The sequence below is a fragment of the Bubalus bubalis genome, chromosome 1 (genome assembly GCF_019923935.1).
Source record: "Bubalus bubalis isolate 160015118507 breed Murrah chromosome 1, NDDB_SH_1, whole genome shotgun sequence".
Taxonomy (NCBI): domain Eukaryota; kingdom Metazoa; phylum Chordata; class Mammalia; order Artiodactyla; family Bovidae; genus Bubalus; species Bubalus bubalis.
The window spans coordinates 133,998,369-134,070,457 of record NC_059157.1 but is presented as its reverse complement, the minus strand read 5'-3'; the positions used below and the strand labels follow the sequence as shown (position 1 = coordinate 134,070,457).

At 38.1% G+C, this 72,089-nt stretch overlaps 1 pseudogene; it reads left to right on the top strand.

Moving 5' to 3' along the window:
* The first annotated feature begins 57,364 nt into the window (after window positions 1-57,364).
* LOC102403216 lies at window positions 57,365-58,279 on the top strand (annotated as a pseudogene).
* Window positions 58,280-72,089: the final 13,810 nt, after the last annotated feature.

The following is a 72,089-nucleotide window of genomic DNA, read 5'->3' as shown; positions in this document are numbered from 1 at the left end:
TATGTGCAACATTTGTTTCCAATTTCACTTTAAGGAACCAGGATGTGAAGTCATAAATCATGAGTCTCCATAGCCATCCAGCAGGAGGAATCCTGGAGTGCTCAATTAGCCCAAAGCTTCTGCTGGTGGGATTCACATCAGTCCCCCAACAGTGGGTGTTTGATGGAAAAGTCTTTCCAGAGGCTTCTGAAAATGCCATTGCTAACCTACCTAAGATATAATTAAAGCATGTATTGGTCTTCCAGACTGAAAATGAGCAATTATTTCACCCTACTATTCAAAGAAGGCAATGGCAACCCACTCCAGTACTCTTGCCTGGAGAATCCCAGGGACTGTGGAGCCTGGTGGGCTGCAGTCTATGGGGTCGCACAGAGTCAGACACAACTGAAGCAACTTAGCAGCAGCAGCATTCAAAGTCTGACAAACGCAAAGACACAGACAGCTGTAAGAGTTCTATGACTGGGCATGGAAAACTGGGATAGAAGAGCTGAGAAAGACTTCAAGACAAAAAGGGGAGTGAGCTATAAAATTGACTGTCACAATTAGGCATATCTTTTCAACTCACTGTGTGTGGTGGATCTAAGGTCGCATGTTGAAAGGCACTGTTTGGGGTGTGTTTTGTTTGATAAAACAGAGAAACTAAGTACAAAAAGGCATAATAGCAGATATAATTAAGACTGAGCTTCCCAGGTGGCACAGTGGTAACGAGTTCTCCTGCCAATGCTGGAGACACAAGAGACATGGCTTCAATCCCTGGGTCAGGAAGATCCCGTGGAGAAGGAAATGGCAACCCACTCCACTATTCTTGCCTGGAGACATGGACACAAGAGTTTGACGAGCTACAGTTCATAGTGTTGTGAAGACCTGGACACAACTGAGCACACAGCACACGTACATAAAGAGTCCCGTTAAACTGGGAAGGAGAAAACAGCTCTAACTTTATAAAGCCATAATCTGATAATTTAGTGGGGGACAACAAATCCAAAATACCAGGGTCAAATTTGTTTGTGATATATGCTGGAAAAGGTGAGGATCTACTATCTAATTTTACTTCTCTTAATTCTGTATTTATGAAGCTATTTTTCAGTCATATCCAAAGCTGGAAAACTCCAACTTGTACCTCAGAGACCACTTACTTCCCCCTCTTCTCTAAAGGACAAAAATCTGGAGTAGAAACAGGACTTTTACAGAATGTTAAGTTATTGATTTGGAAGAGTCAATCAGGAAAGCTTGTCTTATCATATCCTCTCATTTTTTAGTTACCTGGATTCAGGTACCTTCCTCGGTTAAGCGCTTCTGCTACTCTGTATCTCTACCCTGCAACATTCTTAATGTCTCCTTGACACAGCTATTTATCTTAAGGAGTTATAGAGTCTGAGGGTCCCAATCTCTACTTTAACAGACATCCCTCCTCTAATATTCAAGTTATAAATTATTTCTAACTAACATATAGTGTGTGCTATGTTGCTTCAGTCATGTCTGACTCTTTGCAACCCTGTGGACTGTAGCTTGCCAGGCTCCTCTGTCATGGGATTCTCCAGGCAAGAATACTGGAGTGGGTTGCCATTTCCTTCTCCAGAAGATCTTCCCAACCCAGGAATTGAACAGGGTCTCCTATGGCTCCTTTATAGGCAGACTGGTTCTTTACCACTAGCGCCACCTGAGAAGACCAATTTACATATAGAAGCTGTTTTTTGTTTGTTTATTTTTAAGAAAGGGAGGAGATTTGAAGTTGTATGCAGGATCTGAGCTTTGAGACTATTAGGGCATTTAGCAATTTGAGTACACTGCCAGTGACTATAATAGGAGCAGATGCAAGGGTTTCCAAAACTTTAGAAACGATGTCTTGCCTATAAACTCAGCAACAGAAAGTGGCCTACCCAGATGTTTGGCTCCCAGTGACCATTTCAACACTTTGTGTTAAGTCGTTGTTGGCTAACAACATAGCCATAGAGCAGGGCTGGCTACTCAGCTGACTATGACAGTGAGTAGGAATGGCAAAGAGAAAGCACCTGCAAGTTATCAGGAAGCTCTTGCCTCCAGTAATCAGACATCTAGTCTCTTTTAATAAAGACTAAAAACAACAACAAAAATCACAAGAAAAACTCTGGCCTCCACAGCAGTGCTACACACAACACTCATGGGGAGGGGGTCGGGGGGGGAGAAGACAAATAATAGAAAAATATATCCAACATATCAATGTGGTCGTGAAATAATGTAATGGGAGTTGGATACTTTACAAGTATAATTGTCCTTATGGGATGTGATTCTATGAATGCGAGAATAGAAAGTGGCTGTCATTATCTTGTTAACTGCTTCAGTTAATACAACAGGATGCTTACTTTCATCTGAGCATCACGGATTGTTTTGATGCAATATGATGCTGGAACACAGATGTCAGACAAATTATGCCTTTTAGCTCTGGCCCAGGCCTTTCTAAGTTCCATGGAAATGTGGGCTGATTTTTCATTCCAAATTGGCTAGAGTAAAGCAGGGAGGATTCTGAAGGAGGCATCTTTGCAAGAAGAGTGTCTCTCACGATTTAATTTCCATAGCAATTTAAGGAAATGATGTGGGGGCGGGGACCAGGCAGCAAGTTGGTAGAATAATTGCTCAGATTTGACAGGGTGTGAGAGAGCTGAAAGCACACAGTTTCATGTGCATAATATTAACCTCCACACATTTCCAAAATGGCCTCTTTATTCTCAAATATATTGTCAACATCTATGGATAGCTATTCCTAAACTGAGTGGCATCATGACAGGTCAGAAAGTGCCACAGGGCATAACAATATATATTTTTCATACCTAATCTAAAATTCCTTAAAACATCAAGTAAGGTGGCTTTAAAATATGTACTGACAGCTCTCAAAGATTATACACTTGCAGTTACTTCTGCCTTCTATTTTATTAGAAATTCAAGGTGACAATAGTAAAAATAAAACCTAAATATGGCTATACATTAAGATGAATTTTTTTACACTGAAACATGGAATTCAGACATTTTTTAAATGGTAAGAATTTGGTTGTTAAACAGAATTTAGCCTTTATAAGATAGTCTGTGTCTATCAATATGACTATATGTGTTACATAGAAAATATAAAGGCAAAAAATATTTAAAATATTAACCATGAAGCTGGGTGAAAAAGTGACTAGAGCACTGTCTTTGAAATCAGATGCATAGAGATATTGATCCCAGTTCTGCTAGTCATCAGTAATGAGAATTGGGTGAATCATTTACCCTCCTGGCATTCCAGGAGGACAAATAGCAGTAATGCTGCTGCTGCTGCTGCTAAGTTGCTTCAGTCGTGTCTGACTCTGTGCAACACCATAGACAGCAGCCCACCAGGCTCCCCCATCCCTGGGATTCTCCAGGCAAGAACACTGGAGTGGGTTGCCATTTCCTTCCCCAATGCATGAAAGTGAAAAGTGAAAGTGAAGTTACTCAGTCATGTCTGACTCTTTGCGACCCCATGGACTGCAGCCTACCAGGCTCCTCCGTCCATGGGATTTTCCAGGCAAGAGTACTGGAGCGGGATACCATTGCCTTCTCCGAAATAGCAGTAATAATACTACCTTATAAGATCACCATGAAACTCAGTATCAACATAAGTGAAATTTTATTCACAAGACTAGATTATTGAATGCACTTGATAATGTTTATTATGTATTATCACCTCTAAAGAATCATATACTTTTTCATTCTGCCTACCTTGTTGTGCTGTGCTTAGTCACTCAATCATGTCTGACTCTTTGTGACCCCATGGATTGTAGCCTGCCAGTCTTCTTTGTCCATGGGGATTCTCCAGGCAAGAATTCTGGAGTGGGTTGCTATGCCCTCCTCCAGGGGATCTTCTCAACCCAGGGATCGAACTCAGGTCTTCTACATTGCAAGCGGATTTTTTACCATCTAAGCCACCAGGAAAGCTCAAGCATACTGGAGTGGGTAGCCTATCTCTTCACCAGGGAATCTTCCCAACCCAGGAATCAAACCAAGGTCTCCTGCATTGCAGGTGAATTCTTCGCCGGCTGAGCTACCAAGGAACCCTCTGCCTATCTTGTACAGCTTGAAAACTACATTACAATTTAAGTGGATCAGTTTGTGACTTCTACTTTTTCTATCATTAAAAAAATTGTCAACTTTAGGTGAAACAAGGTAAACTAAATTATAATTTTTAGCTTGACAATGGGCTCCCTTGGTGGCTCAGATGGTAAAGAATCTGCCTGAAATGCAGGTAGACCCAGGTTTGATCCCTGGGTTGGGAAGACTCTCTGGAGAAGGGAATGACTATACCCTCCAGTAGTTTTGCCTGGAGAATTCCATGGACAAAGGAGTCTGGCAGACAAAAGTCCGCGGGGTTTCAAGAGCCAGGCACAACGGATCAACTAACACTTTCACTTCCAACTTGATAATATAACATATTTGCTGACTCACTAGTTCGTGTGTTAGAAACACAAATTGAGGGGGTGGTCCTAAGATGGCAGAGGACTAGGACGGGGAGATCACTTTCCCCCCCCACAAATTCATCAAAAAATCAATTAAACACTGAGCAAATTCCACAAAACAACTTCTGAACGCTGGCAGAGGATACCAGGCATCCAGAGAGGCAGCCCATTCTCTTCAAAAGGAGGTAGGACAAAACATAAAAGATAAAAAGAGAGACAAAAGAGTTAGGGATGGAGACCCATCCCGGGGAGGGAGTCGTGAAGGAGGAGAAGTTTCCAAACAGGAGGAAATCCTCTTAACAGCAGGTCTGTGGGGAGTTTTAGAATCTCAGAGGGCAACCTTCAGTTCAGTTCAGTTCAGTCCCTCAGTCGTGTCTGACTCTTTGCAACCCCATGAATCTCAGCACGCCAGGCCTCCCTGTCCATCACCAACTCCCGGAGTTCACTCAGACTCAGGTCCATCAAGTCAGTGATGGGGAGGGAAAAACAAAAAACAAAAAAACCCCACAGATTACGCACCTAACTGCAACTCCCAGCGGAGTTGGGAGTCTGCCAGCAGAGAGTGGGGGCTGAACAGGGAGGCGTGGGCTGCATGCTTAGGGTAAGGACTGGGCCTGAATGCCCTGAGGACAATCTGAGGACCTAACATGAGATAGCAACCCAAACTGTGGAATAGCCAGAGAGAAGAAAAAAGAGAGAGAGAAGACTTTCCCACGAAAAGCTCTAACCTAAGGCACTGCCAGTCTTGCTCACAAACAAAGGACTGAGCAAAAACCAGAGGAGAGCTAGCCAGCTGCCGACCGGCCTCTCCCCTTGCTGAAGGCAGAGAGGCAGGTGGGCGGCAGCCAGAGCTAGAAGGTGAGGGCCCCAGAGATGGCATACACCACCAGGATGCCGCCTGCCACCAAGCAGGCTCCCAGTTGCTAACCAAGTCTTCCTGGGATCCTGGATGGTTGACAGGAGGGTCACAGTCATAGATCAGCTCCCCAGAAGAGACACACAGCACACCTGAGACGGCGTTCTCGCTGTGTACCCAGGAAACCAAGTGGCTGGGATCATGGAGGTGATAAGACACACCGCACACCTGGGAGAGTGCTGTCTCCAAGCACCTGGTCACCTGAGCTGCTTGGACCTGGGAAGGGCACAAAACGCAGACCCATCTGAGTCTGTGCCTTTGTGGAGTACCCAAGAACCTGAACCTGAGCAACTTAGACCGGGGAAATGCATGCAACCCAGGGCCTGCTTTAGACAGTTCCCCTGAAGAGCAACCTGGAGGCTGAGCAGTGTAGACTGGGAAAGCACACACGCCATGAGCGGGGGCAAACCCAGTGTGGCCCAGACACTGTGAGCACTCCCCACACACACCAGTGATATTTGTTTGCAGTGTTCACCACCCCCCACCCCCACAGCACAACTGAACAAGCGAACCTAAATAAGTGACCACCTTCCCCCCTCTTGTGTCAGGGCAGAAATTAGACCTGAAGAGACTTGCAATGGAGAAAAGACAATCTCTTTCACAAGTGGTGCTGGGAAAACTGGTCTACCACTTGTAAAAGAATGAAACTAGAACACTTTCTAACACCATACACAAAAATAAACTCAAAATGGATTAAAGACCTAAACTTAAGACCAGATACTATAAAACTCCTAGAGGAAATAATAGGCAAAACACTCTCTGACATAAATCACAGCAGGATCCTCTATGACCCACCTCCCAGAGTAATGGAAATAAAAGCAAAAATAAACAAATGGGACCTAATTAAACTTAAAAGCTTTTGCACAATGAAGGAAACTATAAGCAAGGTGAAAAGACAGCCTTCAGAATGGGAGAAAAGAAATAGCAAATGAAGCAACTGACAAAAAATTAATCTCAAAAACATACAAGCAGCTCCTGCAGCTCAATTCCAGAAAAATAAACAACCCAATCAAAAAATGGGCCAAAGAACTAAACAGATATTTCTCCAAAGAAGACATACAGATGGCTAACAAACGAAAATATGCTCAACATCACTCATTATCAGAGAAATACAAATCAAAACCACAACGAGGTACAATCTCACGCCAGTCAGAATGGCTGCTATCAGAAAGTCTACAAACAATAAATGCTGGAGAAGGTGCAGAGAAAAGGGAACCCTCTTACACTGTTAGTGGGAATGCAAACTAGTACAGCCACTATGGAGAACAGTGTGGAGATTCCTTAAAAAACGGGAAATAGAACTGCCATATGACCCAGAAATCCCACTGCCGGGCATACACACCAAGGAAACCAGAATTGAAAGAGACACATGTACCCCAATGTTCAATGCAGCACTGTTTACAATAGCCAGGACATGGAAGCAACCTAGATGTCCATCGGCAGATGAATGGATACTAAAACAGTGGTACATATACACAATGGAATATTACTCAGCTATTAAAAAGAATGCATTTGAATCAGTTCTAATGAGGTGGATGAAACTGGAGCCTATTATACAGAGTGAAGTAAGTCAGAAAGAAACCAATACAGTATATTAACACATATATATGGAATTTAGGGGCTTCCCTGGTGGCTCAGAGGTTAAAGCATCTGCCTGCAATGCAGGAGACTTGGGTTCGATCCCTGGGTCGGGAAGATCCCCTGGAGAAGGAAATGGCAACCCACTCCAGTGTTCTTGCCTGGAGAATCCCATGGACGGAGGAGCCTGGTGGGCTACAGTCCATGGGGTTGCAAAGAGTCAGACTCGACTGAGCAGATGGTAACGATGACCCTATATGTGAGACAGCAAAAGAGATACAGATGCAAAGAACAGACTTTTGGACTCTGTGAGAGAAGGTGAGTGTGGGATGATTTGAGAGAATAGCATTGAAACATGTATATTATCATATGTGAAACAGATCACCAGTCCAGGTTCGATGCATGAGACAGGGTGCTCAGGGCCCGGGCACTGGGATGACCCTCAGGGATGGGATGGGGAGGGAGGTGGGAGGAGGGTTCAGAATGGGGAATACATGTACACCCATGGCTGATTCATGTCAATGTATGGCAAAAACCACTACAATATTGTAAAGTAATTAGCCTCCAATTAAAATGAATAAATTAATTTAAAAAATAAAAAATAAATTCCAGATGGCTCAGTAATATAAATGTAAAAATAAAATTATGAAAGTAAAACACACACACACAAACTGAATTCTTCTGAGATAAACAGCTTGAAACCTAAATTCAAAATTAGGTAAGGTATTACACCCATGATTAAATGAATATTGATTGAATGAATCAAAAGACCTTAAAAAAAAAACAGATTCAAGGAAATAGCCTTCAAAGAAACTAATATTTTAGGTGAATGGTTTAATTTTGGAAGCAAAAAAGTTTAATTTGAATCACTTCACTCCTCTGGTTTAAATGGCTATAGGGCTGTCCATTACATATGGAAAAATTTATTCAAATTCTTATCTGGACCTTCAAGTCTGCCTGTAGCTCTGTCTCATTGGGTTTCCTGCCTCTATTCACCACACATCTTTCATATAAAGCAATGTCACTAGAAATTAGCTTCTCATTTTACACACATCTTAATTTAAGATCTCTGTGGATGTGATAATTATGTTTAACTTTTTCCAGAATCACCTTTCCCATTATCATGTCATATCCACATGTTTAAACCATATAGTTTTCTACAATAAGACTCAGACGGTAAAGCATCTGCCTACAATGCAGGAGACCTGGGTTCAAACCCTGGGGTCGGGAAGATCCTCTGGAGAAGGAAATGGCAACCCACTCCAGTATTCTTGCCTGGAAAATCCCATGGACGAAGGAGTCTGGTAGGCTACAGTCCATGAGGTTGCAAAGAGTCGGACACGACTGAGCGACTTCACTTCACAATACCAGTAGAAATACCACCTTTCCCAGGAGTCCATCTTAAATTCACATCCCTTCTCTGAACTCCTATAGAAACCCTCTATCTCTTTCATTTGATGGATTATGATTAGAGATTATATCTCTTTTCCTTGTGTTATTTTATTTATTTATGTGTTTGTCTACTAAATTGTGGTTTTCTACTAAACTACTCTTCCAGAGCAGGAACTGTGTGACTGATCTTGATGTGAAGGGGTATTGCTACTTTCATTACCATATAGGGCTCCTGGTTCAGTAAATGTTTCATTACTGATGAATGAATGAGTTAATAAATGAATGAATGAACAAGTCGATGAATAAAAATTGGTGTATAAATACCAAAAAAATTGTTAGAGCCAAAAGAAAACAAAATGTATATATATATATATAACTCCAACAATATTTACCTTGTTTCATTCCCCAGTGTGTATCTTTTGCTCTCTTTGAATGGTGGAAATTATCGTTCAAACTAGTTTGGTTGTGATTTTCCCTTTTCATTATTTAGCAGCTGTGAGAGAATAAAGGAAAAAAGCATTCTACTGCATTATCCACATGCTCTTTCTGAGTGTTAAGGAACTACAGACTAATTTTGCTATCTTTGTTTCAGATAACTTAATTTTTAGATTTTTGCAATAATGAACATTGATCTTTCTCTTTAAGAGAGTGTTTTGCATATCATACCACTTAAAAAGCCTTGTTAATGACTTCTCATTGGTATAAATTACAAAATATTTCCCAACAACAACAGAAGGAATTGTTTCAATATACTTAGGAAGGCGACAAGTGTCTAACTGTAGGTGACTCAATATCAAATACCAAAACAAATTCACTTTTAAAAATAACAAACCAAATAGCTAAGTTCTGATAGCTAGATGGTACCTGACAAAGATCAGAAAATTAGTAGACGGTATCTGTTAAAAATTTTATCTCCAAGATGTCACTCATTTTAATGAACTTATGAGGACTATTATCAACTAACGTGTTAAATGTAGAGATGATCCTTGGGGACCAAAGATTAAATATAAGCAAAATTTTACCTGTTTACCCAACAATGTGGATGTGAAAATAGTTCTTAATGAGGGTACTCTGAGTACTTAACAATTGTTAAAATTAACCTTTCTAAAAAAATTTGGTTGTTGTCAGTTTAAAAATGTGCCACTGTTCCCATGCTTAGTATGCACCAGGCAGTATTCTAACCATCTTACACCTATTAATGCATTTAACGCTTACAACCTCCTATGAAATACAAGTATTATTCCCACTTTAAGATTTGGAAATTGACACATAAAGAGGCTTCCCCAGTGGCTCAGCAGTAAAGAATCCGCCCGATATGCAGGATCTGCAGAAGATGTAGTTTTGATTCCTGGGTTGGGAAGATCCTCTGGAGAAGGGCATGGCAACTCACTCCAGTATTCTTGCCTGGAGGATCCCATGGACAGAGGAGTCTGGCGGGCTATAGTCTATAGAGTCACAAAACGTCGAACATGACTGAAGCAACTTAGCACAGCACATAAAGAGGATCATTTCCTACATGAAATCACACGGTTAAGAAATTGTGGGGCTATTAATAATAGACATTAACTGATATCCATTTTTAAAAAAAATACATTTTCATTGCTAGTCTAGCCTCCTGTGTTGTACTATTAGTCTCTTAAGTAAGATTTTCTTCCTGCCCATAGGCCTATAACCCTCAGCTTTATATCTCAATACTCCTTCCAAAACTTCCTCAGAGATTCTCTATGTTTACTAATAAATTTCCACAGGGACCCCTCTCAGGATATTTGCAATATCATGAAAAAGAAAAAGTTCTTGGGTATAATCAGTTTAGCTTTAATACGAACAGATGAGGTAAGGAATAACATTCATTGTTATCCATGGGACAGGAACATTTCCAGGGCTTCTGAAATCACTTGTACAACTTACAATCCTTGACCTAGTGATTCAGTTGACTCAGTCATCACTGTGTCACACTCCACAAGAGGGAAATGATATTGTAATTAAAGACAATGTCTTTTATTAAAAGATCATTTTGGCAATGAGCAGTTGCATTGCCCAAATTTTTGCCTCTGACAAGGGCATTGCCTCTGTCCAGCCCACACAGCACAGAAATGCAAGCAAAGATGACTCCTGTCCCACAATACACACTTAAAATTAAGAGATCCCACTGGTGTGATCACTTAGTTCAGACCCCACACCTGGCATTTTCCTCAAAACAACCCTAAACCCAATAGGTTTAATTAATTTACCTAAGAATCCACACCTAATTTTAAGAGACATTTGAACATTAAGTCTATCTGGCTTTAATACTTGTGGGAACCAAGGCTTCTTGATGTCTTTCTCCATACAAAGTCCCCTACCTTTGATATATATCAAGATACAATCACCCTGGTGTGTTAAAATATCATAATTAGTGCATCCCTGACATATTTAGTCAGTTACATAATATTATGAAGCTGTAGTTAAGCTTGAAAAAAATAATGAAACATTTTCTTTGCTGGCACTAAATATTTCATTTTGTTCCATTTTACTTTGGTTGTGCTTTCAAAGTCCTCTTGAAATTTGGGGCACTGGTTTGAAACTGATTTGATTATGGGATACACAGTTAATTGATTTTTGCATTTGAATTAATTGCATAAATGTTCAAAGAAGTTTTAAAAGAATTGTGCTCAGTTAAAATTGATGCCAGGGGAGACATCGCAGTTCATAATATGAACAGTATTATTGTATTTCTAAAGAGATTTTCCTCCCTTCAAAACCTTTGGATATACAAGCATGTGACAAATTCTGCTTCTCATGGTGGCTCTTAGCCAGGTAAATCTTCATCATATGTTCTGAGGCAAATGTATCTGTAGATCCATTGATTGCAACCATCAAGAGTTTGCTAAAAACTGGAATGAAATAGCTATAAAATAACAGATGTTTGTTTTATCTTTCTTCAAGCAGACACCATTGTAGCTTATACTCTCTTTGAAATAACTACAGCAGCATGCTCTAATCATAGTGCAAACCCAGTGCAGTCATAGAGTGCTCCAGAAGAAACCTGCATGCAAATTAATTCACCCGACTCAACTCTCAAGAACAACACATATGACTAAAATATGAAAGGCATTGTAATATCCATTTTGCAGATGAAGAAACTGAGCTTTGTAAATGCTAACAACTTGTTCCTGACCATAAAACTAGTAAGTGAAATGAATCTATGTTTTGTATAATAGGTTGTGGACACTGGTGAATAATAATCACAGTTTTAACTATTCACAGGTCCTCAAGAAAAGACACAATTTGTACAAATTCATAAATTTTTTGGTTAAAACCTTGAAAACACTTTGGGTATTTAAGACATACTCAGGTGTAAATTGGTTACCAGTGAGTGGACGTAGTTACTTCCCAGAAGCTGCATCTCAACTTAGTATTTCACTTTTTGTTATTTACTGCTTATCTCATGAAAAGTAAAAGTGTTAGTCACTCAGATGTGTCCGACTCTTTGTGACCCCATGAACTGTAGCCTGCCAGGTTCATCTGTCCATGGGGATTCTCCAGGCAAGAATACTGGAGTGGCTTGCCATTCCCTTCTCCAGGGCATCTTCCCAACCCAAGGATTGAACCCAGGTCTCCTGCATTGCAAGTAGATTCTTTATCATCTAAACCACCAGGGAAGTCCACTGATATCACAAGGATCTGAATAAATCAAACACATACTCTAGCTTATTCATTCTCCAAAAATAGAGCTACTATGTGACTCTGTGCCAAGGCTCTATGAGATGTGGGAGATGCAGTGGTGAGCAATGCTGACTCAGTCCCTGGATTGAAGAAGCTTGCAGCTCAGGACTAGCCATTAGGTAATAAATTTGACAAAGCATAATGAGAATTATAAGAGATGATTTTCAGGGAGCAGCAAGATCTAACCTAGGTACTGACCAGGATATTTCTCCCTGTGAAAACTGAGACATGAAGATTAAACAGAAGTTGGGCAGTTTAAAGAGAGGAGGGCAGAATAATATCTCTTTAATTTTGGTTTTACTGTTTCTTGGTAGGAAAACATAGTATAATAATAGTGTTTATAAATTTAGGAATATGTGATGGTCTCGGGATGTAGTGGGCTTCCCTGGTGGACCAGTGGTAAAGAATCTGCCTGCTAATGCAGTACCTGCAAAGCAAGTTCTACACCTGGATTGGGAAGATCTGCTAGAGAAGGAAATGGCAACCCACTCCAGTATTCTTGCCTGGTAAATCTCATGGACAGAAGAGCCTAGCGGGCTAAAGTCCATGGGGTCACAAAAGAATAGAACATGACTTAGCAACTAAATAGCAGCAGTAAGATGTACCATGGTGAATGAATGTCTAGATTCTAGCCTGAGATTCCTTCTATCTATTAATACTTAACTAAATTGGTTAGAACATGATGCACTTACAAAATCAGAAATTGCATTTTTAAATGATGATGTTTTCTTGTTATACAATCTGTGATCATAACTCTGTCATAAGAAGGACTGCTAAGAAAATGTGGATGGAAGGGAAAATTTCCATTGCCAATGCTGGGGAGAAAATGTAGCACATTTTCTAAATTTGAAAGTACAGAAAATTTGAAGTACAGATGCTAGTGACATCATATACTTTTCTGTTTACCTTAAAAACATCAGCTTATTATACAGTTTATATACACACCATAAAACACAGTCAGAATCTTATATGTCTTTTGGTAGTGTTTGGAACAAAGAATTCATGTTAATGTGTACTGCTTCTCAAAAACAGTCTAATTTTTTCAAAGTGTCACTAAGCATTTTTGCAAGTTTTCACTATATGTGTCTGAATATTCAGTAGTTATAGTACTATATTTTACATAACATCTGTTGAAAATATCATTATGTAGCATAGTGAAATTCTAATTGATAACATATTTTAAAAAGTCAAATCTAAATTTAAAATTTCTTTTCTGAATAATGGACAATACCAGCTCAAAACCAAAGATTACAGTCAGGGAAAGGGAGTATAGTTAACACAAATCACAAAATTATATGTACAAAAGACATTATATTTTTAACATATACCTCAAATTATTATTATTGTTCAAAATATTTGACTTTAAAATCCAAGAGTAATTCTTTAGAATGTTACCAAGTTTGTAACAGAATGTCGAAATTGGATGTAACATTTTGTAGTCAACTCCCTCATTTTACAAATGAGAAAACAGAGATTCAAAAGTGAGTGATGTAACTAAGTTCACAGGACTGATTAGCATTAATGTCGAGAGGACTCACATATTTTGATTCAATGTCGAGTCATTGGGGGTTACCAGGCTACCAGCTTTATATTTCACACAAAGATAAAAATATTTCCAAGCAGACTTTAAGATGATTCTTCCACCATTTTGAATGCATGTCTGTAGCCTGGAGAAGGAAATGGCAACCCACTCCAGTGTTCTTGCCTGGAGAATCCCAGGGACGGGAGAGCCTGGTAAGTTGCCGTCTATGGGGTCGCACAGAGTCGGACACAACTGAAGTGACTTAGCAGCGCTTAGCAGCCTGGTGGGCTACAATCCATGGGGTCACAAAAGAGTTGAACATGACTTAACAACTAAACAACAATAACCACAGTAGTGTTTGCATAGTTCATGTATAACAGTGGAAAAGATAACTCACAACAAAGGAAAACTCAAAGCATGTTGATTATTGTTTTTGACCTTTGTTGATACTAAGATGGTTACAAAAATATTTGAGAGTCATTGTAAAGGTGTCTTATGTCCCTTTATTGAAGAATAAAAATGGACAAAACTGATGAAAAGTCAGAGATATCAATGTTCTTGACTACTCTATATCTATGTGTCCATCTATCTGTCTGCCTCCATGCTGTAATGAACAGTTTGCAAGGAAATTGAAAATTATTGTATTGCCATGTGTAGAAAAATAATTAGTATAATCTTCTAAACTGAGTAGTTAAATCATTTTTTGATGGCTGTCATGAAAGTCAGAGGATCATAAGATTTTTGTTGTTGTTGCTCTTGGTCATACCCATTTCAGCTGATTATGTCAACCATTTTATTGTTACATGGACTAAGTGGAAGTAGCTCTAAAACCCCTTCAGTGCAAGAAAAGGAAGACACTGAATCTGTCCAAAGTATTGGCATGTAAATAGTGATTGCTGTTAGACAAAATAATCCTGAAAGTTAACATGCAAAATCAACAACAACAAAAGAAACACTCAAGATAATGTAGCAGAATGCCTTGCATGTGGATGGGAAGTATTGATGGAGGCTTTTGCTGGCAACACTTTCTCGAAAGACTTTTCATCTAGGAGGGCAGAGCACGGCAACAGTGATGAGCGTGCAACTGTAGGTCAGTCATGGGGCTGACGGAGGACTGAATGCAGGTCTGGGACAGAGGCTTTTACTGCAAATCTAGCAGGAACTGGGAATCAGGAAGTTATAGGACATGGTCTTACCTGAAGAGTCACAGGCAGAAGACCAATTACTGGAACCGCAGTACAACAATAAGACTAAAGAGGGAGGTGAGCCCAGGTTTAAGAAAAGAGGAGGGCTCCTGGCAATAGAACTGCCTGAGTATACAAGCATATGCTCAGAGAGGTGGGATTTAACTTGTTCTATCCTCACAGCTTTGTGTCTAAATCATAGTGCCAAAGAATGGCACCATTCATAAATCTGTTCCCATCTTATATACAAGTAAGTCATGTGGATATGCATCTGTGTATGCATTTGCACCTGGACTTTGCAGGTGGCACAGTGGTAAAGAGTTCTCCTGCCAATGCAGGAAACACAGGAGGTGTGGGTTCCATGCCTGGCTTGGAAAATCCCCTGGAGGATGGCATGGCAACCCACGCTATACTCTTGCCTGGAGAATCCCATTGACAGAGGAACCTGGAGGGCTACAGTCCATGGGGTCACAAAGGGTTAGACACGACTCAACACACAGCACACACACACATTTGCACCTAGGATTACCTTTCACCTAATCTCAATTTCTTCATATTTTTCTTTAGAGTTTTATAGGTTCCCCTTTCTGTCTTATATCTGACTATCACCACTGTTTATAAATACCAATAAGAAAATCAGTTCTAAAGCCATCATGTAATTAATTTTGTGAATGGAATTTTCCTTATCCCCGGTAGTTATCTGACAAATTAAAATTTGGTAACTGTGTTGATATAAAAAAAAAAAGAGAGACTGAATTCAGGACGACTATTGCATAATGATTACTGATCCCGTTGTAACAAATACCTCAATGATGCATGCCTTTAAGTAGATAGCTTAATTGTAGTATCTTTTTCTCAACATGATAGCCAGAAATAAATGAACTAAAAACATAAGTAAATAGAAAAACATGTCTTTGAGTTTCTGAGTTATATTTTAATATGACTACACTATATTTTCAAATATGTATACTAGTTCAAAGGTACTAACTTGTAAAAGTCATTCCTAGAGCAAGCTGGTCACACAAAGTAATATTAAGATATTTCTCCAAAGAAATCAAGGCAATTTTTTCACTGAACTTAACTAAACCTTTTGTAAGAGAGATAGGAAAAGAATATAAGGATTCCCACTACATGAATAAAAAGATGAAATTATTTATATGGAAAGAATTCCAAATCTATATAAATGCACAAGGCTAAACCAATTCAAAATGTAACACTCAACTGCATTTTTAACTTTTTATAACCTAATTGATTTATAAACCAATGGATCACATTGCCAGTTGGAGACAAAATATTTCATGTCTTTTCCTGCTGTAGCTCAGACTCAATTTAAAGGATAAAAAGGCAGTATCTATTTGGAGTAAGAGAAATATATAAATTCAAACACAAGGATACAATTTTTCCTATTGAAGTAGCAAAATATCTTAAATCATAATAATGTAAGAACATGAGAAATATATACCAATACAATCCTGATTAAAGTATAATTAACATTTTTTGGAAGAGCAAGATTCTTTAGTCTATAATATTCAATCCAGTTATTTTAACTCAGGATATAACCTTAGAAACTAATTAGATATGTGGATATGGATATATATAAAAATATATTCACTGATGTGTTATTCAATATCTAATATTTTGTTTTTTAAACATTCTGATACATCCATGTAATGGGATACTATTAAAGTATTAAACATTTGTAGTCTATGTAATGTGGGCTTAGTCACTCAGTTGTGTCGTATGTAATGTGGGCTTAGTTGCTCAGTCGTGTTCTCCTCTTTGTGAGCCCATGGACTGTAGCCCACCTGGCTCCTCTGTCCATGGGGATTCTCCAGGCAAGAATACCGGAGTGGCTTGCCATGCCCTCCTCCAGGGGATCTTCCCAACCCAGGGATGGAACCCAGGTCTCCTGAATTGCCGGTGGATTCTTTACCATCTGAGCCACCAGGGAAGCCCATACTATATCAAAAAATGATATAATAATAACAAAAACAAGATACAAAATAGCATATCCGTGACTTAATGTTTCTTTGGTTGCAAGCAACAGAAACAAATGTTATCTAATTTAAGCCAAAGATTATGATGCAGAAGGAGGGGAGGATGGAGGAAGGGGTGGAGGAGGAAGAGGAGAAGGGATAGGCAAAGGGGAGCTGAAGAATCAGACTCAGTAGAAGCAGTTTGGGAAAACCAGGGAGGGAAAGCTAATTTTCAGTTGCATCTGATTACCACTACGTGGCTCAAATAGGTTTTTTTTTTGTTTTTTTTTTTTTCTGTCTTTGAATCACTATTCAAAGTGTCAAGAAAGAGAATGGTGTAGTTTGAGTCAATCATATACCACTTAGCTAGAGCAACTTCACTGTAATTCTACCAATCCTGTGTATTACAAAAAAAGTTTTGTTTTGTTTTGTGAAATAACTGGAACATCCGCCCCCAGTAAAGGAAGTAATGTGATAATACTTGTTCTTTCCTTATTTTTTTGGTTTCCAAGTTTCATACATTGAATATTATCTGTTTTCAGAAAAGTAACATTAATTTATTTTAAAAGAATGGTTCACGGAACAGAGCAAGACTGACTTAGATAGGAATTGTGTTTATTCCTGTCTTTACTTATAACTAACTGAGCCTATTCCTGAATGTGGAAATCAGTATTTATTATATTCTTTTAATTATGCAGTTTATTCTTTTGTCTAAAACGGTACTATTTACATAAAATGTCCCACTAATAATTGCTTTGCCCTTTCTTTTATATGTTCCCAGGCTGCTCTTTTTTCTTTTGTTTTTAATGTACAATTGAAATGTGATATCTTATTTTGGAACCAGCACATCAACCTTCTATCTAAAAGTTCCACTGCTAAGTTAAGATACAACAAAGTATAGCTTTTTTTCCACCTTTAAAATGTATCTTTTGTTAATACCAATTGATTACTAGAATATTTCATAGAAAATAACTGTCTTTTTAATTAACTGTGGGTCATTTTTCAAATAATAATACTTTTTTTCAGGTTTAGATTTGGGGCTGATTTTGATACATTTTGATCATGATACATTTGCTTTTTTCATTAAACATGGAACAGAGCAGTCAACTCAAAAACAAATTCCAAAGGAATTTGACAGGGTTTGAAAACTGTTTTTGAAGTTTATTGGAAAGAAATCTCTTAATCCAGGATCACTGCCTTAGGTGGTTGTAAGAAAGATGACTAGACCATGAAGAAACTAGCCAGGGAAGTAATAAAAAGGTTGTTTTTCCATCTTTTGAAGGACTGGAATGGAAAGAGAAAATAATATTTACCAGGGGTGAATAATTGGAATTGATCTACATGGAACATTTTTAAAATCTACTTTTTAATCTTTTAGATACACAGAACCTGCTCAAAATTAGGAACAGGAATATTAACAGTAGACACGGCTATCAGTTAAGATATTTTTTACCCATTAGGTATGTTTAATCATTTTTTATCTTTAATCTTAGAATGATAATTCTATAATTATAATTTTTAAACATTAAAATTCTTCATGGTATTAACCAAGTGCTATGCTGGTATGGTAGAAGCATCACAGGCTAGAAGCCCAAATAATCTTATTATTCTGCCATTTTCTGGCTTGATCACCTTGGATTCTTTATCTTGCTGTTTCCTTTAGTAAATATATATATATATATATACACACACACACACACACACACACACAAGTATATAAAATACTGGCTGTGCCATTCACAACTCATATGGTAATTATGTGAATTAGATGAAATGTAAATATGAAAATAGGCCTTCCAGGTGGCTCAGTGGTAGGAATCCATCTGCTAACACAGGAGATGCAGAGACTTGGGTTTGATTCCCGGGTCAAGAAGATCCCCTGGATGAGGAAATGGCAACCCCACAAGTATTCTCCCCTGGAAAATTCCATGGACAGAGGAGCCTGGAGGGCCGCAATCCAGGGTGTCTCAAAGAGTAGGACACAACTAAGCGACTGAGCACACACAAATATGAAAATGCAGGAAAAGCTGTAAATTTTAATAGACAGGTAAGGTGATACCACTGTTACTGTCATTATTATTATTATTAAGCATAAAAATGAGAAACAGCTTCCAAATTATCTTTGGTTCCTTAACTACAGATATTTATCATTGTAGACTCTAGTGCTTTAAAAATGAAGCAATTGAGCATCACTAATAGTGTTCTTGATATCAATGAGGGAAGATATTATGTAAATATTATGAGTTTTGATTCACATACATTTTTAATTGATTAAAAAGCTTTGTTTCAAAAATCTATGACATTTTGGGCAGCTTCCTATAAATTCTTTATGATTGTGGTGCTTGTGAAAGGAGAGAGACTGACAGCACCAGTAACTATTTATCTTCAGGAAAAGGCATCAGCAATTAAAACTTCTAAAGGCCTTGGGGAAGCGCTGCCTCACAACAGAAAGACTGTGGTCTGGTCTCCATGGGCTGTTTAATTCTGCAGGGACGCCTAGAAAGGGCCTCATTTGCACTAGTGGTTTTCACGTCACAACCCATTAAGAATTGAAATGGAGTCTGCCAATGTGCTTTATAGGCTGCGGGACAATGCTGGATAGCAACAGTGAGACACAGCAAGCCCTGGAATGGAAAGACTTCTGCCAAGTCAGGCTGCCTGAGGCTGGTGGATAAATCAGGTCATCTCTAGGGGGGCCTGTCTTACCAACCAGGGGGTAGCAGCTTTTTCTATGAAGGGCCAGATGGTAACTAGTTTAGGCTTTATACGCTACATCCAACTTCTGTCCCCTAATCATTCTCTCTCTCTCTTCATCCTTGACCCCCACTGTGTATGTGTGTGTGTTTTTTACAACCCTTTCAAAATATAAGAACCATTTTAGGCCAGAAGTCCTACAGAAACAGGTCATGAGAGTTAACTCCACATGTAAATCCACTACAATACCAACCAGGACAAACCAATATTCTACTGAACAACCAAGTAGAGGGACAAGTAGGAATATCTTCTATACTTTTTCTAATAACACACTAGATGAGCCCAACAAATACCATGTAATATAGTCTGGAAGCTACTTAGATAACCTGAAGAACAGAACCAGGTCATAGGTCTGAAACTTCTTTAAGGGTAGAATTTGGCCTGCCACCTAGTCTGCGGATGGCTGTGATAGACAAAGACATTTGTTCATGTAAGATGTCATTTAGTGACTCTCAAAATATACTATATCTCTCTCCAACTTCCTTAAGCTTCCTCAAACTTCTGCTCACATATACATATATTTCAATAATTAGAGCTTCATACCTCTGGTTTCAATTCCCCTTCCTAACATGAAGACTGTGTATCAGTAAAAAATTTAAAACCCCTACCATCACTTGTGATTTAAATATACCCATTACAGTTTAAAAAGATTAAACCTGCCCACACCTCGCTCTTCCACTGTACTACACTCCCCAGTTGGGATGCAAAAGCAAAACGAGTCACATACAACTGTGAATATTCCAGACAATCACTCAGAGCCCTTTTTGTCTGCTCTCTGCTGGAGTCTGGAGCTTGCCTCTTTTCTCAGGTCCTGAATCCTAAAACCTTTCTTCCCATATCTAAAGCTCCTTTGATTCAGTCAACCTTTGTCTCCTATGTTTCACTTTTGGTCCTTGACTCTTGAATTAATCTTGTCTTCTCTGGATTTGGCATTTCCTAACATCCTAAATGTTAGGAAATGCATCCTAAATCGGAGAAGGCAATGGCACCCCACTCCAGTACTCTTGCCTGGAAAATCCCATGGACGGAGGAACCTGGTAGGCTGCCATCTCTGGGGTCACACAGAGTCGGACACGACTGAAGCGACTTAGCAGCAGCAGCAGCAGCAGCAGCAACATCCTAAATGAGACTCAAATAACAGAATCCACCTTACTGAATGAGAACTAATCACAGATAATTAGTTAGGGGCCAGCATGTAAGTGCTCAAAAATCAAAAACCTATCATTAGGATGAAAAGAACTTCAGAGTTTCAAATGTCAGCGAGGTAGTGGTGAAGAGGTTGGAAGTTTTCTGCATTCACTCCTTCTTTTTTGGAGTGCAAAAGAAGAAGAATAAAGAAAATAGTTCTTTCTATAACTCAGAGTCACCCCAGCTCTGTTATTCAAATTAGTGCCAATAAGTTTTATACAAAGAGTAGAAAAAGTTTTGCTTAGTTGTCTAAGGATTATAGGTCTTCCCAGGTGGCACTAGTGGTAAAGAATCCACCTGCCAATGCAGGTTAGATCTAAGAGACACAAGTTCAATCCCTGGGTCAGGAAGATCCCCTGGAGGAAGGCAGGGCAACTCACACCAGTAATCGTGCCTGGAGAATCCCATGGACAGAGGAGCCTGGCAATCTGCAGTCCACAGGGTCACACAGAGTTGAACAAGACTGAAGTGACTTAGCACACATGCCCTAAGAATTACAAATACAAATATTGAAAGAACCTAGAGAGCAGCAGCCACAATGTACTTCTATCTAAAAAGGTCTTTTTATCTCTTTCAGACCCTGATTTCAGTTGTTTTGGATGTATATCCAGAAGGAGGATTGCTAGATCATATTTGCACTCTTTTTTTATTTTATTTTTTTGAGGAAACTTCAACTGTTTTGCATAGCAGTTGCCCCATATTATGTTCCCACCCACAGTGTACAAGGGTTTCAGTTTCTCCACATTCTGGACAACACTTATTATTAATACCTTTTGATCATTGATAATATTTACAATGTTATGGCCCTCTCTAAGTAGCAGAAGTCTGCTCAAACAATTTCTGTAATATATGACCCTTGGAGACTAATGAAGTCTGGAGAGAATCACATAGTGTCACGGTACCTTGGTAGCTCCACTCCAGAGGGCTGAGTTCAGGTATTCCCCAAGCCTTTCATGGCTCCCTGCAACCCGTGTTAATACATGGTCTTTAAACTAGAAGTGTAGGGGCTTGCTGAAGAGCAGCCAATCACGGTCAAGGGCACTTCTTATGATTCTAGTCATCCCTGGGAGGCACAGGGTGAAAGGGGGAGCAATTCTGGATCATTGTGAGGGAAAGAACGTGACCCTCGACAGACTTTTATCCCCCACCCCAAACTGTATGAGAAGCCAAGTAAACTGTGTGTTCGGGGAATTTGTAAAAGAGGAGCTCTTCCTTGGAAGAGATGTTAATTTGTGATCAATAAAGGTAAAAGGGCCTCTTTCAGAGTGTTTAAGTGGAATTCAATAGGTAAATATACACACCACTCTTTCATATTCTGTCACAAATGGTAAACTTAAAATATTCAGTACACTTACTACATCCTCTGCAAAGAATACTCTTCCATCTCTTATCCATTTTTTTATTTATCAGGTTAAATTTATCAATTTAAATGTCCCCAACGTCTGAGAACTCTTCTGACTCTCTAAGGCAGTAGTTACCCTCATCTGTATTCATACACTAATTTATATATCACTTTGCATTTTATTTATTATTTTTTTTTAATATTTTTATCTTAATTTTTTTCTTTTGGTCATACTGCAGGGCAGGTGGGATCTTAGTTGTCCAACCAGGGATCAAACCTGTATTCCATGCAGTGGGAGCACAGAGTCCTAACCACTGGACAGCCGGGGAAGCCCCTTAATTTGCATTTTAGTTATCATTAAACATTCATGTTTTCCCAACGTTATAAACATTATAAAGCTCTCTGTGATCAAGACAATATGTGTAATATTTATATCTGTGTCCTAGCTGATTCATTATAGAAATGCAATGTATATTTAGTTGACAAAGGAAATAATCTGCATAAAATGTAGGGAGGGACTGAAATTGAGAGGGAATTTCCCCAAATCTTAGAGATTCAGTTAGCATCACAGAAGTTGTAAATCTCAAGGATAACTACACTTTGCTTTCAAAAGGTTGCACTTGACAAGGATTCTCTTACTTCAATCACCAGCTATCATCTTAAAATAAAACATAGCCCATTTCATGATAAAATAGCTTATTTTGAGGCATGTTTATTATATAATTGTGATCTCTACTGATATGAAGGTTTAGAATTGTGTCCTCATAAAATAAAACAGGACAAGGAATAAAGAATTGCGTGGTTTTGACAATCCGAGTTAATGACCCAGATTCCTTTATTGTTAGACACACAGAGCTTCATCACTCAGTGAGTGCTATAGGAAGAGAAATCTGAGGAGATTTCATGCCAAAACAGGTCAGCTGACCAATATTTCAGCTTCAAACTTTTCCCAGTATCTTTAACCTGTTTAGAGAGTGTTTAATAACACTAGTCATTTAGCACTTGGTGTCTCTAAAGTTCTTTAAAACACTAAATAATCAATCATCTCCCAACTCCCTGCAAGATGGGGAAGAATTATCATTCTGCCTTTACAGATGGAATATTTGAAATGTAAAATAGCATATTCAAGGCCAGACAGGAACTCAGCACCGTGATTAAATAAAAACTCTGAGTTCCCAACATCCAAGCCTTGGCAAAGGAATTTGTCACATTGCCTTTTTATAGAGAAAGCTTGGAAACCCGGGAGGAGGATGCAGAAGAGAGAACTATGAATTTTAAAGCATATGGAAATCTATTTCATTTAGACTGAAGTTAACAGGTAATCAGCTCAATTCCTCCCCCTCCTGCCCATGAGTACCTAGCTGTCAGACCAGCAATATAGGTGACTTGAAGGACCAATGCAGGCTGAATACTGATAGAAAGGGCAAGAGAAAAATTAAGGTACAGGGAAGTCTATATGCTCTTATCTGTGCCTTTGGGGAGCTTAACAAAAAGTATTAGTGCTAGCAAAGCATTTACCTACTTTGGGCTATTCTCTACACCTAGAATAGTTTTATGACCCATGGCAGAATTTTAGAACCAATCTAAGGACGTTGTTCATCCAGGCAGGTCTTCTTTGCTCCAGGCTCCTGGATTCACACTCCTGGTAGCAAGTGCTTATATCACTCTGGCTCAGTTTAATGACTAACAAATGACAAACTAGGTGTGTCCCACAAATCAGCACTGGACAAGAGTTTGGATCTTCCTTGCCTCATGTAAGTCCAAAGTTTATTTTACAAATTCATAGCAAGGACAGTCTATATCCCCAGGAAGTAATTTATCTTCCCACATACGTGCTCAGGCTTTAATAGCTGATAAGAGAGTTGTGGGATAAAGTGAGCATTGGCCATAAATGAAATGCTCTCTTCTGGTGTTCCTCATTTGGGCACTATCTGACCTTCGGTGGCTTCTGATTCTGTGACATGAGGTGGAATTACTGGAGAGGCACAGTGAAGGACCCTGAGAGGAAGTTACGGTGGCTCTCTGTTCAGATGATTTGGAATATCAAGAATCCAGGATGCTAACTGTCCTCAGCGGAGAAGGCAATGGCACCCCACTCCAGTGTTCTTGCCTGGAGAATCCCAGGGATGGGGGAACCTTGTGGGCTGCTGTCTATGGGGCCACACAGACTGAACACAACTGAAGTGAGTTACAGCAGCAGCAGCAGCAACTGTCCTCGGAGTATCTCTCACCTGCTTGCCCACTTGACACACCTTTACAATCACTAAAGGGAGCAATGGATAAGATGGAGCTGTGGCCTCCAGCTGGCCAGAGATGGGATGCTCACAGCTATCTGACCCTTGCTGACAGATAAGATAGTTCAGTTCAGTTCAGTCACTCAGCCGTGTCCGACTCTTTGTGACATCATGGACTGCAGCATGCCAGGCCTCTCTGTCCATCACCAACTCCTGGAGTTTACTCATACTCATGTCCTTTGAGTTGGTGATGCCATCCAACCATCTCATCCTCTGTCATCCCCTTCTCGTCCAACCTTTAATCTTTCCCATCATTAGGGACTTTTCTAATGAATCAGTTCTTCGCATCAGGTGGCCAAAGTATTGGAGTTTCAGCTTCAACATCAGTCCTACCAATGAATATTCAGGACTGATTTCCTTTAGGATGAATTGGTTGGATCGCCTTGCAGTCCAAGGGACTCTCAAGAGTCTTCTCCAACACCACAGTTCAAAAGCACCAATTCTTTGGTGCTCAGCTTTCTTTATAGTCCAACTCTCACATCCATACATGACCACTGGAAAAATCATAGCCTTGACTAGATGGACTTTTGTTGGCAAAGTAATGTCTCTGCTTTTTAATATGCTGTCTAGGTTGGCCATAACTTTTCTTCCAAGAAGCAAGTGTCTTTTAATTTCATGGCTGCAATCACTATCTGCAGTGATTTTGGAGCCCCCAAAAATAAAGTCTCTCACTGTTTCCATTGTTAGCCCATCTATTTGCCATCAAGTGATGGGACCAGATGCCACGATCTTAATTTTCTGAATGTTGAGTTTTAAGCCAACTTTTTCACTCTCCTCTTTCACTTTCACTAAGAGGCTCTTTAGTTCTTCACTTTCTGCCATAAGGGTGGTGTCATCTGCATATCTGAGGTTATTAATATTTCTCCTGGAAATCTTGATTCCAGCTTGTGCTTCATCTAGCCCAGCATTTCTCATGATGTACTCTGCATATAAGTTAAATAAGCAGAGTTAAATAAGCATATAAGTTAAATATACAGCCTTGACATATTACTTTCCTATTTGGAACCAATCTGTTGTTCCATGTCCAGTTCTAACTGTTGCTTCCTGACCTGTATACAGATTTCTCAAGATAAGGATCACAAAAATAAGAGTATACCTTCCTGCCTAAGAGTGGCATAGTTTACATAGCATTTTCAGATCTTCCTTAAGACCCCATGAGAGGAGCAGGGCATGGGTTATTATCTCCATTTGTCAGATGAAGAAACTAAGGTTTATTAGCATTCTGTGACTTTCTCAGAGTTGTACAGGTACTTAGTGGTTGATGGATGGATGGAACAGGAGGATGGAACTTCAGAAGTTCCAACGGCTCCATCTTTTTTCTGTGTGCAGGCATGTTTGTGCAATTAGCTATTCATCTTGTTCTTGTCTTCAAATCACAGCAGCCTATGCTCAGTCAAATGAGAGAGAGAGATTTACATGATCTCTTGGGATCCTTCCAGTGCCAGATATCCATCACCACATGGGTGCTATAGCCCTCTGAGAACCAACCCAAGAATTTAGGAAATGTATTTTCACATCCCTTCCATATTACCTTTATAGGAGCAACAATTACAGCCTTTTAGTGGAGACCAAGACATCATACAGGCTTGCCAGGTGGTTCATTGGTAAAGAATCTACTGCAATGCAGGAGACGCAGGTTCAGTCCCAGAGCCAGGAAGATCCCGTGCAGAAGGAAATGGTAACCCACTCCAATATTTTGTCTGGGAAATCCCATGGACAGATGAGCCTGGCAGCATACAGTCCCTGGGGTCTCAAAAGAGTCGGACACAGCTTAATGACTAAAACAACAACAACAACAACAAGACATCATATTCCATGCATAATTATGAATTGTCATAACACGACTGAAGCGACTTAGCAGCAGCAACATAACACTCAATATTTATGTATTTATTCAAGTATGAATAGTATGTGCCAGGAGTGAGGAGCTCACAATCTAACAGGAAAGACAAGCACTAAATGAATAAATGCACAATGACTTAACTCCAAACAATGATATTTAATAAATAACAATGCCGTGGATACTGGCCAATATGGGATGAACTTCTTATCAATAAACAAACTCCAAGTTGTAGGAGGAAATCATAGAAGAAAAACTCCCTTTTGTAGATAATGATTTCCACTATTTGTGGAGTTGACAGAAAAAAAAAAAAAATACTTAGGCTACAAGCTATTTTCAAAATCTTAAAAATGACCCTGTGGGCTCCATGCCATTTGCCCCTAAGCAATTAAGGGTTTCTCCAGACCCTTCTGTCACTCTGGACAGGTGACTGACTTACAGCTCAGGTGTGCATTTGCCTGCTTAAATCTGCCACTGTTCCAAACAGCTTGCCATGCTCTATATATAGAGATGACTTCACCCTCTGTTGGAACTCAGCAGCTGTTCAGCAGTGTGCACTGATATGCTACAAAGACTTGGGCCATATCTAATTGAGCACTTCAATACTGCAGAGATAGGCGCCTTGAAAATATTTAGATAAAATGCCTTTAGCCAGATGGAAGCTGGCCAGGACACTAGGATAAAATCTTCCTCTCACAGAGCTGCCAGTACATCCTGATGGGGAGGGAGATCAAGAGAGATGCTCCATCAAGAGAGACGCTGCCGTGTCCCACCCACCCCTTCTGCTGTAAACATGACAAAGAATAACAGGGGATGGGAGAAATTGGCACTTTGCGGTTTCCTCCCCTCTCCATGGGAGACCAAACATAGCCTACCCTCTGTGAAAACAATCTGAATGGTGATAGTGCCCACATGTCAGAAAGGTGCCCAGTTTCAAGATTTCCTCCACAAGACTGTGCCCCACCCCCACCCCCCCCACCCCCCCCCCCGCTTCCAGCTCATAGATTTCTAGCCCTGGAAGTTAATTGGCGAATATTGTTCAATCAGGTGTTGCCATCCCACTGTTTCTAAATGAATTAGTTGTTCAAAATACAAACTTGTTTTTAAAGCTTAACAATACCAGAAAACATGTCAAAAAGTGATAAAGATTGAAATTACTTTTTAACAGGTGAAACAAAATCCTTCAAACTAGGCAAAAATTTACTGTTGACCATTTCAACATCTTAAGCCAAAAATGAAGCTGTAAAGTTTCACAGGAACTTTTCTTTTTTTTTCACATCCATAAATCATTAAGTATTTTCCAAAGAAACAAGAGAACACTACAAGATGAAGGACATGAACAAAGCTGAGTATCATCTGTATGTGAATGCCGAGGCACACTAAAAAGAGCAAAACCTACCGTCGGTTAAGAAAAACATAATGGGGTTTATTATACTTAAAAGACCTTGTTATTGACACTACAGGAGGTTGGACATTTATTCTTTCCATCACAGACTACCATTTGAGGTAAGACAAAAATAACTGAGAGGTGGATTTTCAATTATTAGGAACATATTTTGTGTCCACATATCCTCATGTATTAACTTTCAATTCTCACCAACATACTGAGGGATAGATATTATCAGCCCCACTTAAAAGTCAGGGAAAACTCGGAAAGGTTAAATGGCTTATTCAAAGTCCTGGCATTTATTGCAGAGTCTAGGTTTAATTCCAGACCACTTGATTCCAATATCCACCTGCCCACTGTCTATTTTTGTACAGCTGAATAGGTTAGGCATTTTTTTAACCTTTTTATATAGTTGAAAGAATCATAAGAGGAATAATATTTTGTGACAAAATTATATGAAACTCAAATTTTAGTATTTATAAATCAAATTTTACTGGAACAGAGCCACTCTAATTTTTTTACATATCTTCAATGACTGCTTTTGCATAAGGGCAGAATTAAGTAGTTATGATAGATACTGAACAATACATGAAAGAAACAAAGAAAATAAGCACTTCTTGGCTAAAGTAAATATGGGCTCAATAAATGCAACATAATTAGTTCTTTATTTTTAAGAAAGGAAGCGTAGATGAGATCTAGAATACTTAGAACATCATAACAGTAATAACAAAGATGGATTCTATACTCAAGCCATAGCCATATGTTATTATAGGAGGAAAGTTCCCCAAAGAATGCCCAATGCTTAAATAAAAGATTTCCTGCACTAAATTGGATAGATTGGCATGATTCACTATATCTTACTACCTCATCTCACCCAAACATTTAAAGATTTAATTTGTGCAAGCAAAAATTGTGATGCCTTGTCCAAGTTTGAGTAAACACACATAAACACAAAGTTGTGTGCTTGCTCAGTTGCTTCAGTCATGTCCAACTCTTTGCGACCCCATGGACTGTAGCCCGCCAGGCTCCTCTGTCCATGGCATTCTCCAGTCAACAATACTGGAGTAGGTTACCATGCCTTCCTCCAGGGGATCTTCCTGACCCAGGGATCTAACCCATGTCTTCTGTTTCTCCTACACTGCAGGCAGATTCTTTACCTCAGAGCCACCAGGGAAGCCCCAGCACTAAGGTAGATTAGCATAAACACTAGAACTGTAATAACTATATTTGTTGTTATGTATTTTCATTTTATAAACTTATTATTTTATGCACGTTACTGTTTCAGGCAAGGCATCAGATTATGACATGTGTGCTTCGCCATGCTAGGGAGCCTGATTTTTTCTGACAGTGATGGAGAATGATTGAAGACTTTCAAATATGGGAGTGACTTGGGGATTCTAGTAGGAAAGTGGTCAGCAGATGAAGACCAGTCCACAAAGGCTCTAAGTATACAGGTAAAAGAGGTAAATCAAATGCCATCAGAGAAAACGGATTAGAAAGTTCAAGAGGCAGAATAATAATATGTAGTATCAAATGTAGCAGAAAAATCTGTAAGGCAAGAACTGAAAAATATCCATTGGATCGGTCACTGAGACGGTCATTGGAGACTTGTGAAGGCTAGTTCCAGAGGAATGGTGAGGCCAAACTTTAGACTGCAAAAGATGAAACGGTGACTTAGAGGATATTACAGATTATTTTTACCAGAGCTTTGAAGGACCATAGAAGAGAGATCTGACACTTCTTTAAAGAAGATGCAAAGACAAAGGTTTTTCTTGTTTCTTTTTCTTTTCTTTTTCCTTTCTTATAAGAAATGCTCATGTTTATAAGCTGAGGAGGATAAGCCAAAAAGAAAAGAAAAAAAAAACAGAAGATTAAAAATATCAATTGAAGAAGCTGAATATCTAATGGAGCATGCTGTACTGAAGTGGGTGAAGGTGGGGCCATAACACTGCCAGAATTTAGATCTGAACAAAGAGTAGGGTATCCTTTCTTCTGATACTAGAGTGAGGAAGTGATTTTGATGGCAGATGTACATTAGCCTGTAAGGCTTTATGTGAGAAGGACTCAGAGTTATGGCCTTGGTTTTCTAGATGAAGGAGGCAGGTTCACTGACGGAAAATAAGACATGGGAGTTGAATGGGTTTGAGAAAACTGGTGATTCTTGTAAAGAGGAGATGCTGCCAATATAAAGGCAAATATTTCCTGCCTTTAGTTTCCTCTCACTATCATTTGAACACTATGTCAGCATCCAAAAATTTCAAAAGTGACTTTCTCTCAGTGACCTTAAATATTCGTTCCTATTTTATCTGATGTTTCTTCATGACTTTCTTTTGTTCTGTCCTTTTGTACATTATTTTCCACCTTATGCTTATCATATATTTTTGTTCCCAAGATTATATAACTTTAGGGAATTATATTGTTCATGTAATTCTGTTACCAATTTCAATCACTGCTTAATTCTCCCTGGACATTCTGTTTTGGATTATCTTCATTGTACAAGTGTCTTTTTGTGGTTAGAGAGTTCCTTTTTTCAGCTTTATGCAAGATTTAAATTTAAACGCCTTGTTTTTAAGATCTTACCATGAAAAAAAAGGCTCCCATTTTTAACATTATACTGACCTCTAGAGTACAAAAGCTTGAATATCAGTAACAGAAAAAAAATAGCAAGATAATCGACATGGAAACCCTTATTTTTAAAACTCTAGTAAACCTTATTAGAAGTTTCCCAGGTGGCTCAGTGGTAAAGAATCTGCTTGCCGATGTAGGAAACTCAGGAGACATGGGTTCAATTCTGAGTGGGTCAGGATTGTGGGTCAGGAAGATGCCCCAGAGGAGAACATGGTGACCCACTCCAGTGTTCTTGCCTGAAGAATCCCATGGACAGAGGTACCTGGTGGGCTGCACTCCATAAAGTCATGAAGAGTTGGACACAACTAAACACATACACATACACGGTAATCCTTCTTAGGGGAGTATGCATTCAGAAGAAAACTTTTTTAACTTAAATACATAACTGAAATAATTGAATTTTCATACATGGTCTCATAGGAAACATACCAAGAAAATCTCTACACAGACTTAGCCATAACGTAATATTTTGGAACAGGATTTACTTAGAAATAAATACCGTAGCATTCTACTTCACATTTATACAGTGTCTCTTCTCTAAAGAAGTCAGGGGATTTTTCTGGTGGTCTAGTGGTTAAGACTTCACCTTCCAGTGCAGAAGGTATGGGTTTAATCCCTGGTTGGGGAGCTAAACCTGGATTACTGTTATTGAATGGTTTGCCTTGAAAACGAACAGAGATCATTCTGTCGTTTTTGAGATTGCATCCAAGTACTACCTTAGGACTCTTTTGTTGACTATGTGGCTACTCCATTTCTTCTAAGGGATTCTTGCCCACAGTAGTAGATATAAGGGTCATCTGAGTTAAATTCACCCATTCCAGTCCATTTTAGTTCACTGATTCCTAAAATGTACATAATCACTCTTGCCATCTCCTGTTTGACCACTTCCAATTTGCCTTGATTCATGGGCCTAACATTCAGGGTTCCTATGTAATATTGCTCTTTAAGCATAGGACTTTACTTCCTTCACCTGTCACATCCACTGGGAAAAAAACACTAGAGATCTCTTCAAGAAAACTAGAGATACCAAGGGAACAACATTTCATGCAAAGATGAGTACAATAAAGGACAGAAATGGTATGGACCTAACAGAAGCAGAAGATATTAAGAAGAGGTGGAAAGAATACACAGAAGAACTATACAGATCTTCATGACCCAGATAACCACAATGATATGATCACTAACCTAGAGCCAGACATCCTGGAATGCAAAGTCAAGTGGGCCTTAGGAAACATCACTACAAACAAAGCTAGTGCAGGTGCTGGATTTCCAGTTGAGCTATTTCAAATCCTGAAAGATGATGCTGTGAAAGTGCTGCACTTGATATGCCAGTGAATTTGGAAAACTCAGCAGTGGCCACAGGACTGGAAAAGGTCAGTTTTCATTGCATCCCAAACAAGGCAATGCCAAAGAATGTTCAAACTACCGCACAGTTACACTCATCTCACACGCTGCTGCTGCTAAGTCACTTCAGTAGTGTCCAACTCTGTGCGACCCCATAGACGGCAGCCCACCAGGCTCCCCCATCCCTGGGATTCTCCAGGCAAGAACATAGGAGTGGGTTGCCATTTCCTTCTCCAATGCATGAAAGTGAAAAGTGAAAATGAAGTCTCAAATACTAGCAAAGTAATTCTCAAAATTCTCCAAGCCAGGCTTCAACAGTACATGAACTATGAATTTCCAGTTGTTTAACTAGATTTAGAAAAGGCAGAGGAACCAGAGATCAAATTGCCAACATCTGTTGGATCATCGAAAAAGCAAGACAGTTCCAGAAAAACATTTACCTTTGCTTTATTGACTACGCCAAAGCCTTTGACTGCGTGGATCACAACAAACTGTGGAAAACTGTTCAAGAGACAGGACTACCAGACCAGCTGACCTGCTTCTGAAAATCTGTATGCAGGTCAGGAAGCAACAGTTAGAACTGGACATGGAACAACAGACTAGTTCCATATAGGAAAAGGAGTACGTCAAGGCTGTATATTGTCACCCTGCTTATTTAACTTATATGCAGAGTACATCATGAAAAACATGGGGCTAGATGAAGCACAAGCTGGAATCAAGATTGCTGGGAGAAATGTCAATAACCTCAGATATGCAGATGACACCCTTATGGCAGCAAGCAAGGAAGCACTAAAGAGCCTCTTGATGAAAGTGGAAGAGGAGAGTGAAAAAGTTGGCTTAAAACTTCACATTCAGAAAACTAAGATCATGGCATCTGGTCCCATCACTTCATGGCAAATAAATGGGGAAACACTGGAAACAGTGGCTGACTTTATTTTGGGGTTCCAAAATCACTGCCGATGGTGACTGCAGCCATGAAATTAAAAGACACTTATTCCTTGGAAGGAAAGTTATGACCAACCTAGATAGCATATTCAAAAGCAGAGACATTACTTTGCCAAAAAAGGTCCATATAGTCAAGGCTATGGTTTTTCCAGTAGTCATGCATGGATGTGAGAGTTGGACTATAAAGAAAGCTGAGCACCAAAGAATTGGTGCTTTTGAACTGTGGTGTTGGAGAAGACTCTTGAGAGTCCCTTGGATTGCAAGAAGATCCAACCAGTCAATCCTAAAGCAGATCAGTCCTGAGTGTTCATTTGAAGGACTGATATTGAAGCTGAAACTCCAATACTTCGGCCACCTGATGCAAAGAACTGACTCATTTAAAAAGACCCTGATGCTGGGAAGGATTGAAGGTGGGAGGAAAAGGGGACTACAGAGGTTGAGATGGTGTGATGGCATCACCGATGCAATGGACATGAGTTTAAGTGTGCTCCTTTAGTTGGTGGTGGACAGTGAAGCCTGACATGCTGCAGTCCATGGGGTTGCAAAGAGTCAGACATGACTGAGTGACTGAACTGAACTGAATTGGGGAGCTAAGACCCCACATAACTTTCCACAACAAAACATAAAACAGAAGCTATATTGTAAAAAAATTCAATAAGACTTTAAAAAATAAATACAGGAAGTCAAGATCTTAAAAAGCAAAACAAGAAAGGAAGAAAATTACCTAATTTTATAGAGATATGAAGAATGGTATAGGAGTTAGGACTGTCACATAAAATCAGGATTGAACAAAAGAAAAAGAGAGTATAAATTAAATTGGAGAACATTCTCTGTTACCATTTTTCTGCATCCCTCACGTTGTAAATAAAAATTTAGATGCCCAGATAGGAAATTTGTGATTTACAAAATAAGATCTCCTGGCTTCTGGTTCGATATTTCCCGTATGTAATACAGCCTCTCCTACTAAAAGGAGACTTGGGAGGAGAACCACCACTTTTCTCATTGACAACAAAAGGTAGTCCCAGTGATAATGAGAAGGTGTATATACATTCAGCTTAAGCTTCATGGTGCTCTGGGAAAATACCACTAAAGGTAAAACTAGGGTGAACCATATGCTTTCTGAATTCTGCTGCCCGACAAAGCCCTTTTGCCCAGGGAGGCCCAAGGCCATGAAGAGATTATAGAAACAGCTTCTACACCAGATATACTTCTGAAACAAACCAGAAAATTTATATATTTCTGAAACAAACCAGAAAATTTCAGGTGCCATTTAGCAAAAAAAAAAAAAAAAAAAAAAAAAAGTGAAAACACAGTATCTTGGTATACAAGAATGTACTTGTTTAATTTAGCCTTCTCAACAATCAAAAAGCTAAACAGTGATATCCCTGTTTTACAAATGAAAGTTTCAAGGAGTTAAATAATGTAGGTTTCACACTGGTTTGAAATGGTTAAACTGGCATTTGAAGCCTGGCTATCTCATTTTTAAGTTTCATCTACCCACTCTTCCTTTAGCAGGGAATATCTCATCGTGAGTATTTCAGCACTCAGGCAAGACATGACTAATGATGACCTGTTTAGTGGTAAGCTCTGTTGCTTTTCTGAACAATCTTTCATATTTACTAGGTTTGAAATCAGCCACTAGAAGAACTCTTAAACCACTGGGTTTATTGGCCTTGATGGGATATAGGGATGACTATTAGCATGAAGCAATTTCCTATGAGTATACCCCAAGGCTGTTCCAGGAGCTTGGCAGTAGGAAGCCTGTTTCTCAAAATGCTGTCAGTCTCAAAGTGAGACATCACTTTAAAGTATATCTGATTTCAGTAAAACCACAGACTGATCCTCTTTTCTTTCACTTCAACCATCAAATACCACACAGTTCACATCCCAGCACCCAGACTCCCCTCCCCCAACATATGTACCTTGAAATCACTCACTACATCCTCAGACTGGGAAACCATGGACACAGGGTCAACCCTGGGTGTGACCTGAGCTGGGAGACAGGTTTGTCTTCACCCTCTATAACCTACATTTTCTCTATTTTTCTTCCATATCATACCACTCAAGGTCTCATAAACCAATGCATTCTTATTCTGATCCCTATAAATCCATCTTACCAAAGTTTAAAATTATGTCAAAATGTAAATGGCAGACAAAATCATCAGCTATTATCAACCCAAAATCTATATATTACAGGCTCAAATAATTTTAGGCAAAAGGGAAAAAAATCCATCATGGTGATTGTGGCTTTTTTATAGAGATGACAAGCTTTGATGTCATCTTCTACAGGAGAGCCTCTGTACAATGATCTCAGTGATTCCAGTGGGTCACAAGAGGCCTATTCTCAAAAAAGTGTACAAAAGGAAAAAAAGATCTTATTTTTTAAACTTAGAGAGAAAACAGAGGAAAGACAAGAATCCCTCACATTTGCACTATATACTTCAGGGGGGAAAGGGGAAAAGAGCAACTCAGTATTTATTGGGTACCCATAATAAGTCACTCACTCTAATAATGCTCCCATATGTGCTATCTGATTTAATCTCATTTTACTTTTCCTTCAAATTCTATAATAGAGGTAATTGCTCCCATTGTAATTTTTCAGAACCATGCAGGTTTTGAATATCAGAATTGAAAATGGAATTCAAATTGGTTGTCAACTCTCTTTTCACTAATGCCACCTATAAGTGAACTAGTGGCAGAGTCAGGCACAACTGAGCCCACAGCACACGAGGGAGCTAGTGGGTTTCTCTGTTGATAGCCTTGCATCTGAGAAGTCTCAGCACCATCTTCCGGAGTATTTGTTCTAGACTCAAGCTGCCTGGGTCCAACCCCAGCTAAACTGGCATGACTCTGGGAGAGATACTTAACCTCTTTGAGCCTTAGATATCATTTTTTTTTTTTAAGCAAAAGAGTGATAACTGTACCTACTTACAGGACTGTAGTGAGGATTAATTGCAATAAATCACATAAAATGATTAGCGTGGTGGCTCAATAACTTAGCTATTGTGACCATTATCCCCAGGTTGGATGATCTGTAGGCTTTTTCACATAGTCTTACTGAGTGGAGAGGCTGCAGAAATGTTGTGATAAGAATTCACAGGAAGCCTCAGGAAGAAAAGAGCTGTGCCTGACTCTGCTCTTGGAGCAGGAATGGGATTGAAGACACCAAGTATTCAACAAAGAGGCTGTCCAGGACATGGGTGATAAATATCTCCCCTAGTGTTTTGCACAGAATGGTTCCATAAAAATGACTCAATCAAATAAATAGATAAAAAAATTAGAGAATCACTAGAAGACCTCCTAATATGGATCCTATATTAGCTGAAAGTGTTAGTCACTCAGTCATGTCCATATCTTTGTGACCCTATGACAAACAGCCTGCCAGGCTCCTCTGTCCATGGAATTCTCCATGCAAGAACATTAAAGTGGTTAGCTATTTCCTTCTCCAGGGAATCTTCCTGACTCACGGATTGAACCCGGGTCTCCTGAATTGGCATCCAAATTCTTTACTGGCTGAGCCATCAGGGAAGCTCTATATTAGCTAAACTTAGTTTCAAATTTCCTGATTCCTCTTTCTCAGCTTTCTAATAAGAGCTCACAACAAACCCTTTCTCTAAAACTTCAGTAGATCTCAGGGGAAAGGCATCTTTAAAAATGCAATGCCTTTCTTAGTGTACAGTGTGATAGGCCAAGTGGACTTTTGGACAGCCCTAAAATCCCATGACTCTAAGGTTGGAACATGTTCTGCTTCAGTCAGTCACTCCAAATGGAACATATTTGTAGGATGTTGGACATGGCATTGTACATAGCAGCAGAGCCATTTAATTCACTTTTAAAACACCAAAGACAATTAAAAGATGCTTACTCCTTGGAAGGAAAGTTATGACCAACCTAGATAGCATATTAAAAAGCAGAGACATTACTTTGCCAACAAAGGTCCGTCTAGTCAAGGCTATGGTTTTTCCAGTGGTCATGTATGGATGTGAGAGTTGGACTGTGAAGAAAGCTGAGTGCCGAAGAACTGATGCTTTTGAACTGTGGTGTTGGAGAAGACTCTTGAGAGTCCCTTGGACTGCAAGGAAATCCAACCAGTCCATTCTGAAGATCAGCCCTGGGTGTTCTTTGGAAGGAATGATGCTAAAGCTGAAACTCCAGTCCTTTGACCACCTCATGTGAAGAGTTGACTCACTGGAAAAGACTCTGATGCTGGGAGGGATTGGGGGCAGGAGGAGAAGGGGATGACAGAGGATGAGATGGCTGGATGGCATCACCGACTCAATGGACGTGAGTTTGAGTGAACTCCGGGAGTTGGTGATGGACAGGAAGGCCTGGCGTGCTGCGATTCATGGGGTCGCAAAGAGTCAGACACGACTGAACAACTGAACTGACTGACTGACTGACTGAGAACATCAAATATGTGGCTTGTCCACAGTAAGTTCAAGACATAGTATTAAATTTTCAATATAAAAATCATCTTTTCTAGTCTTTGAGCTTTGTCTTCCAACTCTGAAAGGCTGCCAAGTTAGTTTCAGAAGCAGGCATATATTTTTAAAAGAGAAAAAAGATCTTTACTCAGAAGATATATAAGTTTCAGACTCATGATGTAAATAAAGACCTTTGATTGAAGGGACTTGGGAAAGTCAAAAAGTTAGAAAAGTCTCTTCTGAGCAACATTAGAGACAATTATTGACAATGCTATAAAAAACAAAATCCAGCAATAAACAGCTGTTTAGATAAGAAGCAAATCAATAGACTAGAGCTTTAGTTGCTCTTTTTACTTCCTTTTCCAAGACTAGGAAAAGCCAAATTGTTTCATATTGTTGTTGCTGTTCAGTCACTAACCATGTCTGACTCTGAGACCACATGGACTGCAACATGCCAGGCTCCTCTGTCATCCACTATCTCCTAGAGTTTGCTTAAATTCATGTCCACTGAGTAGATGATGCTATCTAACTATCTCACCCTCTGCCGCCCTCTTCTCCTTTTGCCTTCAATCTTTCCCAGCATCAGGATCTTTTTAAATGAGTTGGCTCTTCACATTGGTGGCCAAATATTGGAGCTTCAGCTTCAGCATCAGTCCTTCCAATGAATATTCAGGGTTGATTTCCTTTCAGATTGGCTGGTTTGATCCCCTTGCAGTCCAAGGGACTCTTAAGAGTATTCTCCAACCCTACAGTTCAAAAACATCAATTCTTTGGTGCTCGGTCTTCTTTATTGTCCAACTCTTACATCCATACATAACTACTGGAAAAATCATAGCTTTGACTAGATGAACCTTTGTCAGCAAAGTGACATCTCTGCTTTTGAGTGCACTGTCTGTGTTTGTCATAGCTTTCCTCCCAAAGAGCAAAAGTCTTTTAATTTCATGGCTGCAGTCACTGTCCACAGTGATTTTGGAGCCCAAGAAAATAAAATCTGTTATTTTTTTCCCACTTTTTCCCTTTCTACTTGCCATGAAGTGATGGGACTGGATACCATGACATTACTTTTTTGAATGTTGAGTTTTAAGCCAGCTTTTTCACTCTCCTCTTTCACCCTCATCAAGAGGTTTTTAGTTCCTCTTCACTTTATGCCTTTAGAGTGATATCATCTGCATATCTGAGGTTGATATTTCTCCTAGCAATCGTGATTCCAGCTTGTGATTCATTCAGCCTGGCATTTCACATGGTGTACTCTGCATATAGGGCTTCCCCATGTGGTACTAGTGATAAAGAACCTGCCTGACAATGGAGGAGACGTAAGAGACGTGGGTTCAATCCCTGAATCGGGAAGATCCCCTGGAAGAGGGCATAGCAATCCACTCCAGTATTCTTGCCTGGAGAATCCCATGGACAGAGGAGTCTGGTGGGCTGGCTGTCTATAGTTTTGCAAACAGTAGGACGTGACTGAAGTGACTTAGCATGCATGTACTCTACATTTAAATTAAATAAACAGGGTGACAATATACAGCCTTATCATACTCCTTTCCCAATTTTGAACCAGTCAGTTTTTCCATTTTTTTCTAACTGTTGCTTCTTGACCTGCACACAGGCTTTTCAGGAGACAGGTAAGGTAGTTTGGTACTACCATCTCTTGAAGAATTTTCCACAGTTTGTTGTGATCACACAGTCAAATACTTTTGTGTAGTCAATGAAGTAGAAGTAAATGTTTTTCTGAAACTGTTTTCTGGAATTCTTTTATATTCATTATTATTCCTTATATTTCATGTATACACCTAGAGGTGCCATGGTGTATGCCGAGGTTCAAGAGAGAAGAAGGTAAAGAGTAAATCAGATGGAAGTTAATCCAGGAAACATTCAGGAAAGGCAACATATATACTTTTGTAATTGAAGTTGGTTACAAACAGATATTACTCTGCCTACAAAGGTCCATATAGTCAAGGCTATGGTCTTCCAGTGGTCATGTACAAGTTGTGAGAGCTGGGCCATAAAGAAGGCAGAACACCAAAGAATCGATGCTTTTGAGCTGTGGTGCAGGAGAAGACTCCTGAGAGTCCCTTGGACAGCAAGGAGATCAAACCAGTCAATCTTAAGGGAGGTCAACCCTGAGTATTCACTGGAATAACTGAGGCTGAAGTGCCAGTATTTTGGTCATCTGATAAGAACAGACGACTCATTGGAAAAGTCCCTGATCCTGGGAAAGATTGAGGGCAGAAGAAGAGGGCATCAGAGGATGGCATCACCAATGCAATGAACATGAACTTGGGCAAACACCGGGAAATGGTGAGGGACAGGGAGGCCTGGTGTGCTGCAGTCCATGGGGTCACAAAGAATCGGAAATGACTGAGCGACTGAACAACAACAGAGATATAGTTTCAGAACTATATGTTGCAGAATTGTGAGCATCACAAAACAGAAAATTATGAGCTGTATCTCATTATTGACCAAGAAGAGCATCTGTCAAGGCTCAGTGAGTCTACTTGAATAAATAAATGTTCCCCCAAAGACCTAAAGTCCACCTTTCAGAGAATCTCTGCAGCATTAGTTTTCTGTAGAGCACACTTTGGGAACCACTGATATATTGCTATATGAATATGATACTACATTTATATTGATATGTGAGAATAAAATTATTATTTATATACTTTTAGGGCTTATCATTCATTTTCAAGTAATTTCGCTCATTTAATTTTCAAAATTACACTGTTAGTTCAATATTAAAATATTAATTTCAAAGATACAGAAACAAAATCTAAGAAAGATTAAACAATTTGCCCAAAATCTTTTGGGCCAAGTAATCATAGACAGAACCAAGACTCAGGGCTAGACCTTTAGGATTAAATCCTGTGCTATTTCCAGCAATGACGGCAGTGACTAAGCAGGAAAAGAAGGTTTTGGGAATATATAGCAGCTTTCTCCTAAAGAGTATAACTATGTTATGTGCACAGTCTCATCACTCTCTCAATATTTCAGAAGGAAGACAAATGATCGCATTTTTCATTTTGCTGCAGTCTTTCTTCTGTTTCCCTTCACATTAGACTCCAAACAATATTTACTGTTCCTTCAAGAAAGTACAGTCTACAGATCCAATTAAACTGAATGATCCTTTTGTCCACTGTTTATGGATTAAACCAAATGCCCCTGAAAGGCTGAAACAAGCAGTGGACAAATTGGTCACCCATGCTGATATTATTGGCAACATTCACCAACTGAATGCATGTAGCTCTGACCTGCTTTAATTACTTGGAGTTAGATCCTGCTTCTGTTGTCAAAGTTCTCCAGGAGGAGACAGAGATCACTAGGTTGAGTGTCAAATGACTTTAAATAAGAACAACTGTAATCTTTTTAAAATGGGCAACAAAGTGAAGGCTTTTAGGAAAATAAAACCCAAACAGAATTAGTCCAGAAACATTTGAGGATTCTGTAATTGATGAACAGGTATGCAACAAAAACCAATCAGAATGACTGTTTCAAGTATTTTAGCAAACTGTTTCTCATCTCTGAATCCAGTTTCCCCTCTTTAAAACACGGTTCCTGATGTTGATTTACCTTGTGGAGTAGCAAAGTTTAGGTGAAAGCATTGTAGTACCCAGTAAATGTCCAGGACTCTCTTTGTTTTATTTTTCTTGATACATGGGCTCATCATTTGAGGATATTGTCATTGAATTTCAGGCAAATGCCTTGATATGATGATGAGTTTTGCCTCCAACAGAAACTGAATGCTCTAAAACACTGCACGCTTGGGATGGAGGTGGGGAGTAGGGAGATGAAGTAGGAGTTTACATTGTTTGTGATGATACTTTTTCATTCTGATTTTGGAAGAGAGACTGTGGCATCCACAATGATTTTATAATCTGTTATTTCTTTGTGTCTAAGGTTCTTTGGATCTTTGAAAACCATAAGTGTTTATATCTAAATAAGAATCTGAAGCTCGCCTGGAGAATCTGAAGCAGAAGGAATCGGTTTTCTGCTATTTAGTCTCCAGTGGGAACAGAAGGGCCCAGCAAACCTTTACAGAATATTCTCTTTCCCTGGTAGTGCAAAAAAGCAGAAAAATCAGTAACATGATCTTGAAACCTGAACAATGACCTTTAGGAAATGTCAAAGTGAGTATGGCACAGTGACTATGGAAAGAGGGATACTCTTGTGAATGAGGATTTTTCCCAGAAAGCATTACTTTGAAAGCATGAGGTTAAAGCAATGAGTTTTGTTATCACAAAATAAAATATTTATGCCAAGAGCACAGCATTAAAGGATAGACATGCTGAGAATAAAGGAAATTTTAAAATATTATCCTATGTTTCTTAGTTATTAAGATACATGAGTATGCATCTGATTACATAGAGGGTATAATTTCAAAATGGATTCCATACAATTTATTTCCAAGCTTCAAAATTTTATATTTTTGCTAATTAAAAAATGAAAATGTATGTGAAGATACATAACAGGGGTATGATTGTGGGGCTTGCTGAAACATATTATGCATATTTAACTCACTTTCCAACATAGCAAATTCCTCAGCTCAAAGTAAAAGGATCCTACATAGATTCCATAGTAGAGCATTTTCTGTTTGTTTAGAAATATTAGAGGTCAGTTCATAGCTAGAATTAATGCATAAAGATTTCTTTTACTTTTTATTTATATATTATTTAGTTCTTACGTATAGAGTAAGCATTGCTGTTTCTAACTACCTTATCCCCTACAAATAATGGCATTGAAACATGTAAAATATCATGTATGAAACGAGTTGCCAGTCCAGGTTTGATGCACGATACTGGATGCTTGGGGCTAGTGCACTGGGACGACCCAGAGGGATGGTATGGGGAGGGAGGAGGGAGGAGGGTTCAGGATGGGGAACACATGTATACCTGTGGCGGATTCATTTTGATATTTGGCAAAACTAATACAATTATGTAAAGTTTAAAAATAAAATAAAATTTTAAAAAAAGCTTCAAATATTAGAAAACATTTCAAAATAAAAATGTAGATTTTGTCAATTTTCAGAGTGATTGTTTTGGTGATAATAGATTCTTATTAAACTTCAAACAATCCATCTCATTTCTGACAAAAGCCCCTGGCAATTAAAGAGTATAAATCTCTGAAGGGGAAGAGAAAAATACAGAGAAAGAGCTTCAAACCCAGTAGAGAAGGAAAGAGAGTGCAATGCCCATTATATCCTTTTTTTCCCCCTCATTTTAACTCAATTCCTCTTTGGTCAAAGGTTAAAGACATTTTCTTTGGGTGTTTAGGGCTTCTAAAATAAAGAAGGATGAGTTAATTCTCTTCCTTTTAATTATCACAGTGTATAAGTACACATTCACAATGATCTTTACATGGTCAAAAGCCAAAGAAAGCGCTTTTGATGTGTATACTGTAAGCAAATTCAAAAAGTCTTATTTCTGTGTGCCCTGGATCTTACTTTCGAGTTAAAAGAATTTCAAGTCAATAAAATGTATATCCCTAATTAAAATTTCACATTAATCAGAAAATAGGACCTGGTCTGCTCCCTCCAGAACCCAGGACCAAAGCCCCCCACTGGGAATGTGGGCTGAGCCTTAAGACCATCACTGGGCTGTGAAGATCAAGATGGCAGAGAGAGCTCAGTTTCCCCCAAGACACATCAAAAATCCATCTGTTGATACATGTGAGAAACTTACAGAAAACAAACTGAAAACTGGCAGAAACTCTCTTCTACAACAAAGGCTATGAGGAAAGATCACAGAGTCAGGTTAGAAGGGAAGAGAAATATCAGGTCAGGACTTGCACATCCCCCAGGCCCCCAGGAGGGGACTCACAAGAGTAGAGGGATTACAAAGATTCCGAGATCCTCCCTGGGGAGTGAGGGGTTTACCTCAGATGTTGGGATCCCATCCCAGTGATCCAACGCCAGGATGGTGGGTTCCACTAGCTGGTATGAAAACCAGTGAGATTTACAGGAGGCTGGAAGAAACCCAGAATCCACTTATGAAAAGTGTACACACATTCTCCCCATCCACCCCCCACATACATGTGTCTCTACCTTGTTCTCAAACAAATATTTTATATTTCACCCAGTTTTTTGTTTAGTTTCAATAAGTGGCTTGGAAAGACCTCCACAGTCTGCCATACTGGAAAACATCAAAAGTTGCATGATTTGTTAAGCTTATATTGCAACCCCATGGACTGTAGCCTGCCAGGCTCCTCTGTTCATAGGATTTCCCAGACAAGAATACTGGAGCGGGTTGCCATTCTCTTCTCCAGGGGATCTTCCCCACTCAGGATAGACCCTGCTGGGTCTCCTATATTGCAGGTGGATTGTTTACCAACTGAGCCACCAGAGAAGCCCTAAGTTTATGAGCACAATATAATATTTAACTATAGTATTACCATTCAATGGTTAATTCCAGAAAGTCAGAGAGACAATCAAATAAAATATTACCTGTTCTAATCAAATTAATTATATAATATACCTCAGTACAGCTTTTATTATTTTGAAATATATACTAATTATTATTCTCATAAGAAAAGATATTTTCCAAAGCATTATATATAAATACTAGAGAGAAATTTTTGATGTAGATGTACACAACCTACCCCTAGTATCCAACCTACATATGTTATGTACATACTCTCATACATGAATTGTTATTAGATTTGCTAAAAGCTTGTTGTATAGATTTTTTTTTCTGTCTTGTAGAAAAATGGCTCTTGTAATAACAAAGTCAGCATATTTCTATTGCTCTGTTCTTGTTAGTTTATACTTTTATCATTATTATTATGATCTTTTTTTCCCATAAGTTTGAATTATTTTTTCTAATGTTGATTCTTAACTGTTTGATTCATATATATTTACTTCTTAAATTTATATAAAAATTGTAATGCCACAAACTAGTCATGATCACATCATGTCCATATTGTTAATTCCTAAAATAATTTGTCATATTGTATATTATATCTTACTTTTATATATTCTTTTCTAAATATTCTACAGTGATAATTGTGTTTGGTTTACTTTTTAATATGTGGTTAGGTTAAATTTAGAGTGAATATATTTTCTCCATTTTTCAGGCTCAACTGAAATATACAAGCTACTTTCTGATGAGCTATTAAAAACAATATTCTTCCCATTCTGACACTCCTGACCCATGACTAAATGAGATTTAGAATTATCATCTGGAAATAGATGCATCATTTTGTTTAGAGGGTAAAATGTTTAGTTCAATCTTTCACCCTCAATGGCTATTTTTATTTTGCTCTTCTCTATTGCTTGCTCTTGGGGAAACAAGCTGCTGTGTTGTAAGTAAGCTTAGAAGTGGATCTGAGACCTTCCAGTTGACAAGAAAGTCAGCTTGAAAATGGATCCCCTTTCATTTGAACCTTGAGATGACTGCAGACCTGACCAATACCTAAATTACTACCTTGTTTGAAACTGTGAACTGAGACCACTCAGCTAAACCATTGAGGGTTACTGACCCACACAATCTATGAGATAAAAAAATGTTTGCTTCTTCAAGCCACTTCATTTTTAGAGCAATTTGTTACATAGAAATAGATAACTAGCACATCTTCCATTTCTTTCTAACCAATATCAAATTAAAAAAAAAATCCCAAGTGAGACAGCAATGTATGGGGGAAAGAGAATAAGACTAAACCAAGTAAAAGTTAAAGTAAAATTGTGGTCAACTCTCAACTGTCTTTAAGTAGAGAAATCAGAGATGTTAGTCTCCTAAAAGAAGGTGATTAAGAACCCTGGCTACCAGTTCTTCTGATTAGGAAGAGACAATCCAATGCTGGGAACTAGAAGAGATGAATAGAGTTAAGTGTATAGTCTACGGCCCCCAAATACTGCTCTACTCATGAATCAAATCTACGGCCATGGCCTCTCCTTCACAATCCTACATGTGCGTGAGCTGTCTCATGGAATTGTCTCTTGCTTATTTACAGACTGCTGATTGACATCTGCTCTCAGTTGAGCTTCAGGTTCATGGTAATGCTCTGTGTTCCAATCAGTTCTGTCCTTACATGTATTTGGCACAAGGAATTATAGTTTTAATTGGATCCAAAAGTTGAAATTCCTGAGAAGGATATTTATTTAAAACCACAAAAGAAATGCTATCAAATCCTTTGGGAATAATTCTCAGGAGAGTTACATTTCCTGTCATGTGCTTTATCTCTTTCACAATATAAAAGATGAGATTTTTTTTTCCTTCTGGAGTGTTTTAAGATCTCTGACATCTAGTTTAAAAGTGATGAACGTGCAACTTCAGTAATATCTTGCTTTAGTCGTGGGAAACATCAATTGATGGAGCTATGCCTGTGATGTTCATTCTAGTGCACTCTATCATAGCCACATTTTTCCTGTTAAAATTTGGATTTGGTCCTGTCACTTGACTTGTGGAGAATAGGTTATCTTGTTTCAAAAATATCTTTGCCAACTATCAGTCATCATTAGTGGAAACATCTTTTTTTTCTTCCTGCTTCGTCCTGTCTAATAATTCAATAAGCATACTTTCTCAATCATGTCTTTGTTGTCTTTTCTTGGCTTATTCTGCTTTGCTCCAATTTTTCATCTTAGTGTAGTTGCTCCCAATGCTAGTGCCTTTTGAAAAAATTGACATAAAGCTCCCTTCCCTCTCTGCTTTCATTCTCTCCACTGGCCAAGTCAGGGATCCTGGAGCCCAGAATAGATACCTTTATTTGCATTTGTAAAAGACCACCTACGAATATCTAGAGATGTATGATTATAAATAAGAGAGGTACTGGGGAAATGTTCATCAGCCAGTTGCTCTCAAAAGGCAGTTGGGCAGGCTATTACATAAGAGCTCAGGCTTCGCCATGAGTGGACCTGGGTTTTCACTGTAATTTTGCTATTTAATAGTGTGGCCTTAGGGAAAATTTTAAATGCTTTCTGGGTATGAGATTCCTTACATATTAAACAGTATTTACCTAGATATTGCTTTGAGTTTTACATGCCATAATGTATGTTAAGTGCTCTTAAAAGAGTCTGGAATATAATAAATGCTCAATAAGTATCAGCCTTGCCTCCCCCCAAACAAGTTGGTTTGCCAGGTATGCTGTTATATTATAGGCTTTTCTGTAATAATGAGATAGATATTTTCTCTGTCATTAAATATACAAGGATGGAATTTAGCCTGTAAGACAAACATATTTAGGAAATTATGAAGCTCATTTTATAGGATTTACTTCAGGTATTTGTGGACACACAGTTGGCTGATGAATAATGTATAACCACCTGTTATTAAATGGGTGCTCTATTATCAAAAAATGCATAATGTCTGATAGGTAGATAGTTAGATGATAGCTAGCTAGATAGATAAAATCATGAGACCACAGAATTTGAAAAATTAAAAAGATCTGAAAAAATTAGTAATGCAACCCCTAAAGTTACAGATGGAGAGGGGAGGGATGAGGATAAGTTTATAAAAATGCAGTTCTCCCAAATTCCATTCCTGTACTATTTCCACTATGCCAGTAGGTGGTTTGTAGATGTTTCCATAGAATCCTGCAATCAAATAACACCAAAGAATTTATAATCCTTTACAACTATTTGTACAACAAAAAACATTTAAAGAATTTGAATTTGTAAGTTTACTTACAGGAGATCATTTCAGATTAGCTGCTTTTTTGATACAGCAAAGGATTTTGCCTGAACTATATACACTCCTCATTTGACTCCTTTTGATCATTGTGGGTAGGACAATAAATGGCCTTTGGAGATAAAAATGGATTTGAAGCATTCAACCACACACAATCAAAATGTGTTGAAAGTAATAAGTTCACTTATCAAGTAAAATTCCCAAAGTGTATAACCTTCTCTAAGCTAGTATGCTAAGCCTTTTGGCAAAGTTTATTAGCATTTTAAAAACACTAGAATGAAAAAGGAAGTCTCCCTGATTTCAGATTCAACTAAAATGTACTGAATATCAACTATGTTTCAGGGTAACTTTAAGGAACACTTTTTACACATATAATTTTAATTAATTTTATAACTCTATGGAGCCAGTGGAATTTATATTTAACTGTTGATAAAACTGATGTTCACAAAATCAAGCTATTTATCTAGAATTACAGATATTCAAGTGAGAGAGCTAGGTTTCCAACCTAAATTTCAATTTCAAGTGTGATGTATTATACTATAATTGCCTCAGAAAGCCTCTTGGGATTTTTGTGTCTGTTTTTACCAAGAAAAAACAATATTAAAAAATGTTCAGCAAAATAAAAACAAATCAAATATAATCCTATTACTCTGGTACAGCTTTTCTGTGTTTTTGAGTGTATTTCCAAGTTATATTTATCCAAAGGCATTCATAATTTTACACAGGTCTAATCCCAATGTCTGCTCACTTTTATTATCATTCTGACTTTTGAGTATGTCGCCATGTTTTTGCAAGTGCTTTTTCCTATTTTTATGCGTGTAAATAAAAATAATCATTGTCCTTTGGTGGGCAATGATTTATTCTATATTCCATTAACATTGAATATTTAATAGATTAATGAACAATTCGTGAATATAGTTTTTTCCTTTTGTTTGAATAATTTTTATGATAAAGTTCCACTAATTAGAATCCTGAGTTCAAGAATACGGATTTTTTTCTCTTTATATTTACTGACATATTTTTGTTGTTCTGTTCAGTCTCTTAAGTTGTGTCTGACTCTTTGTGACCCCATGGACTGCAACAAGCCAGACTTCTCTGTCCTCCACTATCTCCCAGAGTTTACTCAAACTCATGTCCATTGAGTCGGTGATGCTATCTGACCATCTCATGCTCTGCCACCCTCTTCTCCTTTTGCCTTCAACCTTTCACAGCATCAGAATCTTTTTCCAGTGAGACAACTCTTCACATCAGGTGGCCAAAGCATTGGAGCTTCAGCTTCAGCATCAGTTCTTCCAGTGAATATTCAGGGCTGATTTCCTTTAGGATTGACTGGTTCAATCTCCTTGCAGTTCAAGGGATTCTCCAGAGTCTTCTCCAGCACCACAGCTTCTTTATGATTCAACTCTCACATCCATACATGACTACTGGAAAAGCCATAGCTTTGACTATATGGACCTTTGTCAGCAAGGTGATGTCTCTGCTATTTTAAAAAAAATTATATAAATTTATACTTTATTATTGACCAAACTTGCTCTAATATCTACAATGTTGGAAGAATAAAAAATAACCAAAGAATATAATGAAAATGTCCACTCATTTATGGCAGTTGACACATAGAGGACCACATACCCAGAAGGTTCTGGTGCTTGGTTTAATACTCTGTTGTTACCATCTTCAAAGTTTTAATAATTTCATTTTTGACCTTGTGATTTGTAAATGAAGCCCAATGAGACAATAAAGCAAAAGAAATAGGATCAAAAGATGATAGCATGTCCGCAGTTCCTTGGCCCCTCATTTGCGCATAGCAGCATATAGCATTCCCCATGTCTTATGATTACAAAGTTTTGATGCACCTACAATGTGTGGGAGCTGAGTGAAATTCAAATAAAGGTAAGCCCACTAAGCTTATGCCTGAGCGGGGATGCTAACAGCCCTGAGAAATCACATCTTTTCAATCAAATCAGAATTTGCTTCAAATGCAGAAGGCAGTACACTCTAAGAAAGATGAGCCACCTAGGAACTCTATCATATCATTTTTTATCCATGTTTCATTCCTGTAATAGCCAACCATTTGCACTGGAAATGATGATGGTAAGAAAATGAAAGATACGTCAACCCATAGTTCTTTTTCTTTTCAGTCTTTCCTTAGATGTAAATAAGCTGAAGATGGTGTTGATGGAATGTGCAAATGTCAAGAAATTAAAAAAAAAAAAAACACAGTTGCTTAGGGTTGTGCATCATATTCACTCTCTTGGTAAAAACAATAAAAAAAATGCAGGTATGAACTATGGAAATACAAATTGTGCAGTTTTAGTTAGCTGTGTATAAATCAAATGTTCTTATATTTATATATAAACAGTGAAATTCATGCTAACTTAAAATTTTTAATTTTCCATACTTAGAACAGCATTATATAGCAAATAAAAAAAGAAAGAGAATGCTTTCTATTTTAGTACACTTAATGTCACTTTTTTCCTGCTTTTTGAACCAGGAGCCCTATATTTTCCCTTTGCACTGAGGCCTGCAAATTATGTAGCCAGTCCTGTCTTTAAGTATTGAGAAGCTGTCAAGTTTATGGTAGCAGATACATGTTTTCAAAATTCTGATTTTAACTTGAAAGCTCAGTTTTTATCATTGGCCACAAATACTGTCAGTTGCTTGCCTTGAAGTGACAGGCTCACTTCATTTTTTTTTTGAGAAAATGTCTGCCAAATACTCAAGTCTGAATAACCATAGATTCTTTCAAGCAAGAACAATATTTCATTTTGAAATAAAGGGGAGAGTTCAGCTCTCAACAATTGCACAATGAAATAGCCATCACCTTTGGTATACAGCAGAGCTGCTTTATGCATATTTTTTCACAACAATATTAAAAAGACTTGTACTCAAAAATTGAGGTTGAATAAAATTAATAATTTTTACTGCTCTATCCAAGGCCTTTTTTCCCCATCCCTGTATATGTATGACAATGAAGACATCTCTACCAGTATTGTTTATTGCTACTATTTTGATTCCAGTAAGACTTCTACTTTGATTCCAGGTAAGCAGTGTATCCTCTCATGGTATTTGCATCATCTGTGTAAATGTCAACACATTTTTTTTAAACTACATGATTTTTTAGTATTATTATGACAATTTTGATAACACGATCTCCAGAAAGAGGGTCTCTGGGGCCTTCAGAGGTTTACAAACCACACCAAGAATAACTCCGCTAGTTGATTTATTGTAAAGGGGAAAATATCATATGTTATTTGAAATGTATTTTGTACTTAAATAAGAAATTAAGCTTCACTAAATCTTTAATCTGCAAATGGACACCAGAACCCTCATTTTTGCATGTCAAATGAGTATCTATCCCACATAAAAAGGTAAAATATACTAAGGGAAGAATGAGATTTCCTCAGTCCAAAGAGCTTGACAGTGATAACCTTACTCTTTTGTTCTTTTGATAACCTTACGCTTTTGTTCTTTTACTCTTCATATTTTGACTTATGATGTCAATAGTGTTTGTCTATTCTCTTATGCTTTTGAGCTGGCTAATCCCCACAAAAATGGTCAAAGACCTTGAAATATTTCTGCCAAGAAATAAGAAGCTAAAACTAATAAAGAAATCAAGAATCAAGAAACCAAATCAAACTGAAATGATAGAGCTGGCACTTCCACTCCTTAAGTGAGCTTGTCTTTTGTCATGATATTAGGTTAAAATCCATAATGAACTAATCAGATATGATCAGAAGTCAGTCAAAGTGTTCCAAAGTATCAAAAAAAACTATTTGATAGTTAAGGATGATGAATAACCCTAAAAAGTATATACTCTATTGAAACTTTAAAGATATATGTATACATATAACCCCTGTCTATAGTAAAACCATGAGTATTTTCACTTATAAAAATTAGATAAATTAAATAAAATTATGTAAATGCAAGTAAAAAGATTATCAATGATGTAGTGCATTAGGATCTAAGGATTATTATTGAATCAGTTCTACACACATTAAGTTCATAGAGAAGAAACAAGAGTACTCCAAGCAAATAATAATTAAAAAAAACCTAGTATAATAATACCAATATTAGACAAAATAGAATTTAAGAAAAATTGTTAATAGAAGAACATAAAATCCTGATAAAAGAACAACTCATAAAGAAAATACAATAATCATGAATGTGTATCACTAAAACTATAATCTTGAAATATATGAAGCAAAATCAACATGATGGAGAAACGGACAAATCTACAAAATGGGAAAATTTTTATATCTTTCTTTCTGAAATTGATAGATAACACAAATTAAAAATAATCAAGAACATTGGGAAAATGACCAACACTGTTAATAAGCAAGTGTTAATAATCTAATAAAATTTGACATAGTTCACCCTTGAACAATGTGGGGTTTTTAGGGGTGCTTGCTGATCCTGTGAGCAGTTGAAAATACACCTATGTTATAGTCAGCCCTCTGCACCTGTGGTTCTTCCAACCCATTGGATCCAATACTTACACACCATGTAGGACTGTAGTATTTACAACTGAAAAAAATCTGCTTAAAAGTGGGCCCACACAGATCAAACCCATGTTGTTCAAGGGTCAAGTGTATTCATAGTTTTCTACCCAGCACTATGAAATGGGTATTCATTTAACTATTACAACAAAAAAAATTTAGAACAATCTAAATGTTCACTAAAAAGAAACAAGATGAAAAAAATACATTCAACCATTAATATGTTCAACCATTTATATTGTTTCAATATTTTTAAGTGAAGAAAAAATGAAGATGGAACAATGCATATAGTTTAACATGCTTGTGCGTGTGTGAGTGTGTGCTAAGTTGCTTCAGTCATGTCTGACTCTTTGTGACCCTATGGATTGTAACCCACTAGGCTCCTCTGTTCATGGGATTCTCCAGGCAAGAATACTGGAGTAGGTTGCCATGGCTTCCTACAGGGGATCTTCCCAACCCAGGGATCAAACCCATGTCTTTTATGTCTCCTGCATCGACAGGTGGGTTCTTTACCGCTAGTGCCACCTAGGAAGCCCATAGTTTAACATGTGCATGTAAAAAATAAATCACACATATCAACAAAATATGTTTGAAAATAACTTTATGACAGGTGCTAATTAAACTATTGGTAATAATTACCCTTGAGAAAGGACAAAGAAAAAGATTTACATTTTAATCACTTGCATAAGCATTGTTTGAAATTTTTATGACAAGGCAGTATGTAAATATAATAGGTATAATAGAGACAGAGAAGAAGAAAATGTGGCTTTCCCTATCCTTGGGTAATGGTTGGATGCTGCAGCAGAAAGCAAGCTCTGTATTGGCAAGACTGTGGAGAAGGAGGTGGTCTCATAATGTGAAAGTGTAAACTGATATAAGAGAAGGAAATTTGTTAGTGCCAATGATCATTGACATCATCTAAATGTTTTCTGGTTAACAGTTGCATATTGATCTGTATTAAATCAAACTCATTCCTAATAGTCACAGAAGTAAAAATCAATTTATAAAAGGTTACAATTGATGTCAGTAAAAGACAGAGGGTTTGTACAATTAGTAAATACATAAAAGTTCTATCATAAATGTATTTTGAAGGGGCAGGGTAGGGAATGGTTCTCCTGAGAAAAGGAATACCTCTGACATCATGCTATACAAATCTGATGAAATATGGAATGATTATGCTTTATTTTTTCTGTAAATACTCTTTCAGCAGAAAGTATTCATTGTTCCAAAATCATTACTTTCCTGGGCTCCAAAATCACTGTGGATGGTGACTGCAGCCATGAAATTAAAAGATGCTTGTTCTTTGGAAGAAAAGCTATGACAAACCTAGATAGCATATTAAAAAGCAGAGACATCACTTTTCCCACAAAGATCTATATAGTCCAAGTCCAAAAACCATGGTTTTTCCAGTAATCATGTATGGATGTGAGATTTGGACCATAAAGAAAACTGACCACTGAAGAATTGATGCTTTTGAACTATGCTGTTGGAGAAGACTCTTGAGAGTACCTTGGACTGCAAAGAGATCAAACCAGTCAGTCCTAAAGGAAATCAACCTTAAAATACATGAAAAGATCTTTAGGAGAGTTATGACAAACAGTGATCCAGAGAAAAAGAAATTGTAATATCACTAACATTAACCTGGCTTCAATTCAGTATTATTTCATTTAAAATGTGATAAACTGGCAGCAAAGAGCTAGTTATTAATTGATCAATATTACACTAAAATAACTGTTTACAAATGTTTGAATCTGTATTTGAGGACTGTTAGAGAATAATCTTAAAGAAAACATTAAAGATATTTTGAGAAAAGGATTTAAAAGTGTGAGAAAATAATTATTTGCCTCTATAAACAGAGCAGAAAAAAAATTAATGAACATAAATCCAGAAAAAAAAGAAAGAAAATAAGTTCCAGTAAATCCACATAAGCCAAAGTCTTTCAAACAAGCCAAAATTTCAAAGAACATTCACAGACCAAATATCAGCTTTAGGAAAAATAATGAAATGTAATGACAACTAGCACGTGAAAAAAAAGAACACCTTATTTTCCATATATAATGTCAGTTTAATCCCAATATATCCCAATATTTAAGAAACAAAACCTGTGAGCTTTTAAAAATAAAGATACGGAAAAGAAAATCTAAATGATAATTGGGAAAATTTTATTTTATATTATCAACAGGAGATGATACATTAGTACTTCATTTCAAGGAAACAGATTCTAATTTCATGCACAGATGTTTTGGAAAAATCAATAGGTCACAAGCTGTTATTTGACTAAATTGGCCCTTTCTTTGAACTGAAAACTCCCGGAGCCGGTGAGGCATTCCACTCGTGACAAAGGTCATGAGGAAGGAGGCTCGGCATACGCAAAGGCGGGACGAGCCTCAGGAGTCCCCCTGGATATTCTCGAGCATCTACCCCCCAAAAAACCAGAGTCTGCCTACTTTATTGCTTTGTGCTCTCACCTCTGACTTTACTGGGGGCTGTCCCCCACCACCATCTCACTCTCTCTGTCAAAGAGTTAACTTACAGCTCCAATTAATAAAGTTCCTGGGCAATTAGGAGTGTTTAAATCCAAACCCCTCAGATAGCTCTCTAACTCGCCTGACAAATTTACCCGGACTCCTACAGCTATGCATACGATTGTTTACAGTCTCCCAGCCTCGAGACGCACGGGAAACTTAAGATATTCAAATAGCTTAGAGCCTCTCAGAGAGTTAGGAACTGTCAGAATAAAACTGGTAAAAGATTTCATTGATGAGCCAATGCTTGTTGCCAAGTTCTCACATCCCCTGTATTGTATCCTTGAATGTGTATTAATTAATACAGTTGGTATGTAGAAAAAATAAGTAGTGGCCTTGGTGTTAGCAACTTTAGACCCTTAAGGTAATAAATTCTTTCCTTTGTTGTAAACCCATTACGCCTCTGCCCTATAGGAATGCAATTTTATCTAACACCTTCGGAAGATGGCGCCAAACCTTAAAATAATTACTCTTAGAGAATATAAGTCTTTGTCAAGAGTCATAAAATGTTAATAGGTCTTCTGGCCAGAAGATGATGTAAATCACCTAAACCATTTGTATATGATAAATTTGCAGGAAAGAAACCCTAGTTTTTGATAAGGATCAAAGACTGCTGACTTTGCATCCCCTATTATCCTCTATGTGTAACTTAGGGTATATAAGCCCCTGTTGAAAACAAAGCTAAGGGCCTTGCTCGCCAAAGCTTGGTCTCCTCGTGTCATTTTTCTCCTCAATTTCCAGCTGAGTCTCCATCTGGAGCGCAGAAATCCTCTGCGACCATTTATTTGCCTGGGCTTCTAAGACCCACTCGAGAAGGTGTCTAAGGTGGGGCACCTTCCACTATTCAAGAGGGCGCCTGCGGCCTCTGTGGTCAGAGCTAACCTGGTGTCACAGGTTATATTGATTTTCCGCGTAAACCAAGCTACTCAGCCTCTTTTCTCCACTTAATTTTCCTACTGAGCTATCCTCATTCTATTACTCTTTATATCTTTGATAAATATTTAAATAAATAGGTCACCGAAGCCGTCTCTCCTTCGAATACCCTGGATCAGCCGGGGCTGGACCCTGGCAGAAAACCAACTGTTTGCCTGACAGAAAGGAGGACTCTTCATAAATGAATAAGTAAACAAATGGAAAAAATAAGAATGGATGAATGCATGAAGATGAATATATTTTCAAGTTCAATTAGATATTAAATATAGTAGTCATTAAAAATAATGAATTTTTTTGAAATTAGAAAGAGAAATAATAATTAAAAAAAACCTGTTTCTCTGATAAAAGTCCCTAAACAAGAACCAAAACATAGTTGGGAATACACAGATGGTACAGGGTATTAATGAAGTATACAAATAAATAGAGCAAAGAAAAGAACTGATTTAAATATAAGGAGAGATTAACTGGCCATTACACAAAATAAAGGACCTCGAGTTTGTAATCAACCCAAATCTATTTTCTTCTATTTAAATTCCAAACTAATTGAGAGTTAGGACTTCTGATGCAGTAATTGATGAACACAGATCAAAAGGAGTTATAAGTAAAGGGACAGTTCTAAGAACCCAAAATGACAGCTGAATATGACAGAAATGCCAAAAGAAAAAGATCAAATTTCTTGCATCTCTAAACACTTAAATGGCTGACTGTTTCTTTCTCAGCATGAGATGTTTAGATGTCTGAGAATTTATTACACAGATAGAAACAAAATCCTTTTTTTTCAGTTGGCATTAAGCAAGGGAGAGTCTCTCATATAGAGCCAATTCTAACTTTTTAATCTCAAGGCAATGAGTCTTAATTATTCCCTGTAAATTAATTATTTGAGAAAAAATAGCAGGCACTAGAGTGGGCCACAGTCACGAGACACTGGGAAGAGTTGATGGGCAGCTGGCCTATTACCAGTGAAGGAGGAAAGCTTTTGGCCTGAGTCCTTAAATTTTATCCAACTCACTTATTAGATCCTGTTTAAAAAAAATCAGAGAAGCATGGAAATTATGTAGTATAGCCAAAGGAAATATTTATGATAAAGTAAAATTTCAAAACTAGTATATACACTATGATGACAAGCATTCAAGGATATCATAAATGTGAAAAAAAAGACTAGAAGGAATTACAGAAAACTTTTTAACAAATGGACTGGGTTAGTGGGATTATGCAACTTTTTTCCTTTGCAGTACTTACCCAACTTTTTTGATGATGTAATGTCATTATTAAAGTCTTTAAATTTAATGAAAAAAAATCATTTTAAGATTATTTAGATTGAAGGAGGCTATTTATTGTTCATTAAAAAAATACCAGTATGCAACTTGAATTTTCCCCAAAAGGTTTGCTTTTTAAAACAGTTAGACAAAACTAACAAGTACATGTTTCCAATCAACAAATGACAGGACCTTGACTTGCTATCTATAATATTATTCACATTGTTTAAAATAAAAAATTAGTCAGAGTGATAGTTATTTTGTTTTAGTTTTTTATTTTGTCTTACTGAAAAGCTAGAGATGCTAGACAAACTGGTAGACACCATAATTTCTTAGCTATATAGAGGTATTAAAAGTCATAAAATAATAGCAAGCAAATTGCTAAGCCTTGCAGTACCACTAGAGAATAACACAGTAGCAAAGCTTCTTTTGGGCTCCCCAGGTGGCTCAGCAGTAAACAATCTGCCTGCCAATGCTGAGATGTGAGTTTGATCCCCAGGTCTGGAACATACCCTGGGCAAGGAAATGGCAACCTACTCCAGTATTCTTGCTTGGAAAATTCCATGGACAGAGAAGCCTGGAGGGTTACAGTCCATGGGGCAAAGAGTCAGACATGACTTAGTGACTAAACAACAACAATACAAAAAGTTTCTTTCACAGACTCTTTATCTATAAATTCCCATAGATCTGAGAACCAGGGCAACTATATCCATCACCAACAGATGCCTATGAAGTTGTGCCTAATCATTTTCATCTGTGTATTTATCTAATGGCCTGTATACTTGCTGTGTTTGTGTTTATTTTGGGTGGTGTGTTACAAACATCATTAGCTTTCTTATAAGGTACACTACCATACCGTTCATAAAATTAATAAGCTACAAAGATACATTGTGCAGCACAAGAAATATAGCCAGTATTTTATAACTATGAAGGCAGCCTATAAAGTTTTGAATCACTATGATGTATACTTGAAACTAGCATAATATTGTAAATCGACTATACATCAGTTTTTAAAAGGTGGTAAAAATACTGTAAGTTGTAGGAGGTGGTACTGATGGTGTTGTTACAATTTAGTAAATGGATTTGTGAATAGCCTTTCAGATAACCATCTATTAATAATAGAAAGACCCAATTAGATAGTATAGTTACTCAATGAAAAAAGGAGTTAGAGAAAAGTAAGCTATGGCCTGGGAAAAACAGGAGATATGAGGGACAGAAAATAAGCTGGGGGAGTTAAACTCACACATGTAGGATAATGACAGAGGAACAGTAAAATCAGGGGGAGACCTATCTGAAAGTGCATCGAGCTTTGTCATTAACTCCAAGCATCGTATTTATAGGAGGACTGGTGATATGGAGAAATGGAGCATTTTTAAGGACAAACAGAAGTTTGTTTAAAGTCACACTGAATTTTTCAGTTTTGAAGAAATTTCCAGAGAAGCTTTCTTGCAGGTTGTTTGAACTAAAGGGCTGGAGCTTGATGGAGAGATTTGGCAAAAGATCAGGATTTAAGAGCAACTGATAATAGATGAAGATTTAAAACAAAAATAGAGGACAGCAGCTTCTACAAAGTAAAGTTTTAGAACAGAAGGTCAAGGGATAAAATTGGAATCTTCTGATTGTTGACAGACTGGAGGAGAATGAGGAGCTAGAGATAGTGGAAAGGAGTAAAAGAAAAAGGGAGGAGTAGGGTAAAAGGGAGTTTGGGAAGGACTGAATCTGTCAACAGAACAATAGCACTGAGCTATCAAGGAATATACAGCACAAGAATTATACAGCACAATGGGAGCTGGAAATCTTCCAGCCATCACCCAAGAAGAAGCTTCACGTATTTTGCGCTTTCAACCTCCATTTGAGGATATTAGGTTTGGCCCCTTCACTGGAAATTCGATGCTTATGAGGTGGTTTAGACAAATTAATGACCACTTCCACGTTGTTCTATATAAGCCTCATGGGAAGAATAAAACAGCTGGAGAAACTGCTTCCGGGGCCTTGTCAAAGTTAACTCATGGATTGAAAGATGAATCATTAGTTTATATCTATCATTGCCAAAATCATTATTTTTGTCCAATTGGCTCTGAAACAACCCCTGTTAAGGTGAATAAAGCATTTAGCAGGGGTCCCCTCATAACACAGGAAGCAGAATATTGTATCTTAATTGGGGAATCAAGCAGAAAAATTCTGCTATTCACTGTAGAAATGAGCAGATATTATTACTGATCTAAACACTCAAAATCCAGAATGTTTATATATCTGGCCCCTAGAGAGGGGGCTGCAGTATCAAAAGACAAAGAAGGTTGGAAGAAATTTGCATTGCATCCTAGCATTCCAGAGACTTGGCTGGCAAAGATTTGGCCTTTGGAACTTTCCATTTGGAACCATTAGACAGGAATCACAGCCTCTAACACATGCCCAGGGAATTGCCAAATCTGAGAGTGAAGACAACATCTCCAAGAAGCAGCATGGGCGCCTGGGCCAGTCTTTCAGTGCTAGTTTCCATCAGGACTCAACATGGAAAAAGATGTCCAGTATCCACAAGAGAAGGAACAGTGGCTACCTACCATGGTTACAGTGATTATGGTGGGAATGATTGACGACGCTGGGTACCTACAATAGGTGTCACACACACAGCTGGTCTGTGCAGGACTGCATTAAGGCAGTATGAGATTTTAAGTCTACGTTAAATAGGAACAGATCTTGTGGTACAAAGCATAACCTTGTAGATCCTCCAGTAAATAAGCTTGTGTATGATTGTGCTGTACTGTGCTTAGTTGCTCAGTCATGTCTGACTCTTCGCGACCCCATGGACTGTAGCTCATCAGGCTTCTCTGTCCATGGGGATCCTCCAGGCAAGAATACTGGAGTGGGTTGCCATGCCCTCCTGCAGGGGATCTTCCCAACCCAGGGATCGAACCCAGGTCTCCTGCATTGCAGGCAGATTCTTTATCATCTGAGCCACTAGGGTGATTTCAGACATATAAACAAATAAGCACAGATATTTTTGTCCTTTTAAAATTAAGAATATTAAATTTTCTGGACAGTTTTGCAAAGTCCAATAAAATTACATATAAACAAATCAGACACAGTTTCACTCAATGCCATCACGATTTGAAATACTTAAGCATGAAGTGTTTTCTTATGACTAGACCCTCAGATATTTGTTGGCGTTCTATTCCTAAGCTCAAAATTTAAGGTACTAACTCTTTGCCCTTAAAAAAAAAAATTGGAGCTGTTGACTTCTAGCTATTCTCTTGTGGTTAAAGCCCGTTTAAAACAATTTAGTGAGTCTAGAAATTCTTTTTACTTGTAATAGTATCTTGCCTGCCTCATATTTTTCCTTATTAACTTTCTCAGGATTCTCAGTAAAGAGGCAAAAGAGAAAAGACTCCAGGCACTGACCTTTTCTGCTGGTGCAGATGGATGACTTAGTGCATCACCTCAGGTGTTCTGGACCTTCTTGGTATGTTGTTATTATATATTGATGAGAAGACTTGACTTCTGTAAGTCTACAATAAACCTTGGTTTAGGGATAGAGTAAACAAACAAGTGGGCTTCCCTGGTGGCCCAGTGATAAAGAACCAACCTGTCAATGCAAGAGACGTGGGTTTGATCCCTGGGTTGGGAAGATCCCCTGGAGAAGGAAATGGCAACCCACTCCAGTATTCTTGCCTGGGAAATCCCATGGACAGAGGAGGCTGGCAGGCTACAATCATTGGGATCGCAAAGAGTTGGACACAACTTAGCCATTAAAACAACAAAAACAACATCAAGGAATAAGGGGCTTCCCTGATGACTCAGCAGGTAAAGAATCTGCCTGCAATGCAGGAGACACAGGAAACATAGATTCGATCCTGGGTCAGAAGATCCCCTGGAGGAGGGCATGGCAACCCACTCCAGCATTTTTGCCTATAGAATCCTATGGACAGAGGAGCCTGGTGGGCTAGAGTCCATAGGGTCGCAAAGAGTCAGACTTGACTGAAGTGACTTAGCACACATGCACGTAAGGAATTCAGTATGGCTGCAGCATAAAGTATGTGTCAGAAAATGTATTCAGCAAAGAAAGCAAATGCCACCTTCCTTAAAAAGGATTCTAGGTTAATGGCAGGAATAACTTTTGTTACTCACCCTAGTAATAGCTTCTGTGAGAGCTACATCACTTTATATGCTTCAAGACATGGTCCTGGATTCCTCTGCAGGCACCCCTCCCCCTCCACTGCACATGCTTGATGTGTATTGACAAAATCTAAGTAGAACTGAATCTTGTTACAGCTGGTTGGGTATAAAGTGCTTTCTATTATGCAAACTTCTCCCTGCCAGTGTTTACCCACCCAACATAAATTGAAGAGCTAGTTAAGCACTTATGTAACAAACAGGAGGAGTCAACCAATGCAATTCTGAATCTCTTTTTTAAAATATTTTTTAAACTAAAGGATAGCCTTATTATAATTGTTTGGAGAAGTGTTCTCCAGCTTACACCTTCCTTTTAAATATATAATAAAGTGCCAAAGAGTCTTCTTTTGCAGACAAAATCAATGCTCCTAGCTATAAGATATGAAAGGTAAAGTTATTTTATTTTCTGTGAATACATTTGAAAGTACTGATACTTGCTGGAAATATTTGTTTACCAGGTCTCTTGCCAATTCATGTATATATTCATTCAACAACATTTTACTATATGTTATACCACTTAAGTACCAGGAACCATGCAATGTATCTGACATAACAGGCAGTGAAAACATAAACAATCCTTAATCATGTTGAGCTCAAAGTTAAATAACACAAATAAATCTATAAACACTGAAGTTTTTTGTAGAAAAGGAAAATGTGAATTTTTGAGAGCATAACACATATATTTTAAAAATTAGCCTGATTTGGAGATTGGTAAAAGCTTTCCTTAAAAATTAGATTTAAGTTATAATCTAAACATCAAGTAAGCATTAAGTTGAAGGAGAAATAAGACTCTTCCAGACCAAGTCTACTGGGAATTTGCTAAGACAGATTCCAGGTGCTCTCACCACACACAAAAACAGATAACTATGTGAGGAACGAGATATTAATTAGCAATCATTTCACTGGGTGCTCAGGTGCTTCAGCACTGACTCTTTGCAATCCTAGGGACTGCAGTCCACTAGGCTCCTCTGTGCATGGGATTCTCCAGGCAAGAATACCGGAGAGGGTTGCCATGCCCTCCTCCAGTCTTCCCAACCCAGGGATCAAACCCATGTCTCCTGTATTGCAGGCAGATTATTAGTGTTGAACCACCAGGGGAGCCCAATCATTTCATTATGTAAATGTAAATCAAACCATCATGATGTACACCTTATGTGTATACAGTTTTCATTTTAAAAAGATTAAGAGGGGAGATGCTGTGGCTACAGGAAACTGGCAATGTTATCTTTACGTACCTATCCTCATCATATGCCCTTGTAATTGGAGTGCAGAATGATGTGGTGGAGCTCCCTGTGGTCTTCTAAGAATGATATAAATCAGAGATCATAGGATAAATAGGCTTCACCTTGAGAAAGGAGTCAGATTACTTCCTGCCAGTAGATCAAGGGAGAGCTATCTTTCTTTAAGGAATTCTATAAGGGGCCCTCTACCAATTCTGTTTCCTTGAAGTCTTCATTCTCAGAAAAGAAATGGATCTAGCAAAAGTCTCCCACCAGGACACAGAGAGCAGGAAGATTTCCTTGGCAGTTTCCAAAAAGGAAGATGTTAGTATGAGACCACATCAAGTGATTGGTTTTAAACATCTAAAAAAAAAAAAAAAAATACCTTGTCCTAGACTAAATAAAAATGAGGCAGCATAAGGCAGTAAAACTACTTAACTTTCTCAGGTTTATGAATGAAGATTCAGAGCTAAAGAAGCAATGAATAGCCACAAAGATGTCGTCTAGGCCTTTTTATGCCAGGAGAACTCAAGCACAAGGAAACATATTATCCTTTCCTTCAGAGAGTGACAGAGAATGATATTTTTTGACTGCCTATTGAATTTATTTCATTTTCTTAATGTAGCATATCTCAGTACATGATTTCACATTTGTTTATGCTCATGTAGCCAACTGTGCATTTTTACAGAAAGAGATCCGAGCTTTGAAAAAGAAGCAACATTTTTCACCAAAATGTAAATTCCTGAACAGATCGCTCTTCCCTGAAATATAAAATGTGAATAACAATTTTTCTTTTAACATTTTGTAAAAGCCTTGTAATGGTTATCTCTCGAGCAGCTAAACTCAAACGAGGTTCTCTCTACAGATCAAATCACTTCAATGAGCCAAGCAGGGGAACAGAAATGTCAGTAATTGCTATCCTTCTATCTGAAGTCCTGTCTTTATGAGTTAAAAAAAAAAAAAATCAAACTAGTCTCCAAAATCTCATCAAAGAAAATCAATCAAATGTGATAGCCAAAATGGTATCACAGATCTGTTTTCATTTTTGATTAAAGTTTACATAAAGCTATTCAGAATCCAGACTTAGTGCTATCTAAAATTTTAAATCACCCAAATGCTGTTGTGTGCTAAGAGTGTGCTTACACACAGATGGACAGTCCAAAAGAGCCATATTCCCTCTGACAACTGGTTCAGTGAATTCTTGAATGATTGCAAAGAAGAATTTATGTTGCTGTCCCTGTGGCCCAAACCTCTACTGTGTGAGCACCCCATGGATTTGTAGCAATCAACTCACCAAGTAGACCCCTGTAAAGCATTCTATAAGTTCTCAGAGTTTTCTTCTCCCTCACAGTTTTTTCCACTATTATTGATAGGAGAGTTTTTCCCTCATTAATAGCTCACATTCAATTCTCATGCTCCTTTTGGTAAAGATTCTCTTGCATCAAGGCTGTTAGAAGGCGTGGTACACTTTCAGGCAATGCCTGCTTCATTCCCTGTGAGCATCAAACAACTGTCATTCTGCTAAATGAGTTGTCATTAGCAGGCAGAACTGTCTGGAGCCACACAGAAAGAAATCTAACTGAAGTAATGACTGTTGCAGGGGCCCTAATAGAGTTTAGAGGCTAGGGGTCCCCTTCCCCCACTTCCCAGTACCTTAAGCAGTCTTTCTAGAATGGGGATGTTTGTCCTGGGACTGGTGACCTCAAATTACCTCTGAAATGTGGCACAGTACTTCACCTCTAGCCTGAATATTCCCTCCTCTCAGCCAGCATAATTGGCAGGCACCTCATACACTGCCAAGCATGTACCAGAGTTGGGAATGATGAATAAGTTAGGATGACTTGCAAATATAAATTAGTAATGCTATCCTTAATTCACTTTAGAATTTCTGTGGGAAATAATGGCCTCAGCTTCCTTGGTCTTCTTTTATAGTTTTATTATGGCAATTTCAATATTAACCCCCAATTCAGACTTTATCGTACTAATGAATATTCAACCCCCCCACCTGTCTCTCTTTCTTTCATATAAATGGTACATTTTCATATGCCCATATTTCACTTTCTCATGCCAAAATATGTATTTTGTGGTTTATTGCTTTTCTATTGAACTCCTAAATTTGGACAAAATTAAAAAATAATCATATTTGTGAAGTAATTGAACTTTCCTAGAGATGAAAAAGTTATCACACATTGATTCAAAAAAGAATTAATTATTAATAGATCCCTCTGAGAACAGTTGTTCCCCAGATGAAGTCTCTCACTACTTAGAGGCTCACAAAGATATTAATGGAAATCTTCAAGTTACTTTAAATATTTCAAAAGTTAGTACTTATGTACTTCCCCAAAACAAGACTGCCTATAATGGACTAACTAAAATGTCAAGTTTCTTTCTTTGGGCTGGAGTTATATCATTCCTTCAAAATTCCCAAGGTGATCTCAGCAATTTTACCATTCCCCCCATGGGTATATTATTATACATAATATCTGCTGATATGCTATTGTTGTTGTCCTTTAGTCGCTAAGTCGTGTCCAGTTCCTTTGTGACCCCATGGACCATAGCCTGCCAAGCTCCTCTGTCTATGGGATTTCCCAGGCAAGAATATTGGAATGTGAGCCATTTCCTTCCCCAGGGGATCTTCCTGACCCAGGGATTGAACCTGCGTCTCCTGCTTGGCTGGTGGATTCTTTACCCCTGGAGCCGCTTGGGAAGCCCACTGATATGCTCTATATCATAACTAAATGAATCCTTGATTACAGCTATGTGCATTAATTTTCACATAATACCTAATAACTTCATTACATAGCATAGTCAGGATAAGAACATTAACCTTGAATATAGAGGAATTTGTGAAAAAACAAAGTTTGCAATCCCTTTACAAGAGTCATTAGCCAGTTAGTGAAGAGCAGAGAGCAGCAGTGCTGTCTGGAGATGAGGAGCTGGGCTGTCACCCAGGCTCCCCTACCAGCCCCTTCATCAATTTCTCAATATTTATCAACTTCACAATATTCAATGCAAATCTAAATCTGGGTAAAGTGACAGTCACTATGTCAGGTATCTCTATGAACATTTATCTCAGACTGGTGATAAGCTCTTACTGGCATTCACACTTTTTAAAAGAAAAGTGAGGAAATGAATTATATTAAAAAAATTGAACAAAATCTTTCAGAGTATAAACTCCACTGATGAGGGATTAAGAATAACAAAAGGGGTCTTGGAAGGTAGAAAGTGTGAGATTCAGCATTCTAATCTATTTACTCATGATCATTTTTATTTTTTATTGAGATCTAATTGGCATATAGCATTGTATTAGTTTTATGTGTACACATAATGATTTCATATATGTATATATTACAAAATGATTATCACAATGTGCATATTTTTTAAACCAGACTACTTTAGCTAGCAAAACTTGCTTGCAGGTGCATAATAGATCTTAAATATTGTGCTTATGCATTACCACAATAGTTAACATTCATTTATCAGTTGTAATAGTTACAATTACTTTTCTTATGATGAAAGCATTTAAGTTCTATTTTCTTAATAACTTACAAATATACAGGACAGTATCATTAACTGCTGTGAGCATGTTGTATATTCCATACTCAAAACTTGCTTATAACTGGAAGTTTGTACCTTTTTGACAACCATCGAATGAGTGAAGGTGGTTAATGATCATTTTTATCTCTAGCTTTTGTTCTTAATGAGGTGGAGAAAATGCAGAAAACTACAGAGAAGAATATAACAGCCTATATTTAAACCCTCACTGAATTAATGGAAGTTTATATTCTGTCATTTTTTGCTTAATTTATTTTATAAAATAACAAAGCTTTTTAAGTAAACATTGAAACCCTTTTTGATCTCTCATCCAATCCCAGTTCCCACATTTCTTCCCCAAACTCAGCCATTGCCATGAATTTATATCTTCCTAATGAAGTCACAAAGAGTCAGACACGACTTAGCAGCTAAACACAACAATGTTTTGAAGCTTCTGTTGAATATATTCGTGTGTCCCTAAATAGTATATATTATTGCTTTATGTGAATTTTAAATTTTACCCAAATGCTATTATACTTTAGATATTACTTGGCACTTTGCCTTTATTAAACTCAACATTGTGTTTTAAATCACTTAGATTTAGTTTTATTTTATTATTGAATAGCAATTATACCACAATTTATCTTAATATTCTTACTAATGGACATTTAGGTTATTTCCTAATTTTTTGGGCTACAAACAATACTGCACTAAAAATAGTTATGTGTGTCTCCTGACACACATGTCTAGAGGCAAGATGCTTAGGTAAAAATACAACAAATTCAAAGTCTTCCAGTGGTTCTAGGATAAAAATCCACAGGGTTTAGATGATAAAAAGAGCTCATTAAAGCAAGCATGGGAGAGAAACAACATTATCTCTTTTGGTAACAGAACAGTCTTGATGAGGAGGTTAATATGTTTTAAATGGTGTCTTTACAAAATATATTAAACAGAACTAAGGAAAAATACATTTAATTTTTGATTACAGAATATCACTCCTTTCTGTGAGAGAAAACCATTCAAAGCAGGTAGAGTGATTACAGACATATTCAGTTTCCGACAAGAGCGTGTTCTCACCCCTGCATCCTCCCTTCTGGATCTGGCCTGAGTTCTGAATTTTCAGCATCACCTATCCAGCGTAGTCCCTCCACTCTAGCCAAACCGCCCCACTTACCACACTCTAAGCAAAACTTCTATTGATACTTCACCTCTTCCATGCCTTTGCTCCTGGTGTGCCCAGCCTGGAGAGCCCCTGCCCTGGTTCATGGTGGTTTTTCTCTCCTTTCCATTCCTGTAATCTTAGTCTGAGCATCTCACTCATACTTAATCACTGGCATCTTTGTTGCAAGTGACATATGTTTTGACATAATGCAAATCAGGTCTTCAAGATCTCAGCCAAGCAGTTTTCAGATTCTGCTGCCTTCAAGTTAAAGGATTGTATAACAATGATACATTTATCCTAGTCTTTTTCCTCAGAGGCAGAACTTTTCTTTCAAGGTTTTGTGAGTCATAACAATGGTACCCATGTTAATGAGACTACTGTATTATAATAAACATAACCAGCATTTGTGAATAGTTTCCTATGGCTCCAGATCTGTGCTAAATATTCGATATGTACTATTTCATCAATTCTTAAATAGCTCTGAAGAAATGAAGGCGCAGAGAGATTAAATAAGTTGCTTTAGGTCACACAGCTGGTAGGCAGTTGAGTCAGGCTTCAAACACAAGTCTGTCTCATTCGCAGCCTGATCACTTTACATTGCCTTCTCTGTTAATAATTAAAGAAATATGTTCCCTTTCTCTATAGAAAGCTATTTAAAAGCACAATATCCAAGGAAGGAAAAGCAGCAGGGAGGAGTAACAAGAGTGTTGAATCTGGATCCACTTCACCTTGAGTTTAAATTCTACCTCTATTATTTACTAGCAACATACAGTTATTGCTCACAGTCCTGGTTTCTTTAAGATAGAATGTCCCCCAAGATCCTTGTCTATTGATACACAAATAATATGCAGTCTTTGTAGATTTTCTTATTCTGTGTTGTCATAGCATTTGTTGCATTTCTCTGTTTCAGTAGCTATATCATATCATTCTTCTGTATATTTTTTCATTATATTCATTTTTTACCTACTTGATATGTTGGGGGCTTCCCAGGTGGCACAGTGGTAAAAGAATCTGCCTACCTAAGAATAAAACCACCATATGACCCAACAATACCACTTTTAGGCAAATACCCTGAGGAAACCAGAACTGCAAAAGACACATGTACTCCAATGTTCATTGCAGTACTGTTTACAATAGCTAACACATGGAAGCAACCTAGATGTCCATCAGCAGATGAATGGATAAATAAACTGTGGTACAGCTACACAATGGAATACTACCCAGCCTTAAAAAAGGAAGGCATTTGAATCAGTTCTAATGAGGTGGATGAATCTAGAGCCTATTATACAGAGTTAGATAAGTCAGAAAAAGAAAAACAAATATCATATATTAATGTGTGAATCTAGAAAGATGGTACTGATGAACCTATTTGTAGAGCAGCAATGAAGATGCAGACATAGACAACAGACTTAGGGACAAAGGTGGGAGGGAGGAAGGAGAGGGTGAGATGAATGGAGAAAATATTATGGAAGCATATACATTACCATGTGTAAAATAGATAACCAGTGGAAATTTGCTGTATGACTCAGGGAATTCAAACTAGGGCTCTGTAACAACATAGAGGGGTGGGTAAGAGTGGGAGGTAAGAGGGAGATTAAAGAGGGAGGGGACATGTGTACACCCATGGCTAATTCATGCTGATGTGTGGCAGAAGTCAAACCTATATTATAAGGTACTCATCCTTCAATTAAAAATAAATATATAAAAAAAGAATCTGCCTGCCAATTAAGGAGACACAGCAGGTGCAGCTTCAACCGCTGGGTCAAGAAGACCTCCTGGAGAAAGAAATGGCAACCCATTCCAGTATTCTTGCCTAGAAAATTATATGGACAGAGGAGCCTGACAGGCTCAAGTTCACGGGGTCACAAAGAGTCAGACACGACTAAGCATGCATGTGTGCACAATGCCAGATACACGAACACAATGGTGAAATTCACACGATAGCCCTGCTCTCATAGAACTTAGATTCCAACAGAGAGTGAGAGAGATAGTTAAATAAGAACAGATTTTTTAAAAATACCTTTATAAAAATATAAAGCTAGATAAATTCTATATAAAGAGCTAAAATTTGGGTGATAGAGAGCAATTTGCTAGCTATTTTAGACTGAGGAATAAGGAAAGACATCTCTGAGAGAGTGAAATTTAAGCTACTAAATGAATCACAAGAAGGATTTTAGCCTTGCAAATATTGGGTGAGAGGAAGTCTCAAGTAGAGGAAAGAGCTAGTAGAAAGAACCCAGGTTCTTGCCCTACTGGACCATGAGCTCCACCCAGAACCACTTTTATGCGTTTCTGATTGCTTCCCTATGGTGTATTTTAGCACGCTACTCTATTCTTTGTGTATTAATGAACCACTGCTGAAATAATGTGTGCAATAAATCATATACTTTCTCTGCTTAAAATCTTTCAGTGACTTCTTATTGGATGCAGAATAAAGTCCAAAACTGTAATGTGAAAGCTTTAAGAAAATAAGAATCACATATGTCTGGTTTGCCCTATCTCCAAGCCCTGGCATGAAGTAAATGCTGTACTCATAGAACAACAATAAACACACATGCAAAAGAACCTGAACTCTGTATCCCAGTCCTTCAGTTCCCCTCAAGGGATTAGGACTCACTTTCCTGTTTATATTTTAAACCACTCCCTTACAAGTGCTGGCCCTTTGCCATTCCGCATATGCATTTTTTTTCTACCTGAAAAACAAAACCAACTGACAGTAACAACAAAAAAATATTTCCATTAGCTGGCACATTCTTCCTTCCTAAGTGACACAGATTCACTTGTCATTCACACTTGGAATGCTGTTTCTATCCACATTTGTAAGTTGTCCTAACCTACCAGGTGGCGAACTGGTAAAGAATCTGCCTTCAATGCAGGAGACATGAGTTCAATCCCTGGGTCAGGAAGATCCCCTGGAGGAGGAAATGGCAACCCACTCCACTCTTCTTGCCTGGAAAATTCCATGGAGAGAGGAGCCTGGTGGGCTGCAGTCCATGAAGTTGCAAAGAGTCAGACAGGACTGAGCAACTGAGCAGGCACATCTAACGTACATAACCACCTAATCAATGAGCGTATTTTTTTTCTCACCTTACTAGACTACTAGACTTCCTCTGACGCTGCCAATCTCAGGTTCCTGTATTTCACAGAGCATTGCTTCTGATCAAGAAACTCATTCACAGCAAAAGAAGTGTACAATGGGCCTATGGTCATGGAGTTCACCATTATATCTTACTATGATCTTCACCTCCCTGAAGCAGCTGGTTTAAGAGAATGGTGAAATGGACTTATTACAGTGCCAGTTAAGTGGCAATTCTTTGCAAGTCTGGGGCAAAGTTCTCTAGAAGACCGTATATGCTTTGAATCAGCATCCAATATATGATATTACACCTCCAATAGCCAGGATGCAGGGGTCCAGAAATCAAAGAATAGAAATGAGAGAGGACCATTCAGTAATACCCCTCGTGACCCACCAGCAACATTTTTGCTTCCTCTTCCTGTGACTTTATCCTCTGCTGGCCTAGAGAGCTTAGATCCAGAGAGAGGAATGCTTCCACCAGGAGACACAACAATGAACCATTGAACTGGAAGTTAAGACTGCTCCCTGGCCATTTTGGAGCCCCCCCCAAATAAAGTCTGTCACTGTCTCCATTGTTTCCCCATCTATCTGCCATGAACTGATGGGGCCAGATGCCATGATCTTAGTTTTCTGAATGTTGAATATTAAGCCAACTTTTTCACTCTCCTCTTTCACTTTCATCAAGAAGCTCTTTAGTTCTTCTTTGCTTTCTTTCATAAGGGTGGTGTCATCTGCATATCTAAGGTTATTGATATTTCTCCTGGCAATCTTGATTCCAGCTTGTGCTTCATCCAGTCCAGCATTTCTCATGATGTACTATGCATATAAATTAAATAAACAGGGTGACAATATACAGCCTTGACATTCTCCTTTCCCGATTTGGAACCAGTCTGTTGTTCAATATCCAGTTCTGTTACTTCTTGACCTGCATACAGATTTCTCAGGAGGCAGGTCAGGTGGTCTGGTATTCCCATCTCTTTCAGAATTTTCCACAGCTTGTTGTGTTCCACACAGTCAAAGGCTTTGGCATAGTTAATAAAGCAGAAGTGGATGTTTTTCTGGAACTCTCTTGCTTTTTCAATGATCCAATCGATGTTGGCAATTTGATCTCTGGTTCCTCCGCCTTTTCTAAATCCAGCTTGAACATGTGGAAGTTCACATATGGTTGAAGCCTGGCTTGGAGAATTTTGAATGTTACTTTGCTAGCGTGTGAGATGAGTGCAATTGTGCAGTAGTTTGAGCATTCTTTGGCATTGTCTTTCTTCAGGACTGGAATGAAAACTGATTATTTGGGGGGGGGTGCTCCAAAATCACTGAAGATGGTGACTGCAGCCATGAAATTAAAAGACACTTGCTCCTTGGAAGAAAAGCTATGACCAACCTAGACAGCATATTAAAAAGCAAAGACATTACTTTGCCAACAAAGGTCCATCTAGTCAAAGCTATGGTTTTTCCAGTAGTCATGTATGTATGTGAGAGTTGGACTATAAAGAAAGCTGAGTGCCAAAGAATTGGTGCTTTTGAACCATGGTGTTGGAGAAGACTCTTGAGAGTCCCTTGGACAGCAAGGAGATCCAACCAGTCCATCCTAAAGGAAATCAGTCCTGAATATTCATTGGAAGGACAGATGCTGAAGCTGAAACTCTAATATTTTGGCCACCTGTTGCAAAGAACTGACTCATTTAAAAAGACCCTGATCCTGGGAAAGATTGAAGGCAGGAGGAGAAGGGGACGACAGAGGATGAGATGGTTGGATGGCATCACTGGCTCAATGGAGATGAGCTTGAGAAAACTCTGGGAGTTGGTGATGGACAGGGAAGCCTGACGTGCTGCAGTCCATGAAGTCGCAAAGAGTTGGACACAAGTGAGCAACTGAACTCAAGTGAACTGGTCATTTTGAATTCCTTATGCTTATAAACCAACAGGCAAATAAGAGTCATGGTGTTGGCTGATGTGATTATTCCTGAATATTACAAAGAAATTACTGTTACTCCATCATGGAGATAGGGAAGAGTGCATGTGGAATCAATACAAAAGATCTCTTAGGACATCTTCTAGTATTAACATGCCCCGTAATTTATGTGAAGGGAAACTACAGCAACCCAACCCAGGCAGGACTGCAAATGGCACAGGCCTTTCAGGATTGAAGATTAGAATCATCCTATCAGGTGAAGAAGCATGTTAGTTGAAGCGTTTGCTGAAGGCAAAGGAAATATAGAATGGGTAGTAGAAGTTATAAACACCAGCTAGACTACGTGACTGCTTATGGAAATGAGAACTATAATTGTCATGAGTATTTCCTCCTTATTTTCCTATGCATATGCTTGTGTGTGTGTATATGTATGTATGTGTATATATGTATATTATATGCCTTTCCTGGTGACTGTATGTATATGGCTTTCCTGGTGACTCAGACAGTGAAAAATCTGCCTGCAATGTGTAAGAGCCAAGTTTGATCCTTGGGTCGGAAAGATCCCCTGGAAGGGAATGGCAACCCACCCCAGTATTCTTGCCTGGAGAACTCCATAACAAAAACTACAGTCCATGGGGTTGCAAAGAGTTGGGCGTGACTGAGCAACTGACACACTTATTCTATTTCTCTGGAAAACCCTAACATATTCCCTCTTTCCTAAACTTTTGATTTTCCTTTTATTTCCCCAGTTACCCATTAATCTTCCTCATGAGTAGTTCACTCCTCACTTTCCTGCCCTAAGTAATTTATGCTCATCTCTTTGTTCTTTTTGATTTATGCATAATACCTGAAGAAATAAACCCAAACTCATAGCAACACCTAATGCCTATATAACTATAATACTCATATCTTACTGTTACCCTAGATACGTCTGTATGTCACAGACCTGTATAATAATGGTCATTATTGACTGATTGCTTATCACAACATAGGAACTGAGCTTAAAACTTTACAAATGCTTTTTATTTCTCCAAACTTCTGAAGTAGAGGAATAATTATTTTCATTTTACACAGGAGGAAACAAGGGCTTTGACAGGTTAATTGTTTTGCCCAAGACTACAGAAATAGTGACAAATGTGGTCTTTGAATACAAGTTGCCTGACTTTGGAGTCCATGGTTTTAAACACTATATTATATTGCTTTATATTCAAGGGTTATTTAAGTTAAATTCTTTCATGCATCTTAATTGCAAATTGTGTTGAATATAATTCATAAGGATCCAAACTGAATATCATGTATTCAGAAAAGATTTTCCTAAAAATATGCTTCT